Below are 72,089 nucleotides of genomic sequence, written 5' to 3'. Positions count from 1 at the left end.
TGCTTTGTTCTAAGCATTTTTCAAAGAAGAAAAAGGAAAGTTAAAAAATTCAAATGACTATGGACACATTAGTAAATATTATAGGTCTCAAAAATCAAATATGTCAAATAAGACTAAAATAAATATGGCTAGCCTGACTATTTGGAAGAAAGTATTATGTATTCAGATGTCTTGAGAGAGAAAGAAAAGTGAGAACATTTTCTGTGGGCCCAGAAGTTTTCCCTACTTGGAAGAGATATGATTTGTCTGTTGGCTGTTTGTCGGTCTGTCATTCCACCATTACAAATTCTACATGCAAGAAAGTAAGTTTATTTAGCTCATAATGATTTGTTTAGTGGACAAATATTGTTTCCCTGAACTTTTCAGACACATATATACACACATTTAAATTCTATGTTTAGAACACAGTGTCTTTTCTATGGATTACTATGAAATAGATTTTGAGTTTCATTATTTTTTAAACTACATATTGTAGTTTTGGAATGGTGCATTCTGAGCAAATATACTTGATGTCATAACAGCATACTATTTGAGGGTAGAAAGTATGTCTCACATCGTAAAATATCTTCCTAGGAAGCAGGAGGTTCTGAGTTCAAAATGAAATACTGCAGTAAAATCAGTATTTGAATTTTTGCAATGTGTACAGTTATAAACCTCAAATGGTCTGAAAATGGCAATGACAATTTTAAGCCATACATAGTTAATTATAACTTTTCAACATCACAGGACATGCAATAATTCACTGGTCTTGTTTATTTCTGTGGTTTGGGTATTTATATCAAGGCATTATGGTGCTTATTCAGCACAGGATGTTTAAATGTATGACATGCTGGGCAAAGCTGTTTGGATTAGCCTGAGCTTCACTTAGTCAACATGTCTTGGTGTTACAAGTTTGAGTCATTTTTGAGGAAGTTGGTGTAAGACTTTGTGATGTGGTGATGCTTTCCCATATAATTTCACAAATACTAAACTTCAGTGGTGGCAAAAGCAGAGGAGTACATTGGCAAAGATTTTAATAATGACTGTTCATTCTAATTAGCACTAGGTCAGAACATTATTGAAGAAGCCTCTGCTAGTTAATCTTCTTGAAAATATAATCCAACACTACTTGAAGGAAGCTCTTCTGCATTTTGCTGTTTGCTTCCAGCACAGTTTGAGTTAAGTTTGTGCTGCTATTTTGATTTCATAGTATTGTTTTCTGGGATTTCATTGATACCTTAGTTAGAAATTCAGAGGAGCTATGTAGTCAAGGAAATGTTTCCTCCTTCTCTTCCTCCTCCTCCTGCTCCTCCTCCTGTTCTTCCTCCCCCTTCTCCTTCTCCTTCTCCTCCTCCTTCTTCTTTTTCTTCTTTTGCCAGACCTGAGGCCTGAACTCAGGGCCTGGGCACTGTCCTTGGGCTTTCTCAAGGCTAGTGCTCTACCACTTGAGTCACAGAACCACTTCCAGCTTTTTCTTTCAAACCCAGGGCTTTGTACACACTAGGCAAGCACTCTACCACTAGGCCACATTCCTGGCCCTTGGGAAATGTTTCTAATTGCAAGTAAAAGAAATCTTATAATGCATATTATTAATAATTTCATTTATTAACAAAAAGTACTGAGTAAAATATTCGAGGACTACCTTAGTCACTCAGTCACAGTGTCAGTGTCCATTCACAGTACTATGTCATGTTAGTTTTCATTTGTCATTTGTGTTGGGTGATGAAATCATTGATATAGATCTAGGCATTCCGTCCTCACACAACAGTGTGAAAACAAAAAAGAGAAAGAGAACTAGGTTAGGAGGAAAGGAACATTTCATCATGTGGTTCTTTCCTTTAATTAAGGAGAAATTATCTCCGGGAGATGTCAGCCCTTTTTTTTTTTTTTTTTTTTTTGCCAGTCCTGGGCTTGAGCTCAGGGCCTGAGCCCTGTCCTTGGGCTTTCTCAAGGCTAGAGCTCTACCACTTGAGCCTCAGCACCACTTCCGGCTTTTTTCTATGTATGTGGTATGGAGGAATCGAACCCGGGTCTTCATGCATGCTAGGCAAGCACTTTAACCACTAGGCCAAATGCCCGGCCCCCGAGAGATGTCAGCTCTTAAGCTAACCTTCTCTAGTTCCAAATTCTGGATGTTCTCATGAGAATAATCTCTGACAGAGTGATATGCGACTCAAGATTAGTCTTGACAATGTATAGCTTATCCCTGGGGCTTATGAAACTGAGTTCAGTATTATCAAGAAAAGAGGTCCAATGATATTAGCTGGGCCAGAAAGGGAAGGACACCCCTTTCCTTGTCTGCTATGAACCATACTGAACACAAGTCCTCACATGGGTTTTGAACTTTGTTGAAAGTCAATGAAAATCAACATGAAAAATAAGACACACATTTTTTAAAGAAAATGAATCTTGTCTTAACATTTTCATTTTATAGATATAGCTACTCATTTTATTTTAAATTATTTATTTATTGAGATACAATAATTGAGCCTATTGAAGAGGGTTGATAGACTAGTGATTCATTTATACTTACATTCTTAAATAGTTAGTACATCAAACATTTACATTTTAGAGAGGATTCATGTATCTAGTTATGTATTAGAATATAAACTCTCAATAGCTAAATGAAGTAAGGTATTTTCAATTCTACAATAATATTATAAAATGTCAGTAGGATCATCAACAGATTAAGTTCCTTTCCACCAAGCAAAAATAACTGAAAGTATACATTTCTGAAATAAGCCATGCCTATTCATCAGACCCAACTTACTTTTTTATGAAATTAAACTAACATGAAAATGTGTCAAAGGACACAAAAGAGAGCACAGAGGTCCACAGAGGGAAGGAAAAAAAATCAACAAATGAAGATGGAAATTAGACCATGGTTACTATTCTTGAACAAACACATCTGAGTTTATCTTTTCCCCCAAATATTTATTTCATTTGCTAAGATCTTTGCCAATGTTTAAATTTTTTTCATGTGGCTCAACACCCTTGTCACTAAATAATATTGTAAAATAGAGGTAAAGAAACATAACAGAAAAATCAGGCAACATTTGGCAATGTGTGTAAGTGTGTGATCTGTTGTAATGGAGGGTTAACATCTGTCCAGGAAGAAAATCCTGTTTCTTCTAATGGGGTGATCCTGAGATGAACAGGACATTCCTGTGTAGATTTGTACTTTTCTGGGTATTAGCAACTTGTGGGAATGTGGTGGTTGGCAAGAAGAACACATTTGGCTATTGGACTGGATAAATTGCATCAGACTAACATTATTATGAAAGTGACCAGAATCCTCATTCAAAGAGAAATGACACAAATGTGAAAATGGAAATGCAGGGTACAGTATAAATTCTGGAAGGTAAATATTGGAAACAATATGGATATTCTTGCATTGTTTTAGTGATTTTTTTAGCCCTGCATAAAACTTATACCACAACTTCACAAACATAACAAAGTGGTACCACTTGAAAAGGTATCCCATTAAATTTAAATGGTGTGGATTGGCTCTCCTCACTCTTCCCATGACCTATCTCTATTGAAGCATAATTAATATAAAGAAAAATTTTGTATAAAGATATATGATATAAAAGTTGATGATTTTCATACACATACATTGTGAAGAGTTCTCTAAACCGAATCTGTGTGTGTGTGTGTGTGTGTGTGTGTGTGTGTGTGTTGAGAGTATTTAAAACTCTTCCTTTAATATAAAGGATTCTCACAGCTCCATGTATTTAAGCGTTGGTACACAGCTGTACTACTGTTTGGGGAGGCGGGACTGGCTGGAAGGAGTAGGTCACTTGGAGCAAGGTTTTAAATGTTATGCTTTGTCCCAGCCCTCTTTCTTATTTTTCCATATATTTTTACTGTAATTAATAGGAGGGTTACATTATATTCACCAGATGGAGGGTGCATTACTTCACAAACATTGATACCCTTTCTCATGTCTTGGTCCCCATTTCCCTCTCCCCACCCCCACCCCACATCTTGTTTTCGCCCTTCTCTATCTGATTTCAAATAACCAATACGCATATGTACAATACATCAGATAACAAGGTGAAATACTGTAACAATATGAGGTAACCAAGGGACAGTGAAAGACATGAGAGGTAACAGTACAGTAAGGACAACAATCACTCATTATATGGCTTTTGTTTCTATATCCTGGAGGTCCTTTCATGTAGTGTCATACTATATGGCTTTATGTATCTAGGTTTTGTTCTTTGTAAATCTCTGCTAGGAGAACCCAAGATTTCTACTGATTATGACAAATGAGGGAAACTATTGAGCCTATGTTCCTTTGAGTTTGGCTTACTTCACTTTATATGTTTTTTTTTTCTAAGTCTTTCCATTTCCTTACAAATGGGGCATTGTCCTTCTTTCTGACAGCAGTATAGAATTCCATTGTGTATAAGTATATGAATACCACATCTTGTTGATCCACTCATCAACTGAGGGGCATCTGGGTTTGTTCCACATCTTTGCTATGATAAATAATGCTGCAATGAACATTGTTGTGCTAGTAGATTTAGTATGTCCTTGTATCTGGACGATTGGGTAAATGCAAAGGAGTGGAATTGCTGGATCATAAGGGAGTTCTATGTTTAGTCTTTGAGGAACTGCCATACCACTTTCCATAGTAGTTGAATGAGTTTGCACTCCCACCAACAGTGTGGTAGTGATGATCCCTCCTGGCTACATACCCTCCAGCATGTGTTATTAGATTTCTTGATCCTGGTCATTTGAACTGCAGTGAGATGGACTCTTAGAATTGTTTTGATTTGCATTTCTTTTATGGCCAGAGATGAGATGAGCATTTCTTCATGTGTCCATAGCCATTCTTATTTCTTCTTCAGAGAAGACTCTCTTTAATGCTTTAGCCCATCTTTTAATGGTATGGCTGTTTCTTTGGAGATGAGTTTTGGAGTGATTCAATTTTTTGAGCTGTTGATATATTTTAGATATGAGGCCTTTGTCTGTTGTAGGGTTAGTGAAGATCTTTTCCCACTGTGTAGGCTTTCTAGTTAATTTGCTAGCTATGTCCTTTGCCATATAGAAGCTCTGCAGTTTAATGCAGTCCCACTTATCTAGACTTTCTCTAATTTGTTGTGTTTCTTGGTCCTTATTAAGAAATATTCAACCTGTGCCAAGGAGGCCTAGTGTGTCTCCTATTCCTTTTTGTAAAGTTTTCAGTGAATCTTCTTTTACCTCGAGGTCTTTGATCCATTTGTAATTAATCCTGGTGCAGGGTGACAAAGGATCCAACTTTAGTTGTCTGCAGATGCTTAACCAGTTCTGCCAGCATCAGTTGTTGAAGAGGCTGTCTTTCTTCCATTCTGTTTTTTTTTGGCTGCCTTATCAAAGATTAGGTGGCCAAAGGTCTGTGGGTTAATATCTGGGTCCTCAGTTCTATTCCACTGGTCCTCAGGCCTGTTCCTGTGCCAGGTCACTATAGCTCGGTAATAGGGTCTAAAGTTTGGTATTGAAATTCCTCCTGTGCTGTTCTTTCTGCTAAGAATTGTTTTTGCTATACAGGGTCTTTTATTATTCCATATGAAATTTTGGATTGCCTCTTGTATTTCTTCAAATAATGACATTGGGATATTAATGGGTAATGCATTGAATTTGTAGTTAGCTCAAGAAAATTAAGAGAAAGCCCAAGGACAGTGCTCAGATGATGAACAGAAATCCAGGACTGGCAAAAATATATACAGATTCGCCAGGCACTGGTGGTTCAGGAGACGGAGGATTGAGGATTACAGTTTAAAGCCAGCCGAGGCAGATTCTTACATCTAATTAATTACCAGAAATTCAGAATCAGTGATGTGGTCTCAACTGTTAGAGTACTAGCCTTGAGCAAAAATTGCTTAGGGACAATACTCAAGCCCCAAGTTCAAGTTCGTGATTGATTAAAAAAACAAAACAGAAGAGAAGGGGGGAAAACAATATGAGTGTGGGGGGGGAATGGGGACCATGACATGAGAAAGGGTATCAAAGTATGTGAAGTAATGTACCTTCTATCTGGTGAATATAATGTAACTCTTCTATTAATTATAATAAAAATATATGAAAAAAACTAAGAATGAACATAATGCCAGACCCTGTTCTCAGGGAGGGAGTTCAGTGATTTGCTCAAGGTCATGTGACATTAGAAGCTATAGCAAAGGATGTTGTACCTGTGATCGAGGTAGAATTTATTTGTAAATATAAACTGATATTTGTAAAAGAAACTAGAACATGGGTGAAATCAAAGGTGGTGAGTATCTGTAAAAAAAAAAGATTCATGTTGGGCCAAGTTTTGTTTTAATTAATTAATGAGATACATGATTACATGATAGATTTAATTTTTTTTCTACTATAGATAGATTTAATTTTTTTCTCTACTATAAAAATGCATTTTCGCTAGTATAAGAGAAAAATTTCAAATAAACTTTTATATATTATTTTACATAAGAGAAAATCCTACCCTGCCTCTCTTGTACAGATTCACTCATTTTTTTTGCTGGGTTCTATGCTTGGAATTTCCTAGTGAGGGAAATAAACAATTCAGTCACTATTAACCCTTATTTGGATATATATTTGGTCTTGATGAGTAGTTTACTTCATTTCATTTGACTATAACACAGGAAATTGATGCCTAGAAGGATTTCCTTTTGGGGAGGCAATTTGTTTGAAAATACTTATTGGGCCTATTAAGGATAAATCATATTGTCAAGGATTGATATTTACAAATAAAAAATAATTTTGTGAGTATGGTAATGGAAAATATTGGGGAGACAAACTCTTAGTGCACAGAGGTTATTAGACATTAAAAGTAACAACCAAAGATGCTTTGGAATCTCTAAAAACCCTTAGAAGTCATGTACTAGCTTTTGGGCTTGTTCCTCCTCTATTCCTACATACAAAATGGGGAAAGTAAATGAGTTGCTTTATAAGTTGTGAGAATTCAATGAGATACTAAGTGTGATGCACTTAAATGAATATAAATATGACAATTGGGGAACAACAGACATTAATTATTTTAAGCATCTTGGTGAATCTGTGATAGTGGCCTGAGGAAATAGAAGGCATAATATTCCCTTTTATTGCAGCAATTAAATAAAAAATTATACTCATTTTTCCTAATGCTTTGACTTATTCCTGCAAACCACAATAAAGTACATTTGATTTTTGAAGAGTCTAAAAGTTTACTGCTTTTACCTCCGGAAAGATTCATAATTGGTCTGTTTCTAATTCTTCCTTAGATAATTGAAAAATGGTCATCAACATAATCCAAAATATTTTTGAAACACTGCAAAATCCATGCAGTTAAGCTGTATACTACTTTATGATAGAATAATAACTTTCTCATATTTAATCTAATCTGTTTCTAACAAAATCCTACTGAAGCTAATTTTGTTATTTCCAATCTTCAATAGGTATTAGAAGCTCAAGAAATTCCATGACTTACCAAATGTTGTGAAATTGCCTGGATAACTGGCTACCCCTCAAATTTTGGTCCTACTTTTAATTCCATTTTTTTAACAAACTTATTTTCTTGGCCTGAACAAGTCTAATTTTGCAGAGGTCTTCTTTTTTTTTTTAAATTGGGGAAGGAGGGTGTAATTGGACACAGGTTTTTCTGAATTATTACTGAGGAAATAAACCAAATTTTGTAACTTTATATTAGTTTATAATTTATCTTACATTTTAGCATGGAAGGAGTTACTACAGTATTGATGAGTGAACAAAAAACCCCAAAACTTTCAAAAGGAAGAGATAGTTTAGTTTTTTTAATAAGCCACAAAATTATAATTTTATGATAAATGCAGGTGATCCTCCCTTTATATCTTTGATTTCTCATGGACCATGAGTTAAAAATACTATATGATATCTTAGGATTTAGCAGGAATAATAAATGTACAAACCGTTATGCAAAAGGCATATCATCTTTAATTCTTTGTGATACTGTTGTTATTCCAGTTAATATAGTATTAGATTTTAATGATTGAGAGTAATTTTCATAATCAAAAACCACAATTTCCTAATCAACCAATTTCAGTTTTGCTAGTGTTGTGTAAGCTGTTTTCTACTGTACACAAAACTGTTTGCTGCTAAAACATTTACCTTTGATGGCTAACATGTAGTAATGTTCAACATGAGGTTTGAAAAAAATCCTCATTAATCTGCAGACCTTGAAATTATAGTATCATAAATTCTGTAAAGTATTATTCTTATGTATAACATGCTGCGCTATCATTTTGATATTGAAAAATCTAAAAACATTATGCCAACTCCAACACTCTCCATGGTGTTTTAGCTGTAATAATTAGGTGCATTTTCAACATCAAAGTTCCAAATGACTTATACAGAGTGAATATTATTCTCGGAAAGAAATTCACAATAGCTGTGAACTGAAGGCCTAGTACCTTAAAAGTTCCGAACATGATCATGTTTTGTCTTTAACCAGTATCATTATGATAAACATCAAAGTTCCTTCCCAGCTATAATGGAATAACTTAAATACCAGGGTAAGCTCTTCTGTTATTTATAATAAGTATTTTTATTTAATGCAATGTCCTTTTTATTTCCAATGTTAGCACAATGCTTACAAGTAATCAATACTAAATTTGATTTTTTAAACTACCAACAATAACATCCCTAGTGATATTAATGTGTTTAAATTGAAAGGGAGCATGTTGACCTACTTTTTCACTACCGTTCAGATTTGATACCATTTAAAAATTACAAACTCATAGGTGATTGGGAGAAAGAGAAACAACTTTTTTTGTTTTATGTACTTTTGAATTTCTGAGGGTGCATTTCAGGGAGAGACAGAACCTTAAATAGGGCAGGTACCTAAAAATACTTTACATTTTTTAATTGTTGGGATAATGTATAGAGGGATTATAGTTACATTTGTCAGTTAGTAGGTGCACTACTTCTCACACATTGATACTCCCTCTCATGTTTTTGCCCACATTTCCCTCCCCCACCCTCTCCCAATCATCTTATTTTCCTCCTTCCCTTTCCTATGTCAAATAAACAAATAAACATATATACAATATATAAGGTAAAAAAAGTCAGATACAATAAAAATATGATTAATCATAAGGGCAAAAAAAGAAGAGAAATAACATTGTACATTAAGAAAAAAATCACACAAGATAAAGCTCTGGTTTCCATATCCTAGAGTTCCTTTCATTTAGTCTCATCCTATATGACTTATGTACATAGGTTTTGAGCTATTATAATCCTGTGTGAGGAGGGTCCTAGATGTGTACTAATTATTACAAATGAGGGAAACCATAGATCCTATGTTCCTTTGGGTCTGGCTTACTTCACTTAATATGATTTTTTCCAAGTCTTTCCATTTCCTTACAAATGGGGTGATGTCATTCTTTCTGATGGCAGCATAGAATTCCATTGTGTATAAGTATCACATCTTGTTGATCCAATCCTTAGGGGCAACTGGGTTGGTTCCATATCTTCGTTATGAAAATAGTGCTGCAATGAACATTGTTGTGCTAGTGGTTTAGTATGTCCTTGTTTCTGGACGATTGGGTAAATGCCAAGAAGTGGAATTGCTGGGTCATAGGGGAGCTCTACGTTTACTCTTTTGAGGAGTCGCCACACTGCTTTCCAGAGTGGATGAAGGAGTTTACACTCTCACCAACAGGGTGGTAGTGACCGCTTCTAGCCACATCCCTGCCTGCATCTGTTATTATTAGATTTCTTGATCCTGGCCATTCTAACTGGAGTGAGGTGGAATCTCAAAGTTGTTTTTATTTGCATTTCTTGTATCGCCAGAGATGTCGAGCATTTTTTCATGTGTCCATAGGCCATTCTTATTTCTTCTTCTCTCTTTAAGTCTTTGGCCCGTCTTTTTAATGGGATGGTTGTTTCTTTGAGGATTTGTTTTGGAGAGATTCAATTTTTTTTAGCTGTAGATATATTGATGGGTATTGCATTGAATTTGTAAATAGCCCTTAACAATTCTCTTTGCTTCTTTCATTGACTATATGAGTTTGTACACAGTTTACTACTAATGCATAACAGATTTTATTGCCATATTCCTTTACCTTTTTGATACATTTTTATTTAGTAGCAGGATGATAGTTTTTTGAAAAAGATGGATTATGTTCCAATGCCTACAGTTGCCAACTGCTTTTATTGTAGCCCTGCATAATTAAGGAGGCATGCCAGATGAGACAAACTTACCAAACTATGATTAAATCAGGTGGTCGATTTTGAGTAGAAAATAATTAAGTTTTAAAACTGAAGTATTAATACATAGTGTTCATTCACCATTTAAAGCAGCTTAATAAAAAGGCATAATATTGATTCTTGTAATGAGTCACACTTTGTATAATTAAGGGGAACCATAAAAATAGCACAAGTCATTGACCAAAAAGGAATAGCTCTCTGTTTGGTTATTTATGTCTGTATAACAGCAGGAGTGGAATGCCAGTTTCCATAAGCAGGGGTAAGCATGCTTTAAATACAACATGCTTTAAAGGGCAACATTTGTACTTCAGATGTTATCTGCATTAAGGTTTAAAATATATGGCTTAATCATAGTTGCTTATACTAACGTATACAGTAAGGCGAGTTTCAGTTGTAAACAATGTAGACTCTCATTAAATATCTGATGCTCTTTGGTTTGAGTCTGACTTAATTTTTATCATTAGGTAAGATATATATATATATATTTACTATACATCTAATTCTATTTGAGTTGCTTAAGCTATGGTTGTCTAGAATTATGAAGAAGTTTAAAATTGGAAATCTTAAAAAGGATTCTTTTTTGCATTGAATGGGATATATTCATACATCTTCATATATCTTTGAGCCATTATAAGAAGAATGTCTCTTTAAACTGAGGTCAGACTCTGAGCTACAGATATTAAGTCCAATCAAATATTTTCATCAAATTCTTTAAATTCTTGTGTTCTGAAAGTTCTGGGTATAATGAAAGTATTAACCCAGGTAGCAGAGAGCTTGAAGAGGAAGAAACTTCCTCTGGAAGTTGTATGATTCTAAGCTAAAATTACCAGGATATATATTATATGTGTAACAAATAAAGAGGATTTTCATGATCAACAGATGGCTTTAATTGTACTTCCAAGACTTACTTGGAAATACTGGGACTGAGAAATTAACAAATCTCTCATTCACTGGCAAATGCTGTGGAAACACATTTTAAATATTGGCTATTCCTAAAAAAAACAATATTGGCTATTCCTTCAAGTTAATTCATGCCTGACATAAAGTTGAATTCCAACATTTAATGTAATGAAGCAAATGCAAGCTTATATGAAGTTAAAATATTGATCAAATATATTCAGATATTTTATTCTATTTTTTTATTTCTTCTGATGTAATTGACCCTTAGAAAGGTTTTTCCCTTGCCTGGAAGCCAATTTAATTAGCTTTTTTATATGTCATATTTTAAATAATCTTATCAGATTTCCTTTTTATTAACTTCCAATAACTGCTCTAGACCATGGTTGCCAAGGGCTCTGGGATTGGTTCTAGATAATATATGTGTGTAACTTGGTCTTCAGGAAAGTTCAAAGGGCACAATTCATTTCAGGTTTCTTTGTAGGCAACTGAACTGAGGTTTTCTACTTTTCAGACAGGAAAAATTGCAATTCACAGGTGTCATAGTATAGTTTGTGTGTGTGTGTGTGTGTGTGTGTGTGTGTGTGTGTGTGTGCGCCCATGTGTGTGTGTATTTGTATGGTGATTGCTAGGTTTATTCTATCATAGACCCATGACAGGCATAATTCTCCATTTGAGATAGTTGTTAACGAACTGAAGACATGACTTAGTTACCTGATTTCTCACTGACTTAATGCTTGTCTAGTGACAAATATTTCATGTCAGGTTTACAAAATTTCTTTCCTGCTCATACAATTTAGCAAAAGAAAAATACATTTTAATTGCATGGAAAATAAGACAAAGTGAAGAGAATAAAGATAGTTGTGTGAATGTATCTCCCTGTCTTGCTTTCCACCTGAATTCCTATGAAATGGTAAACTCAACAAAATCCAAATCACATTTTTTAAGAGAAAAGTAAGTCCAAAACAGAGTAGGGACAAAAGAATGCTACCAAGAGGTAAAATGTGTTAAGAGATTTCAGGAAAAAGTAGACAGGATACATCTGTGAAGTTATTAAAGTAAAACAAGTTAAACTGAGAGAACAAATACTGTTATGGGAATATAGGTGGGTGGAGACTCTAAAATCACAACGTCAAGCATTCATCTGAGCACTTTTTCACTGAGGAACAACAGGGAAAGCTGGCTAATCAACAGGGCTCACCTCTCTGTTAGCAATGATGTTTGTCTGTGAACTAAGGGTGAAAAAAGGCAATTAAAACCTAAGGTCCAGCAATGTTCCCCAGAGGAAAAAAGCTGCTCCACTGAGAGGAAAAGCATAAATACATTGAACATCCTCCAGCGTTAACCAGATCTTTCCTTCTCCAGAGAGAAATCCTACTGAAGAGAAGAGAACATGAATATAGAGATATAATGACACTAAATGAGTAGATTCAAGAAAACTAGTAATATGATAATGAGAAAATAAGAATATGGGAGAAGCATGTCTGCCCTTAAGAACAAAATAAAAGCTTGAGAACACACACAATCACATACACACACAGTTAAAAGTAATTTTCAAAGTCAAACATAATCATCAGTCTGAACTTGATCACAGCAGAGAACAAGCTGAGCACCCTTCCTTGAGATTTACAATCATACAATTTCAGAACAACAAGAATAAAGATAATTACAAGATGATATGTTGAAAATGAACTTTACAACTGTGCGGAAGAGTTTGGGGGAAAGGGAAGTAGGGAAAAAACAAGGGAGGAGGTAACAATGTTCAGAAGAAATGTACTCATTACCTTACTTATGTAATTCTAACTTCTCAGTATATCACCCTGATAATAAAATTAAATAAAAAACCAAAATGTCTAGATCCAAGAAAACTAAATAATAAATGAAGGCATAGGTTCTAAAAAAGGAATAAAGATGAAAATGCTTGAAAGATTTGAGAGAGAAAACAAAACAATATTAAAGGAATAAAAAGGAAATAAATAGAACGCACTTAATCTACAAAAATGTTTGATGAAAATTAAAGCTAATAACATTCAACAACATTACCAAATAACAGCAGAATACTTTTTTCAAATATATATAAGGCAATCTCCAACTGGATCACAGGCTAATCATAAAAGAAGTCTTGATAAATTTACACTTCTAAATTTATGAAGATTGAAATCCTGTGAAGGAAATTCCTTGACCATAACCAGATGTCTTGTTAATCAATAACCAAAAGAAATTTGGAGAAGTCCTACATTCTTGAAAACTAAACAACACACTTCCAAAAGTAATTTGTAAGTCAATGAAGAAACCACAGGTGTAAACACAGTAAATCAAACTCTGGAGTTAATGCAATATTTAACAAGAATTTTATGGGTGGGTTTTTCTTTTCCTTTATCTTTCTTTATTTTAGTGTCAGGATTAATCCCAGGGCTTCACACATTCTGCCATGTGCTCTGTGATGAAGCTACACCCCAGTTCATATTTGCTGTTTTAAATGACTACATGAGAAACCAGAAAGATCTTAAGCTGAAAATCCAGTGCCTTGCCTCAAGGAAGTAGAAAAAGAATAAATCAAGTACAAGTAATCAGGAAATCAGAGAAAAAAGAATAGAAAATAAGGAACCCCAAATTGGAAATCAATAGAAGAAATCCATAAATTAAATACTTGTTTCTTTGAAGGGATAAATAAAATAGATTATTAGCTAGATCTCTTTGGATGCCATTAGTCAGTAAAGAGCATTACTCAAACACAATTATGACATGACAGTAGACCTTAAAACAGAATGGTCAAAAAATAGCATGGATATATTGTGGGAAAAAAGGGAATGAATATTATACAATTTTAAATTTAAGAAATGATTTCTAGAACTTTATTTTCTTTTGGTGTACTAAGGTTTGAACTCAGGGCCTTATACTTGTTGGATAAACACTCCATAAGTTTTTCATTCCTTCTTTTACTTTAGTTTTAAACTAATGCCTTAGGCCAGGAATTTGGCCTGGTGATAGAGTGGTTGCCTAGCATGCACAAAGACCCATGTTCTGTTCCTAGGTACCATATACATAGAAAAAAAGCAGGAAGTGGTGCTGAGGCTCAGGGCTAGAGCTCTAGCCTTGAGAAAGCCCAAGGATATTGTTCAGGCCCTGAGCTCAAGCCCAGCACTGGCAAAATAAAATAAAATAATGCCTTAATGCCTTACTTTTTTCCCAAGGACTGCTTTAAATTACAGTCCTTGACTCAGAAATTCCTGATATTACAGAAACAAAGGTAGCCTTATTATTTGAGACAAGGTTTATCTAACTTATTTTTATTTTTGTCTGAACTGGCCTCACAGCTTGTTTCTCCTAACTCTGCCTCCTACATAGCTTGAGATTACAGGTGGAATTGCTCACTGTGCTCCACTCTTTCCCATCGTATAATAAACATCAATGTGACCCCCCAGGATTAATTTTGTGTTTAATGATGAATACCTTCCTGTTAAGATTGGGGAAAAGCTGATGACATTTACTTTCTCCACTTGTATGTCCTGAAACTTCTAGTGTATTAAGATATTAAGATAAGTGCATTAAGTGTATTAAGTTAAAAGCATACAATTGACAAAAGGAGAAATAAGCTATGTCTTTTAGCACCAAACATAATCTCATGTCTATACTTGCCTACAGAATGTAGCCAAGAGTAAGAAGGACTGATGAAAAAAATTATATTAAGTGAAGTAAGTCAGACCCAAAGGAACTTTGGCTCAATGGTTTTCCTCATTTGTAATAATTAGTACAAACCTTGGACTCTCGTAGCAGAGGATTTCAATAGCCCCAAACCTAGATACATAAGACCATATAGGATGAGGCTAAATAAAAGGACCTCTAGGATATGGAAACAAGAACCACATAATGTGTGACTGTAGTTCTTAATGAGCTATGTTATTTCTCATGTCTTTTGTTGTCCCTTGGTTATTCTCATATTGTTACAGTATCTCATCTTGTTATCTGGTATATTGTATATATGTTTATTTGCTTAGTTGAAATAGGAAAGGGAAAGGGGGAAAACAGATGAGGGGAGAGGATAGGGGGAGGAAATGGGGACAATAACATGAGAAGGGGTATCAATGTGTGTGAAGTAATGCACCTTCTATCTGGTGAATATAACTGTAACCTCTATTAATTACAATTAAAAATATATGAGGAAAAATACAAGGATTGATGAGAAAAATTCATAGTATCATAGGAGTACAACAAAACAAAGCTGGAAATTATATTTCTATGTGTTTGGGGGGCTTGCTTAAATTCTCAGTCTCATGTCCTCACCTCCCTTTTCCTTCATGGTTGGTGCTCTGCTACTTCAGGCTTATCTCCGTTTCCAGCTTCTCAGATTTGTCCTTCTCGACTGGCCACAAATTATGATCCTCAAATCTCAAATTCTTGAGTGGCTATGATTTATGGGCTTGATGCAACCAAATTTCAATTGTATTTCTAAAAACAAACCATCCAAAAGTGAAAGTGAGAAAACAATTCCATTCAGATTCTTAAAGGCAATATAACAACAGTAAATACATTAAACAAAAAGATGCACATGGCCTCTACATGAAAAGCTAATAATGTATTGATGACAGAAACAATATATATCTATACATAAATGGGAAGAAATTTCATGTTAATGAATCAGAAGACTCAATACTTTTAATAGACTTGGTCATCAATAGATTAAAAAAGTTACTTATAAAATTCCTATATATCATTTTCCAATTAGAAGACCAATTGATCCTAAGATTTACATAGAAATGTAAAGCACAGTTGATGAGTGGATCAACACAATGGAATTCTATGCTGCTGTCAGAATGACATTGCCTCATTTGTAAGGAAATGGAAAGACTTAGAAAAAATCATACTAAGTGAAGTAAGCCAGACTCAAAGGAACATAGGCTCAATGGTTTCCCTCATTTGCCATAATCAGTAGAAACCTTGGGCTCTCCTAGCAGAGATTTACAATAGAACAAAACTTAGGTACATAAGACCATATAGTATGATGCTAAATGAAAGGACCTCCAGGATATAGAAATAAAAGCTATATAATGAATGACTGTTGTCCTTAATGTACTATGTTATCTCTCATTGCTTTTGCTGTCCCTTGGCTATTTCATATTGTTACAGTATTTCACCTTGTTATCTGATATATTGTATATATGTATATTTGGTTATTTGAAATCGGATAGGGAAGGGAGCAAAACAAGATGAGGGGTAGGGGTGGTGGGAGGGAAATGGGGACCAAGACATGGGAAAGGATATCAATGTTTATGAAGTAATGCACCCTCTATCTGGTGAATATAATGTAATCCCTCTATTAATTGCAATAAAAATATATGAAAAAAAGAACTGTAAAGCATGTGGCCAAACAATAGGGAGAACGTTTGGAGAAATCATATCATCTGACTTCAATATTTGAATGAAGCTACAAAATCAAGACCATGTAGTATAGACTTAAATATTGATGAAAGGGATAGAATGGTACACTTTTAAAATAAACCCTTAGAATAATGATCAAGTGATTCTTATCATAATTTCAATTCTAATTATATTTTTAAAGAAATGCTAATCATTGTATATCCATACGTAATAAAATGAACTTCAGTATTCCATTTTACAACATATATAAAATTGCCTCAAAATGAAATGTAAAACCTAATCTATAAACTTCTAAAACCAAATATTGAAGAGAAATCCCTTTAATCTTGACATCAGCAAAACTTTTCTTTATATAACAGTCAGAGTGCAATCAACAGAGATCTTCACAAATTAAACTTCCAACAAATTTTAAAGTTTTTAATTTCCAGAAAACAGAGAAAATAGAGAAGCCGAAGATTTGGGAAAAATTATCAAGTTACCCAATAAAAGATATAATTTTTAAAAAGAGAAATATTTTATGTTAATTGTAAGAAGACAATGCAGTCTTAAAAGAAGAAATAATTTAATAAATATTCCATTAAGAAAACATGAGTGGTTAGTAAGTATGTAACAACACTGAAAATATCATTAGCCATTAGGGAAATGCTAATTAAAATCACATTATCCCAGTAGATAATACTGAGTTTAATGAGGATATGGAGTAACGAGAGCCCTCATGTAGCATTATGATGGTTGTATGATACAGGCACTTCATAAAATTAGCTTCATTAAAAAAAACTGAACATGTACTTATGCAAACAGACAGTTATGCTTTTAAATATCTAAGAAAAATGAAAATCTATGTCCACAAAAAAGTTGTACAGAAATGTTCATACCAAAGTTATTTATAATAGATCAAACTAAAAATCCAAATGTCCACTAACTTATAAAGAGAACCACAGGAATATGCAAGGAATGGGATACTATTGAGCAATAAGAATGAAGAGACCAGGGGGCTGGAAGTTTGGTCTAGTGGTAGAGTGCTTGCCTAGTATGCAGGAAGACCTGGGTTCAATTCCTCACTACCACATACATAGCAAAAGCCAGAAAAGAAAGAAAACAGCACATTTTTGTGATTAATTGGTAACTGAAATAATTTTCCTGTAATTTAAAGAACCAAAAATAAATTTCCGTAATTTAATTTTTTATAAAAAATAATTATTCAACTGATATATGTATAACATTATATTTTCCCTGAGAATTCTAAGTACAATCTTTATTATTGTTCTTTGTTTGAATAAGCCCCTATCAAATAGCAAAACATAATTTGATAATAAAAATTAATTTCTGAAAATTTCTATGAAGGATATATTCTCTAATAAATATCATTTTGAAATTATAACCTGGTACAAAATGTTATGCTTCTTCACCAATAAGTAAACTATTAAATTATCATCAATAATTAAACTTCAAAGGAAATAAGATCCTAATTGTGTCAAGATACCATCATCTTCCTGTTTATATTATGCATTTGAAATCCTGTAATTTTCAGTAAACATAGCCCTATTAAAGATGCTTTTGCTAAATAGGAAATAATGTAGCAATAAGAAACAGTTATACGGTCAGGGCAATCTTAGGAAAACATCGCTGGGAAATGCCTAAAATGAACAAATCCAAGCAAAGAGAATAGTGGTCATAAAAACATGCTTCTCCCTCTGCTTTTTTCAGCAGAAGGCAGGGGGAAAATGCAGTTATCTCACATCAGCCATCTATATTTTTTAGTGTTGAAGCAGGAAGAGGGAAAGTTAGAAATGATATATGCTTTTGATATATATATATATATATTATGTATGTATTTATGTATATATGTGTTGTATGCATGTATGGGGGTAGACACATAGAAATGGGTGCAAAAGCAAAATTACAGAAGTCAACGTTCTGTAGAGATTGTGTAGAGATATAACAAAGAAGGGATACTGGCCTCCAGTGACACTTTTCCCAGCATGCTCCATGGCTGGAGTTCCCTAACTCTATCTAACTCTAACTCTCCCCAAACTCATATCCCTACCTCAGTTCTAATATAGCCCTCTAATGCTTGCTGCTGCCCTATACCTTCTGCTCCAGTTTCCAAAATGATCACTTTCAGAGTCCTCTTTATCCTCACTTGCCTTAGCAAGCCTTCTCAGCTGACTGTTGGGAGAAAAGCAATTGATCATACTAGTTCATGATAAGAAACAAGAAACCTTAATCCTCTTGGGAGATATTTCCATTACAAAATAGCAGGCCATAGGTACATAAAATGCCAAGCAAATGATAGGCTCAACGAAAGCTTCAGTCCTTACCCATCATTCCTTTATTGGTTTTTCCAGATGCATTGCCTACATGAGATAAATCATAAAGGTGTATGGTCAACCCCTGCTTTCCACATCCTGAATAGAGGTGCTTTTGAGAAAACAGATGGTGAGATTGAATATCTATATCCTTCATTAATATTGTGATAATCCACACTATGGACTGATGGTTGGTGATCAATGTTTTATCATTCTCATTCCACTCCAGTAGTGAAAATGATTGCCACTTGCCATTTTATTCAGAAGACGACATGGGGGAGATTTTTCTGTAATTCTTCAACATCATCATGACAACCCCACATACTCCTGAATTCAACCCAGTGTTTGTTGATTGTCAGCCCTTTGTTGGTTGTCAGCTGTATTTGGGTCCTGAGTTCCTGTGGTTCTTGTGTTAGGTCCTAGAGGTATGAATTAGATACAAATCCAACACTCTATAGAAGAGTTTGTCAAAGCAAAAAAACCAACCAACCAAACAAACAAACAAACAAACAAAAAAACAGTCCAAGCTAGGTTCTATCCTGAGTTTTTGGAAAGTACATTTCTTGCTTCCTATCCACATAGCACATGTATAGCAGCAGTTTTAGAGGTTTTCTTGTCTCTATCTAAATGGAACCTATCTCAATTGAGCAGGAACTTCATCGCTGTCACAGTTTGCACCCATGCTGTTGATGAGTCAATGAGACACAAGCCTGGGAAGATAAGTCTCTCAAACAGAGGTGGTGCCAAACAAATCAATAGTGGCTTATCGTTAACCTGCCATTCTCTGATTATTAACCATTCTTTAATATCAAAGTATGGAGGCAGGCTAATTTGTTGCCATCCAAAAGACAAGAGACCTGGGATTCAGAGAGATTTCATTTAATCCCAAACATAGGATGTGGTTTCTTCCAAACATCTGGAAAGAGAAGTTTTGCTAAACAACCAAACAAAATAGAAATCACACACACACACACACACACACACACACCCCACACACCCCACACACATTTCAAATACAACAGACCCTCCAAAGGAGGAGGATATAGGCAAGTCAGGTTCAGGAGTTTTGTTGGAAAAACAAAATCGTCAAACTTCCCTCCACGTAGAATAATGGAAAGGATGATAACCGATCAAGATGTACTGTAACCCCTTTGTACAGCTACTTAAAGATTTATAAACTAATGCAATCTCTCTCCCTCCCCCCACCATGTAACCAGATGTATCCTCTCCCCTCCCCTCTCCCACTTACTTGCCCCACACACTCCCAGATTCAGGAATCCGCTTCAACTCCTGCAGTCCCTCCATTCTCAAAAGGGGCGAGCCCTGGGCCCAAGCCCAAGCCCTGGCTGCGTCTCTGCCTCCTCCTGCGCCCCGCCTGCTCCTAGCACTACAAGTAGCGCAGACCCGAGGGCTCCTTTCAGAAGATCTCCCGGGTTTAGCGCGGTTTTCTGCGGGCAGCTGGGGATTCCATCCACGGTGGCACTCGGGTCCCAGTCACAGACACCTGGCTGACGGCGCGTGCGCGCTCCCTCCCCGGGGAGGGAGCACCCACACCTGGTGGCGGCGTCCAGGTGGAGTCAATGAAGTGCAGTCTGAGAAAGATGCTGCGACCCACAGAGAAGAAGGAGCCCCAGGGCGTTGTCTACCAAGGTGTGGGGGGCGAGCTGGACAACTCTTTTAAGGTACCTGGGGCTATTTATCGGGCTTCTGAGTGTGGGCAGGGAGGAGGGCAGCGCGGGGTTTCCCTGGGCGCAGCAGCTTTGGGATGAGAAAACCTGCACCAGCAAGCAAGGCCAAGGGCAAAGGGATGCTCACTTAGGGGTGCAGGCCCCATGGAAGTGCGTGTCCCAACCAGTGTGCCTGTTGGGTCCTTTCTGTGTGTTTGCTTGTGGGCTTAGCTTGTTCTTGCTAGTGGGTGAGTAACAGCTATCTAGGCAGCTGCCTTAGAATCAGAAGTTTGGGAGTTTGTGCTGTTTGGCATAGACAGTTTTTGTAGATTTTTCGTTGAGAACCAGACAGCCCCATGGTGCATTGGGGTGACCCATTCCTGTCTAATGGAGAGACACTGCCCCGGGTGTGTGGTACCCTCCAGACTCTGGAAACAGAGGCAAGGCAGAAGTGAAGGGTATCAGAAAGGCCATGGCAGAGGAGACCCAAGGCAGAACCAGCTGCTACTCCAGTGTGAGGGTGGGAGAGGCAAAGGCTGCTGGATTCTCAGAAAGCCCATGAGGTTTCCTCCAGAAGCCATCCCTTTTGAAAGAGCAAGTTGTCACAAACTGTGACTTTGCAAACCCCAGCACAAACTCACAGTGGAATCATGTTGACAGTTTTATGTATTTTTCAAGGGAAAAAAAGCCTACCCAAATAGACCCATATTCATACGTGTTTAACAAAAATATGAAGTCATAGATATGCATTTGGATGTACTCATTAAATGTGTTTAGACACTTCCAAAACAGCACTTTGATGTTTACCTTGTTCTTCTTTAGTAGTTCCAGAATAATCATCATCAGAGTGGACCATGCTATATTTAACTACTTTTACATGGATAGACACTTAGGTTGCTTGCTTGTTTTGCTGTAAATAAAGATGAAGCTTCTCAGTCCTTCTACTGGTATTTTTGTGCTTTTGTTATCATTATTTCCCTTTCTCCTCCCTATCTCTGTCTCTCTTTCTACTTTCCTCTTCTTCCTTCCTTCCTTTCTTTCTTTCTTTCTTTCTTTCTTTCTTTCTTTCTTTCTTTCTTTCTATTCCTTCCTTCCTTCCCTCCTCCTTTCTCTCTCCCTTTCCCTCTCCCTTCCCCTCTCTCCCTGCCCCCCCTTTCTCTTTCACTCTGCTTTCTTGCTCATCACCATTGCCCTACCATTTGAGCCAAGTGTCCAGCCCAGGTCTTTGATGACTAACTGGAGATGGGGTCTTTTAGGCATTTTTTTTTCTAGGCTAGCTTTGAATTTGGATCCTATAAGCCTCCACTTCCTGTCTAGGATTACATGTATTTGTAAGTAGTTCTGTCTGCTGACATAATAGCAGTCACGGGGTATGTACAACTTGATTTTGTGTAGAAATTGCCATTGCAAAATAATTGCAATGACTTGACACAACTGTGACTCATGTGTGAGTTAGAGATGTGTAGTAAATCATACAAACCCACAAACCAGGTCTGCAAAAAGGAATTTCTTTGCTTATCAAGATTTACCACCAGATTTTCTCCCTCCTTAATATTAACCTAATAACATTGCCTCAAAGAACTAAATCATGCATGTATTTTAGGATGTTTTTGGAATTAACTTAGTGTACAAAAAAAAAGTTTAAACAAAACCAATCATGATTTGCTGAAGCATTTCTGTGACTCAGTTTCAATACTTTCTTTAGACTTCAATTATTTAATTTTACTGTTGCTGATGTTGTTTTTTGAGGTACTAGGGCTTGAATTCAAGACCTAGTACACAAGTGTGTTACCACGTGTGCCATACCTCCAGCTCCAATGTCTTATTTAGTGGTATTGATTAAATCAATTGGAGTCATTTGCATTATTTTATGTAGGATCCTTTAGGCCCTACATTAGTCCAGTGCATGTGGGGTGTACTTGTAATCTCAGCACTACCACTGAGGCAGGAGGGCTACATGGAAGTTGGAAGTCAGCCTAGGATACTAAGAGCTGTATCTGAAAAACAAAATATAAGCCAGAAAACCAATGGAAAATGTCTTATGATGGCTTATAGATTAATGACTTTTGATATGTTATTTTATTAGCTAAAGTAATTCTAGATCATTGTATAAAAATCTCAGTTAGCAGACTCAGTTCTGTGGAGAGTTTTGAATTCCACAGACTTCTCTAGGCTTAAAACATATATTCATCAACACATACATACCCATTCAGGGATATTAACAAAGTTGAGATATCACTGAACACGGGCAGAACAACTATGAAACAGATGGCTTTTGCCCTATTCTATAACTCTTTCAAGGGAGTGAATACTTTAGCATTTAAGCCTTTTCTCTAGTCTGTCTCCTTAGTTTTCCTTTCTTTCTGCTCTACTATGTCTTTAGGAAAATGAATTTGATCTTTCAAAGGTAAAGAGATTAAAACCCACTTCTGTAAAAGTGATGCTGTCTTATATATGGACGTAATCCTGTAGCTAAGAATCCCATAGAACCTGGTGACCCAGCAATATTACCACTGAGCATATATCATTTGTCTATGTGTGATGTCATAGGCTTGCTTACCTATAAATTTTCTCTAATGAATCTCTTCGAAGCCTCACCAGGTATCAGGTTCTGACCTGAGGCTGAGAGGCTGAAGTGTTTAGATGCTATTTTCTTCTCAAGACTTCCATAGCTCTTGGGAGCATCTGAACCTAAAAAACGTGGACCAGGCTGACCCGACTGATAAGACCTGGACATTGCCTTTTCCAGAAAACTCTTATCTCCAATTAATTACCAGAAATCCAGAAGTGGTGCTGTGTCTCAAAGTTGTAGAGTGCTGACCTTGAGTGAAAAAGCTCAGAGACAGTGCCCAGGCCCTGAGTTCAAGCCCCAGTATCAGTGTGCATGCACGCACATGTGCACACAGATTTTTTTAAATTGTGCACTAAAAATAGAAAATATTTTTTTTAATTTTAGGGAAACTTTGTTTGGTCTCATATTTACAAATCTGAAAGGCACACTGAGAAATCATTTTTACTTGTGCAGTACTGTATAAGTACAGTGCCTATTTTTTTATGGCTGGGCCTAAGCTTCTAGAATTTCTACCATACTATGTGGCTTCTCCTGCTTTCTGTAAATCTCAAAGATCTCTTTTCTTTGTCCTTCCCTTCCTTTTCTCTCTCTAAAAAATGTTTACACCTATGGAAATAACATAAAAATTAAATGTACAAATATGTAGTAAATATTGAATATAGTTTTATAGATAAGAGAACATGAAAGGACAACAAGGTTTCTCAAATTTATTTTCCTAACTCACAGAATCTCATAAAACTTAAACAATATGTAGCATCCCAATAAATGCCTTTTTGTGTTGAGTTCTAGCTCCTAGTATTTATCATATTAGAAATTAAAATGTTTAACAGTCTTAAAAGAAGAGAGAACACAGCAATTCCTATAACTGTTAGTGTTCTATAAGCCCACATCTTGTTGAGTATGGAAGAGTCCATAGTAGACTAGGGAGAATGTGAGAGAGTTGTGAGCAAAGGATGGTCTCTTGTGCTATCAGCAGGAGGAGGTGGGATGTGGAAAGCTGAGAAAGCTGAGGATGGGGAACAAGTCAAAGTATCAGAGGTCCTTCGTGAAAATGAAGAACCTCATGCAAACAATCAGAGCAACACAGCACAACACAGGGTTGGAATTGCTGGACTTCCAGAGGAAGCAGTCAGGAATATGTCAACGTTTGGCTTCTTCTTGGGTTTGGGAAACCAGTCTGCAGTTCAAATTTGTATTTTTACCTTTTCTGTCGTAGGTAAGCATGTCTGCAAACTTATGATCAGGAAAAGAACATTATTTAACATGGTATCAATGTTTACACATTTGGTTTACTTTCTATCTGTAAGTATTTTGCATTCTTCAAGAAAAATATTTATTGTGAACGCAATAGTTTTGAATACTGAGATTGGAGTGTTATTGAGCAGCATTCTTGCTCAAAGTTAGCACTCTACTGGTAGAGGCACAACTCCACTTCTGTCTTTTTGCTGATTAATTTGACTCTCACACACTTTCCTGCCTGAGCTGGCTTCAAACTGGTATTCTCAGATTTCAGCTTCCTGAGTAACTACAATTACAGGCATGAACCACTGATACCTAGCTTCTAGTAAAGTTTTTAAAGCTATAGAGTTTGTTACTTTATAGAATTTGCCAATGTTTGCTTATAGTAACATGTTTTTCTATACCTATAGGTGGATTTTGAAAAAAGTACATGTATATTGCGAAACTGCACGAGGAACCTAAGGAAATACAACAAAGATGATGAGGAGAATATCTCCCCTTTGCATCATGCTGCGGCAGAAGGTCAAGTTGAGTTGATGAAGATGATCATTGGTGGCTCTTCTTGTGAAGGTAACTAAATGGTACTTTGAGGGTTCCGCATATTTATCATTCCCTTAGATCTATTAAGAACAAGAGGATGATGAGATCCTGAAGTATACATTAGTGCCAGAACACAAAGAGCCAGACTATCTCACTTGAGTGTGAATTTCCCTACATTTGAGTGTTCCTCAAATAATGCCTTCTAAGATATGACATCCTCTCTCTCCTAGCCAGGGAAACCCAACATTAGACAATGAAGCAGTGTATGCCACAGCAATTGAAACAGTGATGTGTATAAAAACTTTATAATAGAACCTCGTCAATACTGTGAAAAAGTGTTAGAAGGCCAGTTCAAAATTGAATGTGGCAGATGATTGTAACGCCAGTATTTGGGAGTGGGGAGTAGGAGGACGGCAAGTTTGAGGCCAGAACAGGATACACAGTAAGACACTGTTTTCTTCATTTTAGCGTAAAGGGAAAATGAAACTCCACCCATCAGAGTCACATGACTGAAATAAGGGCAAGAGAGAGATTCAGGATATGTGTACATGCACTGTCATGATGATGCATGTGATGCATGTTAGGTGTGAATCTGAAGAGTGACTGCTTTGGAGTTGTAGCTGACTTTGAAATGTTTGCAGTTAGTAGTATAAACCAACCATTGCAGGAAGGAGGCCTAAAACCAACTAGTAACAAAGTGTGGGTCAGTGGTTAAGGAGATTTGGTCAGAGTGTGTTTAGATAGCTTAAGGGATCACCCCTTGGAAATACACAATAGACAGCCAGACCTAAGGAAAGGAATCCCCTCATTCCCAGGGCTATTATTGCATAGGAAGTAGATGAGAGTGAGAAATGTGCTTTAGGAGGCCATTCATCGCTAACAAAAGCAGTGAAGGCCTGAGGTCCAAAATTTAGAGACAAATAGTAGAGGAATATTGGGATGGAAAAGAAACAGGTGGACAAGAGGAATGATGCCCAAGCCAGGAAGAAGACATTGTGACTGACAAATGACAAAGATTACTGGTACAAAGAGATCACTTGTAAGAGTACAATAGCCTTAATGAACTTTGTAGACATGAAGTGTGAAAAGTAGTAAGTATGAAGTCATATTCAAGTTATTAAATGAAAGTATGGAACTATAGTGCTTGATGTGGGCTCCAGCTTGCTCAGACGGAAGGATTATAGATGGCTGAGTGAAATCACAGTTACTCGGTACTGCATAGATGTCCTAGGAATACAATATCTGCTCTTCTATGATCTTAATATTTTATCACAGCCCCCAAATTCACAAATAGATGAAAACATGTAGCCATAGATGTATCTATTTCTTGTGGATTTCTCTCAGTTTACAAGATCAGTGACACGGTTCCAAAATGTTTCTCTAATACCTAAACATTCCAATCAGATGTTTCTTGAGAACTGAAACTATGGTATTGTTTTAACATGTGTGCTGGTATTGGGGCTTGAACTCAGGGCCTGGGCACTATACCTGTGCTCTTTTGTGCACAGGTGAGCACTGATACTTGAGCACAGCTCCACTTTAATGGTTACTTAGTATTTAAGTGGCTCATAGACTTTTTGTGCCTGGCTGGCTTCAAACTGTGATTCTTAGGTCTGTCTTCGAGATAGTTAGGATTATAGCTGTGAGCCACTGGTGCCCAACTAAACTGTATTTCAATTTCTCATAAAGAAGATGCAATTGATTATACTTGGCACTGAGATCTAAAGTGTGCAGGCATGTTGGGGATACTTGATGGAATTAAAACAAAACACTTGATCATTTCTCGCAGTGCTGAATTCAATGGACGATTATGGAAACACCCCTTTGCACTGGGCTGCAGAGAACAACCAAGTTGAGAGTGTGAAGTTTCTTCTCAGCCAAGGAGCAAATCCAAACCTCCGAAACAGCAACATGATGGCTCCTCTTCACATAGCCGTGCAGGGAATGCATAATGAGATCACCAAGGTGAGTTTTCTAGCCCACTTCTGTGGGCCTGACTGTTAGAAAGGGGTTAGTGCCCATAGCTGGTTCTCCCTCTCCAGATCCATATTGGCCAACCTAAACTTCCAGGGCAAATGAAAGGTGATAATTAGTAATGTTTACTCTTAACAACTGGTGATGGTGATAATGGTAGTGATGATGATGGTGTTTTAAAAATAGTTTTAGCTTATTACACACACACACACACACACACACACACACACACACACATATATATATGTATATGTATATGTGTGTGTATATATATATATATATATGCTGGTACTGAGGCTTGAACTCAGGAACTCAGGGCTGAGGCCCTGTCACTTATCTTTTTTTTTTTTTTCTCAAATGTGATGCTCTGCCATTTGAGCTACATCTGGCTCTTTGGTGGTTATTTCAAGATAAAAAATCTCATGAAATTTCCTGCCTGGTCTGGCTTTAAACAGGAATTTTTAGATGTCAGCCTCCTGAGTAGCTAGGTCTATAGATGTGAGCCAGGTGCTCATTTTACTCCCACATCTTTTAAAGATAATCTTTCTGTACTTGTTAAATTCTCCTTACAAACATCTATAAATCGAGTCTATTAATATCTCTTTTTCACAGCTGAACAAAACAAGGCAGAGAGAATTAAATAACTTGCCTAATATTAGAAACGTGTCTTTTTTTAAGTTCCTAAGATCAGGCTTTTTGCTCTTAATTTCATTGAGTTAATGATTCTGTGTAGGAAAGTGGTGAGTACCTCTGCAAAGATAGAAAATATCATTTTGTTGTGCTGTTTTTGTGGGAGTGATCTGTCAGAATACAGGCTAGCAGAAGATATATAGATAACATTGGGAAATTTTCTTATTTCAAAAGTTGTGTGTGAATTTTTCTGAGAAAGGAAATACTGGCGAATGCCCAACAGGCAAGAATTAGATTTAGTCCCTGACTTTTCAACTATAACTCATGGTTGCACTAGATAACACACAAACTTCCTTAACAAAGGACACTATTTACAAGTGAATTATGTTTTCAAGTTTGTTTCTAATGTAATCTATTTGTAACTTTCAATATGCTTTCCTATGGAAATAATCTTGGTAGTGATGATTTTGCTATTGTGCTAAGCCTTGCCCAAAACTGATTGAGTATAAATAAGCAAAGTGAGCCATTTCCCTTTAGCACAAAAAATTTTCTCTCAGCCCTTCAAGAGGAAGTAGATGGAGTTTTACTTAGGATGGGAAGTTGCTATAGCTTGTTTCTCTACATAGGCCCATGGGGCTGGCCTGTATCCACTAACCCTTGACAATTTAGACAATATCTACCAGTCTTTTCTGAGCCTTTTTCACAATTGCCTATATGATTGTAAAGTAAAAAAGAAAAATCCATGTATTACCTCACATTCTTACATGGACAATACATAGGTAGTACCCTATTCTAAAAGGCCCATTGCACTGGAAATTAGTCAGTGATCTTTTATCTTGATGGCATTTGTTCTTGGGACGGAGGCTCTAAGTATCCATTTATTTGCCCTTTCTGGGTTCCTATTGCAGGGATCTCCAGAAGAGTGCCTTTCAGCTTTCCAGACATGTCCAGTTATGAATGAATTTATATACTTTCATTGCTCTCCTAGAAGATAGAGCATAATAAGCTCTAGTATCACATGTAAAAGCACCTTTCAATGTTTATAAGATTATTCTTCTTTTAACCCTTTTAAAACTATAGATCATAGATATGTAGCATTTGTTAGGGTATAGTTACTGTACTATGATAAGCATAGCTTTCTAAAAGTTTTTTAAAATATATGTGATTCTATAGCTGCTGTACTACCTTGTTGGTTGGGATGTAAACATTTTAACCACTATGGAAAGCAGTATGGAGGTTTCTCAAAGACTATAAACAGCGTTTCCCCTATGATCTAGAAACCCCAATCTTGGGTATCTGTCCATTGACCACAAATGAAGCTACATTAAAGCTACAGCACAATCATATTCATTTCATCATTATTTACCATAGCCAAGATATGGAATCAACCCAGCTGTTCCTTAGTGGATGAATTGATGAAGAAAATGTTAAATATATATATATATATATAATATATATATATGCATGCAATGGAATTCTACTCATCCATCAGAAAGACTGATATTGTACCATTATTAAGAAAATGAAAAGACTTAGAAAAAATTATATTAAGCAAAGTAAACCAGACCCAAAGAAACATAGGCTGCATGGTTTCTCTCACCTGTGATAACTAGAATGTGACTGTAAAGCAAATACACTATATGTTAAACAATGAAATGCAGTGAGATGTGGTAAATTATACGTGTCTTTAGACAGTCACACACGGACACCACAGGATGATATTCAGATCAGAAAGTCTGAGCAGCTATGTGTATATGACCACATAAAATTGTCTTAATTGATGTGATGTTACAATTACTTTATCCATTTTTGTTAATTTCTTTGCATACCCATTGTATATAAGTTTGTTTTAGACAAAGTTAAAGCAGAAAAAGACAGTCTTCAGCATCTGAGAGCTTAGATTCTAGGGAAAACAAATTCTGATTTGGAGATCTGGAAATTAGCTTCTTGACAATTGTTCTTCTCTCTTGTAGGTCTTAGCTGAGCACAGCACTACTAATATTAATTTGGAAGGAGAAAATGGAAACACAGCTGTATTGATCACATGTGCCAAAGATAATTGTGAAGCACTGCAAATTTTGGTTTGTGTGATAGTTTGCTATTTCTTTACATAGAAAATTGGCTTAAAATCTTAGTTCTGTACTTTTAAAAATTTTGATTATGCAAATAGAACTCTGGGCCTGGGCACTGTCCCTGAGCTCTTTAGCTCAAGGCTAATGCTCTACTACATGCACCATAGCACCACTTCTATTTTTCTGGTGGTTAATTGGAGATAAGAGTCTCACAGACTTTTGTGCCTGGGCTGGCTTTGAACTGCAATCCTCAGATCTCAGCCTCCTGAATAGCTAGAATTACAGGTATGAGCTACCGGTGGCTGGCCACTTCTATACATTTTTTATCTATGTCTATATTTTTACATCCTAAATGAACTTGACATTGAATACAGTGCATGTGAATCATGTTGAAACAATGGATCACAAAGATGTGAGAAAACTGAAGTAAAGGAAGTATAGGCAGGAAAAATTAAGATGAAATTAAGGCTTAGGCTAAAATACAAAATGCAAAGTGTAATAGCCTGTATATTGATAAAGGACATTTAATTCTGAGTCTCCAAATAGTCAAATGAAAAGAATTATTTGACTCATAATATTAAGGCCAAAAGGAATAAAAGCCATTCTAACTCCTAATCCAGCATTATTGTTATAGTTTTCAAATGGCTAAAGATTTTGACCACAGTCCTTAGTATTTAGAGCTAACTACTCTCTGGAAAAGCTTCCTGAAGGTTCAGAAAGATTTGAGATGGAAATTCTGATTTGGTGACTTCCTTTGCTCCTGGTATTTATTCTTTTAATGAACTCCTAGAATTCCAGTCAATAGCTTCCTTTCAAATATTCTTTAATCATTTGCATACTATTCAGAGCAGTGTCTGTATTTATTATCTACTTTTATTGTATTTTAAGTAGTTTACAAAGGAATTGCTATTCAGCAAAGCAATCTATGAATATAATTCATCATGTCCAAAGTCACCCCTTTTAACATTCTCAAGACTTCATCCCTCCCAACCCATTGATTTTCTTGATATTACAGGAATTTTATGACTTTATTTTCTCTTGTTCCTCTCTTTATTCATCTACCTCTGTCCTCTCCACTCCTGTTTCCAATTTCCCCCTTTCTGGCATTTATTTTGTTGAACTCTGAGTTAGCCTTTCTAAGGAATTACACTGAGTTTTCCCTACTCTTACCATTCATTTTGCTTCTTCAACGTGCCAAAAAGTGAGGAAATGAAATGAAAGCATTTAAAAACTGTTTATCTGTAGTTGTATGTACAAATATATGTCAATATATTCATTAGATAGACCTGAATATGTAGCCTACAAGCTGATATAATTGAACTAAAAATAAAATGCTATAAAAAATAAGCAGAATGAAAATAGCTAACACTCCAACCAAGAATGTAAAATAATTGGACAATCATATATACATATATAAGCACATATGTATATATATTTACACAATTGTATATATGCATATATATGAGCATGCATTTATTTAAGATCTTATTTTAAATATGTATGTGTATACTGTATGATGACATTATTTTATAAAGAATTTGCTCAACAATGTATTCTTTTTTTCCATATGTTTTTATTGTAATTAATAGAAGGGTTACATTATATTCACCAGATAGAGGGTGCATTACTTCACATACATTGATACCCTTTCTCATGTCTTGGTCCTCATTTCCCTTACCCTATCCCCGCTCCTCATTTTGTTTTCCACCCTTCCCTATCCAATTTCAAATAACCAAATATGCATATGTCAAATATATCAAATAACAAGTGAAATACTGTAACAATATGAAATAACCAAGGGACAGCAAAAGAGATGGTAGATAACATAGTACATTAAGGACAACAATCACTTGTTATATGGCTTTTGTTTCTATATCCTGGAGTCCCTTTCATTTAGTGTCATACTATATGGCCTTATGTATCTAGGTTTTCAACAATGTATTCTTTAACAATACTTTTGAGGCAGATATTCCATCTTTGAGTACACAAAATTATACAGAAGTGTACACATATGTTAAACACACACATATGTTGATCCTGGCTCTCAGGGTCAAGATTGTTAAGAATTTATTTTCAAAATCTTATAATGATGAAAGGTACTTAAAACTGAAGTCTGTTATAGAAAATAGTACGTCAGCCCTATCCAATTTCAAATAACCAAATACAAATATATCTGATATATCAGGTAACAAAGTGGGATACTGTAACAATATGAGATAACCAAGGGACAGCAAAAGAGATGAGAGATAACACTTCACTTAAGTGAAGTAAGCCAGACTCAAAGGAACTTAGGCTCAATGGTTTCCCTCATTTGTCCTAATCAGTAGAAACCTTGGGCTCTCCTAGCAGAGATTTACAATAGAACAAAACCTAGATACATAAGGCCATATAGTACGAGGCTAAATGAAAGGACCTCCAAGATATAGAAACAAAAGCCATATAATGAGTGATTGTTCTCCTTAATGTACTATGTTATCTCTCATCTCTTTTGCTGTCCCTTGGTTATCCCATATTGTTACAGTATTTCACCTGATTATCTGATATATTGTATATATGTGTATTTGGTTATTTGAAGTAGGATAAGGAAGGGGGGAAAACAAGATGAGAGGCAGGGGTTGGGGGAGAGAAATGGGGACCAAGACATGAGAAAGGGTATCAATGTATGTCAAGTAATGCACCTTCTATCTGGTGAATATAATGTAACCCTTTTATTAATTACAATAAAAAATAAATGAAAAATAAAATATAATAAAAAAACAACAAAATAGTACTTCAAAATGATTGGCTCAAATAAATTGATGTATTCTGATTCTAACTTTTGTATAGTAAAGAACCTTTACTAGTGAAAAGAACTGGTTTTCTTATTTTTATACATGTTAATGTATTATTAATCTTCATTTTTTGTTTATGCAGTTTTTATTAACTTCAAGTAAATGAAGGAAAAATCTGAAAAATATCCCTTTATTTTCATAAGAAATTGTGACAGAGTATGGAGGTCATGATATTCTTTAAAAAAACACTACTCATGTATGTTCTATTAAACTATGTTGAGGTTAGTGAGGTATCAAGGTTGATATTTTTAAGTCATGGTGTTACTTCAGCTTTAAAAGTTATAATGAAAGTGTAATGAGAAATCTAGCCTATTGCTGAAATTACTGTCTTCCCTAGATTTCTGTAGTAGTAGGAAGTTCCTATGTTTTTATTGTGGCACTGGGAAATAAAACATTCTAAGAATGGCACAGAAATACGCATTCACTCTTGTAATTTGGTGTTTAATCCATGCCCGTGACTTGTCTTTATCTTTTCTGCAGTTAAGGAAAGGGGCGAAGCTCTGTAAGTCAAATAAGTGGGGAGATTTTCCTGTGCATCAAGCAGCATTTTCAGGTGCCAAAAACTGCATGGAACTAATATTAAAGTTTGGTGAGTGGACACTTTCTTAGATGTTCTTCATTCGAGAAGTAGTTAATAGACTCATCACATAGTCTTTCACACAAGTTTAAATTCCCTTATAAAGTCTTACTATTTATTGAAACATTCATTTCAAATTATACTTCCTTCTAAAGGTGAGCATTGTGGATACAGCCGGGAGTCTCAGATAAATTTTGTGAATAACAAGAAAGCCAGCCCACTCCACCTGGCAGTTCAAAGTGGTGACCTGGAAATGATTAAAATGTGTCTGGACAACGGTGCACACATCGACCTGCAGGAGGTAACTGTCCATGCTTCGCAGGACATTCTTACTTCAGAACCATCGCAAATTATTTCTCGAGATGCATTGCAGCTTCTTTATACTGTGAATTGGAAATGCATTATAGAGGAAAGTAGATACAAGTTCCTTCTGTTCATGTAAAAGCACAGTCTCCTGATTTTTATATTCATAAATTTCAATGTATCTAAAACAATTACAGATGCAGATGCAGTAAAGGCCCTAAATAGCTTACCTGCCACTAGATCAGTCAAAGTGTACCCTCAAATGCAATAATAAATCATTGGCAAGCAGGAACTCTGAAGGCCAATCATCAACATCTTTGGTTATAATTCTATTCTGAAGACAATATATTTTAGTTTTGGAGCATCTAACTAATATCTTAGGATATGTATATGGGAGAACTGAGTGACACCCAGACTCAGTTATGAGTGACTGCAGGATCTTTTCCTGTCAGTGTCTGGGATTTTGTTGGACAACATGTTTCCCATAAAAACTGTAAGTTATATCCTCATCTGAGATGTAAACACTGACTGCTATCAAACTTGTTTGTAGAATGGAAAGTGCATGGCCCTTCATTTTGCCGCAACTCAAGGAGCCACAGAGATTGTGAAAATGATGATCTCTTCCTATTCTGGTAGCAGTGACATTGTTAACGCTGTTGATGGAAATCATGAGACCCTGTTGCACAGGCAAGTCCCCTACTTCTCAGTCTGCATGTTTAGTCTTCATGTGCTAAATTATTCACAAATTTAGCAAGGAGGTCTGAAAAAAATGCTAAAAGTATTAGCCCATGAGAAAATAGCAGATAGCCAAAGCCCCATGGTTCAACTGGAATCTTCAGATTTTTTCTTTTCTTTTTTAAAATATTTGGAATCTTCAGATTTTTCTATACTTCCGATTTTTCTTATTTCAGAACTGATTTTCACTGCATAGAATTTCCAGTGGTGTATTCTGGATTCTTGAGCTACTTCCTACTTGCTAAGGAAAGCCAACACACATGGCCTTCGAAGCCATTTTTAACCTGTTTCATCCTGAGGGTCTTCCCCATGTTTAGTAAGACAATGAAGCGGGGTCATGTGAACAAACCCACCCATCTCTTCTACCGCCCCTGACAAATATGGACAGATATTTTCCAAATATGTAGCTTTAGAAAAATCTCCCTAGGTGATATATTTATTCTCAGTTCAAAAGAAATATAAGAAGGAAAGTGCCTGAAAGTATAGTAGTGTTCATGCTGGGACAGGAGCAGGAGGCATAGCTTGGAAATTTGGGGAGAAGGCAAGTGTTAATCTGCTTCTTGTAAGTGAAAGAAGTGCATGGTGTCTGTCTCATTCTTCCTCAGTTTCTTTCTTGCTCTCCCCTCACTCTCTCCTCTCTTCTTCTTCCTTGTGTCTCCGTGTCTCTTTGTCTCTCTCTGTCTCTTTATCTTTTTCTAACACATCATAAAACACACATATGCCACAGACTTGTAAGTAGACTTGAAGCACGGAATATCAGAAAAGAGCTCACCAATCAATAGTAGGTAACTGGACAAGAAATTCCACAGTGCTCCCAAGGGAAAAAGAAACTCCAGCTAAAATGTAAGATGGCTTCTACAGTGGGGTATGAGAATGATTATGCATTTACCACTATGAAATATTCATGGATTAAAAAGGAGTTTCTACTTCTGAGAAATTTGCAAGCAACTTTCATGACATTAAAGAAAACTTATTAAATAAAGTTGCCGAATTACACATCACCATCACCAAACCACCAAAAGACTTACTTACTTCAAATGAAACAGAAAGATAATAATCTGAAAAGAATTTTAAAATAAAGACTTTCAAAAGCTAAAAGGAAGGAACTATCAGTTATCAAGATAAGTATATGCATATATTATAACAGAGGATCAGGCAAACAAGCTTGCATATATAAATACAGGCAGAGTTAGTGAGTTTTGAGAACATTTAGACTAGGGATTCTCAAATTGCTATGTAATCAAATCATATAATTGTTTATGAAGTTCCTCTGCCAATGAAGATCCTCAGATTGTGTATGAGTATCAGAATATTTTAGAACTCTTTGATTCTAATGTTAGTCATTGTGGAAATCCAGTGACTTGAGTATAGTTAAAATGAACCTTTTGAACACAATCTTAAATATGTGAATATGCTTAAGAAGGAGTTGCTTTAGAAAAATGGAGAACTAATATTTCAAATCCTAAAATTTCTAAATATAATTAATATTTTTATCCAGAAAAATAACCTCTTGTGAGTTTTTTGGTAAAAATCAGAAATCTGATTCTCAAATCCTTAAAAATAAAGAGCCAGGAAGAGCTGATAAAGTTTGCAAAAGGAACATAGAAATGATATTTTCCCAATAAAGGATGGTTTTAGCATGTATTACAATGCTGCTTTGTTTGCTTTACTAATTACCCATATAACTGACTGTGACTTTAACTCTCTCCATTAGTTTTGAGCCTCATAAACATTCAGAGAAGCTAAAGCCATCTTGTTAGCTTTTGTAACTAAACACCCCTCAAGGTGGGGTTTATTGAGTTCCAGTGGTAAATTTTAGGTGTATCTTGCTTGAATTTTATTTTCTCCTATTACCATTACTTTGAAAAGATGTTAATCAGAACCAATGGTATAGTCTGAATGACTACTAATCATTAACATTGTATCATATTATTGCAAGTGCAGTTAAGAACGTGTTCTGATACAATATTTTTGTTTCCTATATTGACACCATATTATCTCAATTTTCTTTTTGCAGAGCCTCATTATTTGATCACCATGAGCTAGCAGACTACTTAATTTCAGTGGTAACTATTCAACCAATAATTGTACTTTTATTTATTATTATTTGTAGTGGAAAAGTCATTTTCTAAGTATATAATCTTGATTTTCAAAATTAAACCGCCTATTAGTTTCTCACATGGCAACAAAGATAGGGCTCCAGAAGGATGACTGACACATTGGCAACTAAGGTGTGTTTTGTAGGGCTGCATCATGGCCGTGCTTTTTACGAAGTGTACATTCTGTTGTTCCCATCAATACTTTCCTGCTTAGAGTTTAATTGGCCATTGCAATGAGAGGCCTTTTGACACCCAAGTTTTCATGGGAGGACAGGCCTTAAGGAATTCCACGCTTCCTTCTTCCGCATCCATGGCTTGAGGCAAACACAGACTTTCAGCTTAAGTAGCCTTCAAATTTTAGCCCCATCCCTCACTACCACTTGTCAAGCCAGGAAAAACAAAGGCATTGAGAAAACTGATGGAGGATTTCTTGCAAATGGAAGCGTGAGGTCTTTTGTACTCGAAGAAAAGTGAGCAGTCAGGTTTTGATTTAAAATTTTATAAGCTCTGTAAATAGATACATGTATGAGAACCTTTATAAGTCCTCCATCACAGCCAGAAACAGTTTCACGTGTATATAGCACAACTGTGTCGTCAGTAGAAGCTACAGAAATTGTGATGCTTATTAGAAGAATCCTAGAAGGCCTCAGCAAACATCATGGTTTTGTGTCACACATGGTTTCCTGCAAATGCAGCCATCTGTCCCCTCCCCTAGCAAGAGAACTGTGGCAGACCCGCCCCTGACAGCAGAAGCTCTCAGAGGGAAGCCAACAGCCAGTCACCTATGTCAACTGGCTCCTGAATGAGCAGTGTAAATAGCATTTAAATTTCCGGGTTACCTACCCTATCCAAAATATAGTCTTGCTTACAGGAAATTCTGAAAGGCTTTGTTTGTTTGTTTGTTTCTTGTTCTAGGAAACATTATCATTGTAGCAATATAATATTTATAAAATCTTTAATTTACAAAATGGTGGTGGTCAGATTTGAACTCAGGGACTCACAATTGTCAGGCAAGTACTCTAGCCCTTTTTACCTTTTTAGTTGTTTTTCAGACAGTGCCTTTTTTTCCTTTTTTTCCTTGGATAGTCTTAGACGATGAAACATATACCTCTCACAGAGCTGATAATGATGAGGTGAGGCATCATACCCACTTTGTTTGTTAAAATGGAGTCTCACTAACGGGGATTTCACAAACCATGGTTTTCTCAGTCTCTGATCTTTGAGTAAGTGTGAAGACAAGCATGTGCCACCGAGTCTGGCCTTTAAATAAAAATTTTCTCAGGTAACAACTGAGCCAAAAGAGAAAACAACCAAAAAACCTCACCTTAGTAATTTCAGTTTATCTGTGTCAGCTGATGTAAAATTCACACATGCAGCTGATAATTTCATTTAAAATACTTTCTTAGTTTCTAAGTTAGAGTGTTACCTTTTGGGTTTAGGAAGCAATAGATCTATTGCAAGATGGCAGTTAAATGCCGAACATATGAGAAGAATTCCAGCATCAAAATTATTTTTAAAAGTCTTGATTTCTGGTATTCTGGTGTAAGGAATAGAGGGACATTTTACATCATGCAGTGCGTAGTCATGTGCTTGAGTCACAGCCATAATGCAGACACTGCATGTCAGTGGATTTGCACTAGTTGAAGGTCTCAGTGCAGGCTGATCGATGTGTGTGTATCTCTTTGGTGACTTACTTTGTCTCAGGGAGCAGATATCAACATCACTGATTCAGAAGGACGCTCTCCTCTGATCTTAGCAACAGCCTCTGCATCTTGGAATATTGTGAATCTGCTACTCTCTAAAGGTACAAAGATGGAGCAAGCCACAACTTTGAAATAAACAATATGTATTCATTTATTTGTATTTCTATGTGTGATGAGATAGAAAATGTGTGCTATATGCAACATTAATATATGAAGAATTGAGTTTCATCTGTTGTGCATGAGAACAGAACATTTCCCATGGCCAGTAAAGGAGCAATACTTAAAAGACAATTTCAGAAGAGCGGTAGATAACATTTCATAGGCAATAGTTACACTCCAGGGGTTTGCTGAACATTATATCTTCTTTCTGTAACTGAGTTGGTCCTCTGTGGTAACAGTGCTATAACCATCACCATTATGTCCTCTAACTTGCTGCTGTCAGAACAAAGACCAGAGCTGGTTCCAACTCTTCTGAGCCCTGCCTCCTCACTCTACTTTGTCTCCCCACCCTTCATCTTTCCATCCATCCATCTCCTCCTCTCTCCTCTCCAGTCCCTCCCCTTCCCCACTCCTGGGCTTTAGTGCCCAGGGTGACTTTGAACCATGAACCTTAGAACTCAACCTTCTGAGTAGCTAGGATTACAGGGATGATCCACCATGCTTGGTTTTCTTTTCTTTCTTTCTTTCTTTCTTCCATTCTTTCTTTCTTTCGTTTTTTCATCTTCTAATTACTCCATGTTCATATTACATGTTTCAAAAGTCAGGGTTAGGAGTGATATTTTCCAAAAAGAAATGTCCTCTTTACCTATATTATATAATTGTTACCCCTTCATACATCACCTTTATAATAGCACTAAAACATGTTTTTAAGTTAGGGCTTTATATAATACTTTAATATATCACATAATTTCTCCTCTTTTTTTCTCTCTCTTTCTCTTTCTCTCTCTCTCTCTCTCACACACACACACACACATACACACACACACACACACACACACACACACACACACACACACACACACACCGTATTTTTAAATACTTAGTTTTCCCATCCAAAGTTGTCTGTAACTTAAAGGTTGGAAAATTTTTAGTCAAAGTATCAAGTTGAAAATTTACCATAAGCCATGCTTTCAATAAATATTAAGAATTCCAATTTACATTTCTTTCTTTTTTGTAGGTGCCAAGGTAGATATAAAAGATCATCTTGGGCGAAACTTTTTACATTTGACAGTACAACAACCTTATGGATTAAAAAATGTACAACCTGAGTTTATGCAGGTAGAGTGTCTGTGGATTTTCATATACTAAGCTGTGTTCTTTAGGGAGTAAGCTGGTTTTATTATGAGCTTTTACTGATATGAGAATTGATTCAGGGATCTCAAACTGTTTTAAAACAAAAAATGCTGCATTTGAGCATACGTTATATCTACATTATGGTGGTGGTAATGATGTTGATGGTGGTGATGAAAAATTCATTGAGCTTGATATTTGGTTTTTGATGTGACAAAGGATTGGTGAAACTATACATCTATAATGATGATATATTTTAATTAGTCATGTTTCCTTCAGTCCTTCCTTGTTATGAATTCCGTATCAGTGAAAAAGTCAGGTATGCCGGTTAATTAACAATATTCCACCAGCAATTAAGAATCTATTTGATATAGTTGACTCACTGATTTCGGACTGAAAGCAGTATCTCTGAATTTGTATTTGTTATACTCATTAGATCCACAGAGGGGCTGCTGGGTGTATGGGAAATTTGCTATTTTAAAAGAAAAATAGAATTTTTCATTAAAAATTTATTAACATTGATTTTTACATCATATTTCAAATGACACATATAATAAACAAGTATTCAAGAAGGGAATCTCTATAGATAATCACATAATTAAAATTAGGCTGAGGGTGTGTATGTCATAGAATTTTTATACAGTGACTTTCTTTGATAATCAGTCAAAAATACCTGTCCTTGAACATTTTAGCAAAGTTAACAAATGACTAGTAACTTGACTTAGCTACTCATTTGTCCTTCTTTGTTTTGTTTAATGTACTATAAGAGACCAAAGAAGCCTAGTTTTAATATTCACATTCATTTTTTCCCAACAGAACATGTTAGGAAATAAAGGAAAAGTATGGCTGTGCACATTTAGAAAATGCTGTTTAGGTACTTTCCCCGCCTTCAGAATTTCTCAGAGCCTTTTGTAGAGTAATGTGCATTTTAGAGAGAGCATGATATTTTACCTTTACTTACTTTATCATTCTATCCTTTAGGTAGTTTGTAGGTTTGTCCTTCAGGAATACAAATTGACCCTTATTAGAAAATTCTGTGTTGCAGCATAGTTCAAAAAATGCTAGATTGTGGAGAGGAGGGTAATGGGGACCAAGACATGTGAAAGGGTATCAATATATGTGAATTAATGTACCTTCTATCTGGCAAATATCATGTAACCCTTTTATTAATTACAATAAAAATATAAAAAAAATTTTAAAAATGCTAGATTGGCATAATAGAGCTCCATAAAGAATATTCATTTCCCCATAGATGCAGCATATTAAGGAGCTGGTGATGGATGAAGACAATGAAGGGTGTACCCCTCTCCATTATGCATGCAGACAGGGGGTCCCCGTCTCCGTAAATAACCTACTGGGTTTCAACGTGTCTATTCATTCAAAAAACAAAGATAAGAAATCCCCCCTGCACTTCGCAGCCAGGTAAAAGCCAGTCTCCGTATGAGGATATATGAATATGTCCTTCTCCCCTGTAATATTGACTTTGAAAATACATAAACTTACTATCTTTCAAGTTATGGGCGGATCAACACGTGTCAGAGGCTCCTGCAAGACATAAGTGACACGAGGCTGTTGAACGAGGGGGATCTCCACGGGATGACCCCTCTCCACCTGGCTGCAAAGAATGGGCATGATAAAGTGGTACAACTTCTCCTGAAAAAAGGAGCATTATTTCTCAGGTGAGGACACATGGAGTATTATGGGCTGCCCTTTTCTGTATTTTAATTATGCTATCAAAGTTTATATCTCCCTAAACATTTCTGCCCATCTTATTCTGAAAATATATGGGAGTTTTCAATTATTAAAAGTGAATTTCACTACTGGCAGTGCCTAGCTACTCAGGAGACTGAAATATGAAGACTGTGGTTCAAAAACCAGCCTCAAGAGGAAAGTCTATGAGACTTATCTCCATTTAACCACCTAAAAGCTGGAAGTGGAACTGTGACTCAATTGTTGGAGCTGTAGCCTGGAGCTAAAAAAAGCTCAGGGATAGCTCCCAGGCCCTGAGATAAAGCTCTAGAACCACACCTTCCACCCTCCAAAAAAGATATTATTACCATGTTATTATTAACAGTAGATATTAACCATAAAAGTGAATGCTACTGTTGGGGGACAATGTTGTCCCAATGTCTAATGTAACAATGCAACAAAGTTGAAAATAATATTCATTAGTACATCACAGCCTTCTGCAACACAAATGTATAGTCATTTTCTTCATCCTCAAACATTTGATAATGTTGTCTATGTTCTCTATGTTTGAATCTTCTAACTAAAATACATGTTTAGATCATCCTATTGATAGATAGATGCACTAAACATCGAGTTACTAGATCTCAATGGTGCCCATTTTGTCATCTAACCCAAGGACCATGAGCAGAGTGATTGCCTGTGCCACATTTCATCTGTATAGTGTGAGCACAGGTCCTTTCTCAACTCTCTCAACAGTGACCACAATGGCTGGACGGCTTTGCATCATGCTTCCGTGGGTGGGTACACTCAGACCATGAAGGTCATTTTGGATACCAATTTGAAGTGCACAGATCGGCTCGATGAGGAGGGGGTAGGTACTCTATTTCTCTTACCAAATTCATAATCTTGATTCCAAGATCGTAAGGAAGCCTTCATGGTAGCTGTTAGCTCTCTTGCTTTCCAGTCCTACCTCTAGCTTTTTGTTGGGCTTTCTACAGCAGACTTCATGACAAGGCATAGAGCAACAGGGAAACAGAAATGGGAACACACAAGGAGGCTACCTGTCGTGGTCACACAGACCCTGCCAGGCCCATTAGACTTGACAAAGTTTTCACCACACCCTGGTGAACCCGGAATAGAGAGAGCAGGATTGGGAATTTACAAAGTTGTGTTGTTTTGAAGTCTATTGATTTGAAAGACTGGCCTTTATGGTCTTGTGAACGCCCTCCCTCTTTGAAGGGTATTGAAATGTACATAGTTCATGAAATGACAGACCTAGAAAGTCACTCTTGTCTGTGTTTAGGATCTCTTCTCATTGCAAGACAGCCAAGTTGCAACCTTACACACACACACACATATACCATATTGGAATAATAAACATTATTTCAAAGTGCGATGATTGCGTATTCATCTTAAATTGATGCATTTGGATATTGAATAGTTAAGTCTGTTGATCATTTCCTTAGAGCAATTCCAAAATGCCAGAAGACAATGATTTGCCATTGTCCCAATTTTTCTTTTACTGAAGTTGTTATTGTAAAGATGATATACAGAGGAGTTATATGTACTTAAGTTAGATCATGACTTATTCCTTTTTATGCAGTGTCACCTCTTCCCTTGTTTCCTCCCAGTTTCTCTCACTTGACATTCCTCTTCCCTGTTCCTACAGTTCATTTTCAATGTAGTGTGTCTAGTATCACTGCTGCATCTCTTCACCCTTTGTCCAACCCTTTCTCTGCAACCCAAAAGATATACAAATAAAAACCACTAACAAAGAAGAAAAGAAAAGAAAGAAGCAAAACAACATAAAACTTTTTGTTTCCATTTTGTAGAATTAATTTCTATTATTTATTTTGATTGTAGCCATAGCTATTGAACCTTTGTGATCCTCTTCTAAGAATATCCTCCTTTGATCTCACTATGGGAAGGTCTGAGTCCTGTATAATTTATCATGCCCAAGTGTGTGTGTGTGTGTGTGTGTGTGTGTGTGTGTGTGTGTGTGTGTAGTAAGGGAAACCATGCAGCCTATGTTTCTTTGGGTTGGGCTTACTTTGCTTAATATACGATTTTTTTCCCAAGTCTTTCCATTTCCTGACTAAAGGTACAATCTCAGTCTTGCTGATAAGTTTAGAATTCCATTGTGTATATATACCACATTTTCATTCCAACGTTGTATGCCTTGTTCTCTCTAAAAGAACACTGCGCTCCACTTTGCGGCGCAGGAGGGGCATGCCAAAGCTGTGGCGCTCTTGCTGAACCATAATGCAGATATCCTGTTGAATAAACAGCAGGCCTCCTTCTTGCACATTGCACTTCATAACAAGAGGAAGGAGGTGGTTCTCACCACCATCAGGAGCAAAAGGTACGTGTGTGTCTCCCGTCCACAGCTACTTAATGTTCTCCCAGTGATTCACAGCCAGAGAAGAAATAAATAGGAAAGGAAAAAATTGGGGAAGGGCTTCAGTGTTTAATCGGCATATTAGAATGTCAGCCATATATATTATTGAAAAAAAACTTATTAACATCAATTAGCTGTACCAGGGGGCCTCATTTTAGCATTCCTATTAATATATACAGTGCATCTCAATCCGGGTCACCTTTCCCATCATCCTATTTTCCCTAGAGAAGGACAATAAACACATTCATCTTTACTCTGGTATCTACAATAGCAAGGCAGTCCTTTTGTGAGATGTGAAGAATCCAGGCATATACAGACCACAAGGTCATTGTCAAGTGAACTTAACTCTGCCCTTCTTAAACTGGCTTGCCACATACTAACCCACAAAATGTCCTCCCTAAGTGATTGAACGACTTTCTTTCTTAAGGGTTATTGGTACCAGTCAGTGAAATTTCCCTTAACAGGTGATGCTTTGTGGTTGTCATTTTTATGCCGTGCTGCATGGAGTCTTATGATAAAGTTAGAGGGTGTTTTTTTTTTTTTTTTTTACTCCTGAGGCATCATCATAGTCTGACATGCATAAGAGCTCTACATCACCTAATGGCAGACACAGGGAGGAGAAATTTCATATTCAAGGCTGAAAATAGACAGTCTCAAGGTTTCTTTTAAATACCAGTTAATTTTCTGCTGATAGTGTAGATATTTCCAATGAATTTTACTGGTAAGAGAAAGTTCGTCTGGGTTGTTATTAGACCCAGAATCCTATCACATAGATAAGAATTTGGACACAAATGCACTATTCTCTATTTCTCCTTATAGATTTAGTTTCTCCATGGTACCAAAAGCACCTTCTTATCCCATCAACTTGGGTGGCATTGGATAAGGGAAAATTCTGTGATGTTCTGTGTACTTTTTTATGCATTTGACTTACATTATTTTGCAATTTAGCTAAATATATAGTATGTATGAATGTGGTTGGGTATGTGTGTGTAAATTAACTATTAAATACTAAGTGGCCTAGGTATGTATGTGAATGTGACTATCCCCACTGAACAGGATCATCTTTAATGTACCTAGCATTTCATGACTTCAAGAGAAGCAGAAAATAACAAACTGACTTCCTAGGGAGGCATTTAGATAAATAGAGCAGTAATTATTATAGTTATGTTGGAATTTCCCTTATGTCTTATTTCTCTTAGTTAATGGAAATTCATGAATGGAATTACATTAGTAGAGTGATCTTGGGTCCATATTAAAATCAATGGGTCTATTCTGCTTCAGAAGTAAACTGAAGTTTTTCTAAAACCTATCATTTTAAAATTTCAACTATTTTTCAGAAAAGAAGGATAAAGAATGACATATTTACTTACCTATTTACGTACTTATTTGCTTACATATTTACTTTTTATAGGTGGGATGAATGTCTGAAGGTTTTTACTCATAATTCTCTAATCAATAGATGTCCAATCATGGAAATGGTAGAATACCTCCCAGAATGCATGAAAGTAAGCACCTATGTATTTATTATTTCAGTGTTGCTGGAATATAATACAGTGTAGTGAGTTATTGTGATAATCACTGTTAATAGTATCTTTTATCTAGAACATTAAGTTTTCATCAGCTACATGGGAAGCTAGTGAACAATTATTTAGTTGTTTCAGTTAGGAATCCTTCCAATTATTGAGTTATGTATGGGAATATATAGTAAACAGGTTTGTTCCCTAAACAATCTAAGTTTGGGGCAGGGACTGTGAAATGGTACTTGCTAGTTGAAGGAAAGCTCTAGCTCTTTAGGTACACCTCTTGAGGGTGTGCAGGTCTTTTTCAGTGCTTCTCCTTGGCCTGACTTTTGTCTTCACACTGTGTATAACTATGAATGATGAAGTACAGGAAAAGCAGTTGCACACAATGACAAGTCCCACTGGGCGCCAGAACTGAACATAGGAGAGGTGCCATATGGGACTTTGTGTCTATCTTGGTTCTAAAGGGAAAGCCTGGAGGAATTTGGGTCACTGGACCTGGGGTAAAGAAAATCACTTAGATAGGTGCTCCACAGCAGTATCTGCCTCTACATAGCCAAGGAGTCCAATGGCTCCGTAAATACTCTTTCCTGTGTGTAGCCACTATAGAATATTCCTTCCCCATTTCAACACCAGTCCCCCCACATCCTATCTACTCCTAGTTAGTCAAGTATTCCCAGTATTAAGCCCCAGGTAAGAAACAAAAGCCCAACTTCTATTCCAGACTGAGAAATATGGAAGACCAAACCAAACCTGTAGCTGATCTCAGTGCAGGGGGAAAAGGTCTGAATTGAGACAATAAATTATCATGTTAAGCCACTGAACAAAGGAATCCTTAATAATCTACAAATTTTCTAGAAATCCCAACAGACATGACATTGTAGGCAGAATCCCTAGAATCATTTCTTACCAGTCACTGAGTAGGTGCAGCTCATTCTTAAACAAACCATGATTTTCTTTATACCATCTGAAATTTCTGAAATGTACAGAGATATTTATGTCACTTCATGCATGAATAATATGTATTTTAATGTACCTTCCTGAGGTACAAGAAGCAAAGGAATAGAAAGGCAATATCTTTTGTGGTCTTTAGAAATAGGACGTTTCAGATAATCTGCTGCCTTGATATCCAGCTCTGTTTTCTCTCCCAAAGATTCTTTTAGATTTCTGCATGATCCCTTCCACAGAGGACAAGTCCTGCCAAGACTATCATGTAAGTTTTTATTATCATTATAATTAGAAATTTATTTTATTACAGTTCTTGGAGCAATATCAAAAATATTGCTACTACAGGTTTAACAACCTACTATGATAATTTGGTTTCATTTATCATATTTTATTGTGTACTTGTGAAGAAATGTTTTCTTTGCATTCTAGGTTTCCACAAATATTTTGTTTTTCAGAGCATCACTTCGTGTTATTTATCATCTTTAGGATTCATTTTTTCTGGAGATGAAAGCCTAAAATTCTCCAAAGCCCTGTTAATGGGGTTGATCAGATGCTCCATAAACTCTAGGATGCACTTTTGGGACTGAACAAATAATGTTCTCTCCATTTTAGTGCTGAGAGTAGTAGACAGCAATGGATTTTTGTTATGGATTGTTTTTTTTATCCCCCTACCAGAGTTGTGTTTACTAAAATTACTTATGTAAATGGTATCCAGGCCACAGGAGAATTCTTTTTCTATGATTATGGGTTATAAAGCAATAGCATAGAATCTTTCTAGACTATTTCTTTCACCCCATATATGATCTTTTAATTACTCTGTCTACTTAAAATGTCTCATCTTTGTCTAGACCAGTTAATTTCTCAGCAGAATTTGTAGCCTGGCATATTTGATCTTTTTAAGAAGTTTTTCACTAGATACTGGTAATTCTCTAATTACCCTTATGAAAATGAATAATCTACACATTTTTTACACTCTTACTTATGTCTGTTCCTGGTTTAGCTGACCTGTATAAGAAGTGCTTGTGGGAGGTGGGGCTGTGGTTGAGTGATAGCGCACTTGCTTTTCATGCACAGGGCCCTTTTTCCTAGCGCAAAAAGAAAAGCAAAAACAAAAGAAGACAAGGTAATAATTTGGGTTTTTCACTAGACTAACAATTTAAATTTGTATCCTCCACAGATTGAGTATAATTTCAAGTATCTTCAGTGTCCACTTGAATTTACAAAAAAAATAATACCTACACAGGAAGTCGTATATGAGCCTCTCTCAACACTCAATGTAAGTATAGAGGTTCTATTATTGGGCTACTTTCCACCTGGGTTCTAAAAAAAAATCTTCTTGAAACAGTCCATTCTTAATGAAAATGAAAGGGACCTGGAAAGAATTCTAATTTTACAGTTCAGTGTTACCTTGTTTGACATGCCAGCCTCTTTATTTTTTAGTAAATAAATCAGGACTTCCTATAGGTTCCATATTTTCCTCAGTACATAGGTGATACTGCAGCTGCCATGTTTCTATAGCACTGCCTAGTGTCTGTCAGTGATAATGAAGCTTCTTTGGTGCCCTACCAAGCTTTTCTGATCCACTTTGCCCTCAGAGTCTTTCCTGGTGCGTGCTTGTTCCTGTCAGTGCTTAGACACAATTCAGACCAGTACAAAAACATCTCATGCTTCTGTTTCTTTAGAAGAAACAGGGCGTTCAGCATTTTCTCCCAAGGTCATTTTACTATGCCAGGAGAGGTGTAACAAGTAAATGCCAGGAAATCTACTGTAGTTGATTTGGTTCTTTTTCTTGACATCTTTCACCCCTGGGGCAGGAATCACAACTAGATTCTGCATCACTCAGATAGGTGGCCATCAGTACATTGCTGGTGTCAGTTCCTGGAATAATTAAAATGTAATTTTAAAATACATTCTTGGGTCTTCTAATACTGCTCATGAAAATACAATCTAAACATTATTTTAACTGCTATTTATCTATACTCCATTATTTAAAATACTCAGTTAGGTAAAATTGTATTTCTTCAAGGAAAGACTGGACACATGGCCCTAGTTTACTTCTTGTAATTGTTTATTCCTGTTGTGACTCAGTGTAAAATTTAAATATTGATCTTATCTCAAGACTCAGAAGAAAAGAGAGAGTGAATCATACAAATGTACGTATATAAAATGATTTTCTGTACCTTATGGTTTATTTTTTGAAGTTTTGGAGTGGTTATTACTTTTAGGAAATTCATAAAACAAATAAGTAAATACTATAGCTATAATACCAAACCCAGAAAAAAATGCTGTTTCTCAATTGTTGAGTCTGATTGTATTTCTGTTGCTTTTCTTTCATTTCCAGGTCATGGTTCAACATAACCGCATTGAGCTTCTCAATCACCCTGTGTGCAAAGAATACCTACTGATGAAATGGTGGGTTCTAGAGAGTATTTCTTCTCTAACTAAGGTCCCCAATACATCCAAGAAAATTTTGACATTAAAAATTCAACCACTGTTTCTTTTTTTTCTTTTTTTTTGTTGGGGGGGGAGTCTTACTTAATATTTTACTGGGATCTATTGACTGTAGGAGGGGGCTTTATAATGATACATCTAGACATAAAATTCCTCTTCTGATCAAGTTCACCTCCTCGTTCAAGTTCTCTCATCCTCTCTACTCTTCTTAAAACAATTACAACATACTCTGTTATCCTACATGCATATAAAATGCTTTGACTGTGTACACACTCCTCCTCTCTCCCCATTCACTCTCCTCACTCTCACTGAGGCCCATTCCCCAAGGGAGCCTGCTCTACAAGTCTATCATTTGGTTTCTTTTGTTCATGTTATTTGTATAAAGGTGCCACACCCTGGTATTTCACAATATGTACTTTAAGTGCTTTAACTCCATCTAATTAACCTCCTGTAGAGCTCTCCCTTTCCACATTATATACAAACCACTATTATCGAACAGTTTTCAGTGAGTTTCATTATACCATGAGCATAGATATACTTCATTGTGTATATCAAAATAAACAGTGTATTTTGAGAGTATCCACCTTCCAGCAATCTCTTATCTACTCACTGTTTAATGCATGTGTATATACATATTAGTTTATATACATACACATATGTGTACATATATACAGACACATATACACATGTACACATGTCAGATGGTATGAAATACAGTAGACTGAAGGGAGAACCAAATAGTTGAATACCTTAGAAAGGCAAAGTCCAACAAAATAAACACTTTAAAATGGTGGGGTGGAGCCAAGTGGAGAGGGGAGATGAAAGAAGAGAAAGAGACAATGCAGTCAAGATATCCAACTGTGTCCTATAAAATCAAGAAAAGGAGGAAAGGAGCAGGTTGTGAAGGATGAGTGAAAAGGTTGAAAGAGGTGACGTTGATCAAGATGCGTTGTATTTATGCATTGCTTTGTTCAATGGTAGCTCTTTTCCAACGACTGGAAGATAATAAAAGGATAAATCAGAAGACATCTTTGGCTCGGTGAATATAGATTTCTAAAAGGTTTTATAGTCACTTTTTCTGCAGGTGTCTTTAAATGTGCTTGTGGTTTGCTTGTTTTCTGTAGGTGTGCCTACGGATTTAGAGCACACATGATGAACCTAGGATCTTACTGTCTTGGTCTCATACCTATGACCCTTCTTGTCATACACATAAAGCCAGGAATGGCTTTCAACTCCACTGGAATCATCAGTGAATCTAGTGATCATTTGGAAATCTTGGACACTACGGTATTTCTCCAACTTCACCTTTTTAAAATAATAAAGTATACAAATTGATTCCCCGCCAGGGGCACTCTGGCCCAAATCAATCTAAAATATCAAGAATTTAAATTTAAATTTAAAATTTGTATATGCTACTAATTATTTTCTCAAATATTTTATGGAAGCAATGGAAATATAAGTAAATGGGTCAATATAAGTTTTCACTAATTCAAAAGAAATAAGTTGTCTGGTGCTGGTAGCTCATTTCCATTATCTTAGTTATTTAGGAGGCCGAGATCTGAGGATCTCAGTGTGAAGCAGGAAAGTAGGAAAGTCTTATCTCATACTATTTAGCAAAAAGGTAGAAGTGGAGGTATGGTTCAAGTGGTAGAAAAACAGTTTGGGATAAAAAAAAAATACTAAGCCAGAGCACAAAGCCTTGAGTCCATGAGTCACTACCAGCACTAAAGGAAAAGAAAATAGGAAGAAAGGGACAAAGAAAGAAATGAAGAAGGAAAGAAAGAAGAAATGTGTAAGATACTAGCTTCAATGTTGACAGGTAAGACTCCACAGATTTATTGTTTGGGGACAGAAGAAGGCAGGAAATGCAAGGACATATTCAGTGGGAATACATTTTCTGCTTGGGGAGAGGAAAAGTATGGAGCTAGATATTGGTGATAGTAGTAGAACACTGCCAATATGCTAATGCCACAAAATTGCATGTGTTGTAATGCAAACATATATGTAAAATGTAAATTTTTATTTATGTGCACCTTATCACAAGTAAAAATTGTATCACTCAGATTAATATTCCTTTCAAGTTCAATTGGAAAAATTTGAACTGCTCTTTAAATAGACATTGTAAAATGAGTATATTATCCCTATTCAAAGATGAGTATGGGCATGGCAATAATTTTCTAATTGCCTAATTCACATATTGACAATCCATAAGAATGAAGCAAAACACAAATTAATATTTAATACTAGGAAATTATGAAGTATTCAATGTTGGGGTTTTTGGTACTTATAACCACCCATTTTCTACTCTTTGTTTCAGAAATCATATCCAATAAAAATCTGCATGATTTTAGTTTTTTTGTCAAGTATATTTGGATATTGCAAAGAGGTGACTCAAATTTTCCAGCAGGTATGTAATGCGTATTGTTTCTCTCAAGTTGCAAATATTTTAATATGCAGAATGTAAATTAATTGACCAATAATGATTTGAAAATAATGTCTTGTTATAATAAATCAAATAACAAGACAAAACTTTTCTAACTGTAGAAGTTACATGATTTTAAGTAAAAGTTGTAACCCTTAAGTAATTCTGAAAGACTGCTGAAGTCCTACATTTTAGTTCTCAATTTTCAGCAAGACTGTTTAAGTAGGTTATAATCTCTTAAGTAAGACTGATGATTTTCATATTTCTGAAAGCAATATTATACCTTTGTTGGTCTAGGTGGCTCTGTTGGGCCACAAACTATTATTGTGACTGACTGTAGGATATGTTCTTTCTATATTGAGATATTTTTCTAACATAATAGAACGTTTTATCATCTTAAATATAAATATTTAAATAGATATATCTATCTCAAGACTCTTGTTGATTCAAAGACTGTCTTAGAATCATTTCCTGTTAAATTTTTTAAATAAAATTGTGAGCTATAATACTATTTGAGAAAATTTAACAAATATATAACACAGAGATTATTATGTAGCCCAGGCTAGAACTAACTGGAGCTTGTGATTTGTTTCTCCACATTCCAGTCTTTCAAGTCCTGGTATTATAGGTGTGAGCCTCCAGGCCTGGCTTGGAAACTTCATAGCAGTAATTTTTTTTTATCTTCTTCTGTTTCCTTTGATTTTTTTTTTTTAGCATTTGGCCTCAGGGCTTCACACTGCTAAGCAGAATGCTTCAGCCAAGCACTAACCCTTTTTGATTCAATTATTCCTGAGAGAGAGTTAGTGCTTTTTGGTGTGTTGCTTGATTCCCCCCCACTCCAAGGATGCTCTATGCAGCAGTTTTATTTGTGGGCATAATAAATGTATACCATGTCAGCCAGCTTTTCTGTTGAGCTTAGGTCTTGAAAAGTTTTTGCCGAGGCAGATTTAGAACCATGATCTACATGACCTCTCCCTCCTATGTGGCTGGGATGCCAGTTGTACACAACCATTCCTTGTTCAGTTAAGATGGAATCACCCAAATGGTTTGCCTTGAACTACAATCCTCCTGATCTTTGCCTGCTGAAGAACTAGGATTGCAGACACGAGCTACTGAAACCCAGTATGTATGTTAAGGGCAAACTAAATTCAGACCAGACCTAAGAATTAAATAAATTTTCCAAATGCCTTTGTAGGTTTTGTTGTTGTTGTTTTTGTTGTTATTTGGGTTCTTTTTTTTTTTTTTTTTTTTTTTGGTGACAGTCCTGGGACTTGAACTCAGGGGCTGAGTACTGTCCTTGGGCTTTCCTCAAGGCTAGTACTCTACGACTTGAATCATAGCACCATTTCCGGCTTTTCTATGTATGTGGTACCAAGGAATGAAACTGGATCTTTGTGCATTCTAGGAATGTACTCTATCACTAGGCCAAAGTCCCAGCCCATGTCTTTGTGTTTTTTTCTTTTTTTCTTTTTAGTGGTTCATGGGGCTTCAACTCGGCCTTGGTTCTGTCTCTGTGCTCTTCAGCTCAAGGCTACCGCTTGAGCCAAGCCCCACTTCCCGTTTTCTGGAGGTTAATTGGAAATAAGAGTCTCAGGTCCTTGTGTGCCCTGGCTGACTTCGACCTTTGATCCTCAGATCTCAACTTCCTGAGTAGCTAGGATTACAGGCATGAGCCACTGCACCAGGCTTTGTGTTTTAAAATTGTCTTAATATGGAGTTTTTAAACCCCATGTTCATATATATATATATATATATATATATATATATAACTGTGATTATTTTTATAAGTTATTCCGACAATACTGCACCTAATTCTCCATGACAATGTATTGAAAAATACGAAACGGCATGTATATTAGTAAGAAAATGCTAAGTATTACTATCATCAAAATGCTGCCTTGAAGATGTCTATATGCTCACATAATGTCATAAAGAAAAGTGAACGGTATAAAGCACATTATTTAGTCATGCCAGTTTTTCAGTTTTCTAAGTGAAAATTGCAGGTCATAGCTTTAATTGACTAGAAAGTTCTATACAATTGTTCAGATTGCACTCCACATTTGCTTAATGATAGTTAAGTACTGTACATGATGGAGATATCCTAGATATGCTTCATTTTCCTTTCTGATTTAGTCTCAGCACAGGGTGCAAACTTTATTCAAGGAAGATTTTGCTCATTTGTATGCCGAAAGGTCTATATGTGTGTGTCTAGATGAGTGGAGAGATCTCACAAATATTAAACCAACTTGCAGTAGCTTGACATGTTATAGTCTCCACTGGGAAAGCTCACAAATATGTAAGATTTTCTTGGGCCTGGAAGTTCCCTTGCCCGGGGTCCACTGGTGTTTTGCTCAGTACACATCCATGCTCATCACGCAGCCAAGGATGGTAGGTGGGGACTCTCTGGTCCTCCACAGCAGGGAGCAATCCCTAAGAAACCAAGTCTCTCCAGGGGTAATGCTTCACTCCTTTCCATCCCAGAAAAGAAACTACTTTTTGGACTACAACAATGGCCTGGAATGGATCATCTACACGACAAGCATCATATTTGTGCTGCCCTTGTTTGTGAACATACCAGGGCATGTTCAATGGCAATGTGGAGCAATCGCCATATTCTTCTACTGGATGAACTTCTTAATGTATCTTCAGAGGTAAAATCCAGCTTCAATGAGTTTTGGCATTCTCTAAGGGATTTTAATAAGGAAAAACTATTAGAACTGATGAAAATCTTTTTTCATTTTGCTAGACCTGGGCTTGAGCTCAGGGCCTGAGCACTGTCCTTGGGTTTTCTCAAGTCTAGAACCTTACCACTTGAGCTATAGCACTGCTTCTGGCATTTTCTGTGTATGTGGTATCAAGGAATTAAACCTGCGCCTTTCTGCATGGTACACAGCACTCTACCACTAAGCCAAACTCCCAGCCCTGACAAGAATCTTTAACTAGATCAGTCTTTTTTCCAGTAATTTTTAAATGGTGAAGCTCATTTCCTATTCTTCTAGGTCAAAATGAGGATGTATGGACTTCAAAGAGTAGAAAAGGGTCTCCTATCCTGGGCATTATTGAAATTTGGGCCCATTTTGATTTGTGTGTGTGTGTGTGTGTGTGTGTGTGTGTGTGTGTGTGTGTGTGTGTGTCTTGTCTGTCTGTCTGTCTTGTGTATCGTAAAATGTCCAACATTTCTGGCTTCTGCCCAAAAGAAGAAGGGGCATAAAGCCCATCCCAAATGTCATAAAGCAAAACATATGTAGGCATTACCCCATGTTCTCTCAGTTCTAGGTGAAAGCCTCTCATCCAGTCAACTCTGTACTGAAAATGGGCATTAAAGACAGTAACAGGGCCGAGAGTTTGGCCTAGTGGTACAGTGCTTGCCTAGCATGCACGAAGACCCAGGTTCCTTTCCTAGGTAACACATATGTAGAAAAAAGAAGTGCTGCTGTGGCTCAAGTGGTAAAGATCTAGCCTTGATAAAGCCCAAGGACAGTGCTCAGGCCCTGAGTTCAAGCCCCATGTCTGGCAAAAAAAAAAAAAAGAGAGAAAAGACAGTGACATCAGGCTGGTAATGTGGCTTAGAGGCAGAGTGCTTGCTTACTATATATGAAGCCCTGGGTTCAATTCCTCAGTACCACATAAACAAAAAATGAAATAATTTTAAAAGACAGTGACATTATAAAAGTCCTTCTTCACCTTATGTTATTTGATAAGCATTTATTCTTCATTGAAACACTCAAATGACAGGCTTCATGATGGCTAAAAGTGATACAAAAATTAGAGGGAAAAAATGATCCCAAAGAATCTAATTCAAGAGAAGGAAAAAGGGTCATTCCTCTTCCATTCCACTATATGTTAGTGCAGTCAACTCAGTGTGTGAAAGAAAAAGTGGAAACTCTGAGTTGGGTAGAAGAGCTTGGGTAGGAAGTCAAGTTACAGCAGCTTAGGCAGAGTCTTGTTTCTCCAGGAATCTCACATTTTCTACTATGTGAGGCCATTGCTGTCATGATCTCAGTGATACTGAGGGGACCTCAGGTCCATGGAGAGAACTTGGCCAGGTGAGAAGGGCAGTGTCCTACAAGCAAAGAGGACTCAAGCTAGACTCAGGCACCACTACTCTCTTTGTTTGGTTACTATTGCTATCTGTAGTTATTCACCATCTCTGAGGCTCAGCTAACTTCCTTTTACATTATATTTCTCAAAATATATTTGCATTCACATTTAGGTTCATACATGATATGTGTATCTACTTCCACAGTGGAGTATGATGTTTGATTCATGTATACATTGGGTAGTGGCGATTTAAAAAATCCCTAATGCTTTCTTTTAAGAAGTTATCTTTGGTAACAGAAGAATACAACAGGACAAGCAAGTGACCAAGTTCACCTAAACATTTGACCATGTAAGAAGTAGGGGGGATGGATATGAGAATGGAGAAAAGTAGCAGGGCCAGTGTGTGCTGACATAGGATCCTTAAAACACCAGAGCTTGTCTCATCAGTCTGTACTTAGTGTGTCACATGGTTTATCTATCTTATTGCTTTATTAGGAATTTTGTACAAGAGCGAGGACTCAATATTTGCATACCCAATGCTATGGACATGGATTGGAAATATAAACACAACTACATAGACATAAAAATCTATGACTCTATAGATATAACGTTTTATTACATAGATTAATATATATCTGTGACATACAAACCCTCACCCTGATTTTAATTATATTCTAAAATCTAAGTGCCAGTGATTGTATATAAAGATTCCCTTCTTGACTACTTGTTTGTTATATGTGTCATTTGAAATGATGTAAAAATCAATGTTAATAAATTCTTCCATAAAAAAAACCTATGGGTTTTTTTCTTCTCTTATTTTGGTAAAAGAAATATCCAGTAGTCAAGAAGTATAATGGTGACAGGCAAACATCCACCAGAAGGAGATAAAAAGCAGTTTGATGAATTGCTTGAAAACTTGAAGACTTGATTATTCCTGAATTTGCATGTCTCTCTTTAAACAATTTAATAAATAATTCACATTGACAATCTCATCTTTGAGGTCTATGTCCTGATTTATTGCATTATAAATAAATATTTTCCCTGAAAGAAACTGGGATCACCAAAATGAATTTTTTTTACTTTTTCTAGGTTTGAAAATTGTGGAATATTTATTGTTATGTTGGAGGTAATTTTTAAAACCTTGTTGCGATCTACAGGAGTCTTTATCTTCCTTCTTTTGGCTTTTGGACTCAGCTTTTATGTTCTCCTGAATTTACAGGTGAGGGAGTTTACAAATGCATGCAGTTGATGTTATTATTTTAACATAAAAATTATATGTTTAAACCTCAATGGCCTATGAAAACACCAATCACAATATTTCATTACTATTTTTTGAGATTAATTTTATTGCAGAAAAAATAGTTTTGCTAGACTTTTTTCATTGTCAGAAAACATGATCTCTGTGCATGGATTTTTCTGATGAATTTGTTAAGAGTTTAGGAATATTTCTCAGGACTGTAGTTTTGTGGCTACATACTTATGACTTTAGAAAGTGTTCATAATGTATTTTTTTGTTATTTTAGTTTCCACAAAAAAAAACAACCTTTTTGATTGTCTGGATTTTGTGTCTCATTTACCTTACTATCTTTTTTCAGGATGCCTTCAGCTCGCCATTGCTTTCCTTAATTCAAACTTTCAGCATGATGCTAGGTGACATTAACTACCGAGATGCCTTCCTGGAACCATTTTTGAATAAAAAACTGGCATATCCGGTTCTGTCCTTTGCACAACTTATTGCCTTCACAATGTTTGTTCCAATTGTCCTCATGAATTTACTTGTAAGTAATTTGTCCTTATATAGCCTGTTGATCATTTGAAACATTTCATTATGATGATTACTCTTTACCCTTTTAATAGCCTATGGCAGGAGGGTTAGTTGTATTAGCTTTGTGTTACTAAACTAGAATATCTGAGGTGACTAAGTTACAAAGACAAAAGTTTTATTTAGTTATTAGTTCTGGAAGTTCAGAAGCTTGGTATCTGCTTTGGTAAGGGCAGCAGGTGGTGGGTGTATCATAGGGGAAGCACGAGTAGAAAGCAAACAATCATATCACAAACCAGAGCAGAAAGGAAGAGGATGGATGTAATCCCACAACATATTCAATTACTGAGGACCTCCCAAAACTATACTATCCCATATTGTCCCCCTTGGGGACCATTTTGTTACATATGGATCTTGGGAGACACCCAAGCCATAGTAATGGAAAAGCACTTACAACAAATCCATTCATATGTCTAGTGTCTAGGGTATACCAAACACATCCAGAGGCTGGGGTGTTTGGAGAGTACAAAGATGTATTCACTGGACAAATATTTCCAAGAATCTACTAAATGCACAATTCTAGGAAAAAGCAGTGAACAAAGAAAAATTACTAAGGCTTCATCTGTACATAGTTACAAGCTCCTCAGGACATTAGGTAATAAGCACACACATGTATGGAGCCTACCATACATGCCAAGAAGAGCAAGGCAAGGAAGGGGGAGGTGTGAGCTGCTCTGGGGGTGGGGAGAGGGTGGGCAATTTGTCAGAGCTTAATAGAAAACATTGTGTTCCTCTTGTGTTTCTCCTGGAACAGAGATTCAAATAGGAAGAGACCCTCTTTCAGAGCGCATCTTCACATTCAAATATCACCTCTAGCCAAAGACAACCTTTCTCTGCCCTTCACTCTATGAGAGTCGGTGCTGGACAGTGTTTCCAAAAAGGAAACACATGTACAGACTCCTGAGTATTTCAATTCTCTCCTGTGAAACAACTCCATGGTTCTATTTTGGTGGTACTAGGGAAACTACAGACAGATGACACAAAGATTCTTTGCTTCCAGTGTTTCAGTTTGGAGGAGATAATTATTCACAGGACAAGTTGGCTCTGTAGTAGTTCCAGGTTTGCATTTGCATACCAAACATCCATGGAACATCTCTATATTTCAAGCTGAGGGGCTACCCCTTTGGTCATCTCATTCAGATCAGTGGAAGATATCTCTTGCTCCTCTCTCTATCACACTTCTCTTTTATATCTACTTCTCATTGTCTTCATCTAAGTCACTGCAGTTCTCTGTGGAATCCTTCTCTACCTTTTTTTTAATTGCAGAGATAACTCAAGAGATTCTGGGCTTTTATTAGAAATGATTTGTTGGGAAGTTTTCTATAACTCTTCCAACATTCTCAATCCAACCTATGAGCATTTCACTGAGACATCCTAGGATCTTGATATTACTCACGTCATATCAACTATCCCTGGGGTGGTGCCACTTTCCCTTTGTGCCGCTTGAACTTTGCAGTCTCTTTCTTGGTCTATAAAACCCTCCCACCATAGGTTAAGTCTTTCTGAGCTTTCAATAATCAGCTCAAGCACTAACTCTGTGGGGCAGACTTTATTAAACACTGCGCCAACCCTTCTTACTCTAGCCTAATTATGAGCTGCCTTTTGTGTTATTACATTTTTGAAAACACAAATCAGAAAATAATTACGATAAAATGTATGTCCCAGAATTTTGTGAAGATTCAATGTGCTAAGACAAAGCATACCAAATAATGCCTGGCACATGATTAGCACCCAATGAAACTTAAATACTATGGAATTGGTAATAATTAATCTTTGGTAAACTATAAACTCAGAGTCTAGCAAGCTTCATAAACGTGAAGCAGCAGATAGGACATGACTGGTTTTAATAGGAGTTTTGGAACTTGGAGATATAACCTCATCTAAAAGCCTTCAAATTGAAGAACAAAAGCTCTAGCCCTGCCAAATAAAATCAATTTGCTAAGCACATATGTTTCTTACTGGTAGCTTGAAATCCCTGGAATATATTTTTCTAGTGCTCACTTATTCACCATGTGCTCATTTATTCACCATTCCTATCCAATTTTAAGCCCTAGGCCTACAGTGGTAACCTGCAGAAACATAGTCTTTCTTTCCTGGAGATTCTTGAACTCAGGGCTCCAGGGAACTAAAGAACCTGAGCTCCCCCTTTCAGGTATAGCATATAAAAGACGATCTTAGTAAAGACAGGGATAGGTGTCTAAAAATAGCTGAAAGAGCGAATGTTGGAGTAAACCTGAGATAATAGTTTCATGTCACCTGATTCTATCTAGCTCCGTGTGTGTGTGTGTGTGTGTGTGTGTGTGTGTGTGTGTGTGTGTGTGTGTGTGCGCGCGCGCGCACGCATGCATGTTTCCTGGTCCTGGGGGTTGGATTTATGTCCTGGGCACTATTTCTGAGCTCCATTTTGCTTAGGGATAGCGTTTTACCACTTGAACCCAGTTTTATTTTGAGATTTTTTGATGGTGTATTGGAGAGAACAGCTTATGGACTTCCTGCTTCAGTGGCTTTGAATCTAAATGGATTGATCAATCCTCAGATCTCAGCCTCCTGAGTAGCTAGGATTACTGGTATGAGCCTGGATAGTTGTATATTTTTAGAGGTTTCTAGTCAAAGTCCTACCCACACAGTACATTTTCCTGCCAAACATATGTGAAATAAATACTCATTTATTCCCTCCGCTTAATGTTTTAAAATTTTTATGTTGTGGAGTCAGTTTTATGAATCTTAATTGCTAAACTCCTAGAGTTTCCAACCATGTTGCATGGATATATCCCAATCCTATTTGATTTCACTTTGTGTCCCTGCCTTTTTGAAATGATAAGCTGCAGATTCAACTGACTGTCTTAAGATTTCAAGGGTCACAGTTAACATTATTGGACCATTTATGCAGCCATCATGCAGCAAAGATTTAAAAGACAATTTGCTTCTCTGCACGATGCATTCTCAAAGTTTTATGGAGCCCCTATGAAGAGCTCACAGGCTGCTGCTTGTGTTTTGGCCAGAAAGACCATGCTGTGGTCTGAATGGTGTGGTTTGAACTGGGAATGGTGCTCCACAATTTACGTGAATGAGGTGGTAGTATTATAACATGATACCTGTGGTTGATGAGAACAACCATGAATGAAGAGCTACCATGAATAAGATTAGTGCCTGTATTAAAGAAAAAAGTGTTCTGATGCTTGTCATTCCCTTTCTTGCCCTAAAATATGTGAGAATACATAGAAAGCCATGTTGAAAGGGTTTACACCCAAATGAATCTGTTGATAGATTCATGCAAGACTTCTCCAGCTCTCAGAATTGTGAAGAATAACTGTGTGCTGTTTATTAATTACTTCACTTAAGGTATTTTAATATTGAAGCCTGAATAGAGTAAGATACCACATAAGTACACATGGAGCAGAGTCATGCTAAATTTCTCCTGTCATCCTCCAGATTGGCTTGGCAGTTGGTGACATTGCTGAGGTCCAGAAGCATGCGTCTTTAAAGAGGATTGCTATGCAGGTGAGCATTCTACGGATTTAAAACTCACTTTGCCCTAGTAATAGAGTGCTTGCTTAGCATGCACAAAGACCCAGGTCTGATTCCCTGGTACCATATATATAGAAAAAGCAGAAAGTGGTCTATGGCTCAAGTGGTAAAGCTCTAGCCTTGAGAAAGCCCAAAATAGTGCTCAGGCCCTGAGTTCAAACCCCAGAATCAGCAAAAAGAAAAAAGTGAAAAAGCAGCAAAAACTCCCTATTTACTACTCTCGTAATTACTTGCATATAAGAATCACTTGTTTCCTGAGAACACAATGATTTAATAGAAGTATTTTCTCAGTAGTAAAGACTACCAGCCTGTGTCTGGTTGTGTGTTTTCCAGTATACTTGCTATGATCAACTACTCAAAAATGATGAAAAGTATCTAGCAACACTCTCTAAAGGGCAAGGATGAAATTTCTTGAGTCTCTTTTTTATGGCCAGCTATGTAACTAGCTGCTGTACAAAGAATATCACCACTGGTGTGAATTATTTTGTGTCTGTTTGGCTTTGAGGTTGAATCTCACTAAATATCCCCAGCCAACTCTGAACCTCCAATCCTCATGCTTCAGCCCTGTGAATTATAAATTATAATGTTTATTTTATCCCAGATGTTCAAAAGGGGCTCCTGATTTGTTTTCTTGAAATTACAGGAGACCTCACAGCATATTTTACAATGATGTTTTAAGTGTATTGATGGCATTTATCTCATTTTTCTAATAATGTGATCATTTTTTGATTACTGAATCTAGTCATACTGTAGCAAGAGTAACTCACATAGTGTCTTGTTGGCTAACACTGGGCTTAAATAAATGGTTTTTCAAGACTTTAAGTAAATAATAGCATGTGGCGGTAGGCATGGTAATCAATATCTGTCGTCTCAGCTACTTTTTAGGTAGAAAAGGCAAGATGGTTGTGGTTCCAGGACAGCCTGGACAAAAACGTAAAAGCCTATATGAAAAATAAAGCCGAAAGAATTGTGGATGTGAGTCAAGTGGTGGAATGTTTGCCTAAGCAAGAGTGCAAGGAGGAGCTCAGTTCAAAGCCAAATCAAAACCAAAACCAAAACCAAAAAAGCCAAAAACCAAAACACATATGTCCCCTATATAAATGAGTAACAAGGGAAAACTAATACTCTGAAGATTAACTGGTTAAAAAATAAACTCAGAAAAATACTATGGAAAATGAAATAAAATCCTTAATTGGTATAAAAAAGAATTAGAAAAGAATTCTTAAAACTGAAACAAATATATAGTACAGTAAAGCTAATAAATAATATAGTAAAATAAGTAAAAATAATAGAGAATCTGTTAACTCAAGACTATAGTATCAGTTATTCAGAGACAGAAGATTATGGTAACCAGCCCAGCAGTATTCCATCTCCAATTATCCAGCAAAAAATAAAAAAAATCAGAGGTTTCATTTATGTGGTAGAGCACCAGCTACAAGTAAGCAAGCCAAGTGAGTGAGAGGCCCTGATTTCAAGCTCTAGTAATGGCAAAAATAAATAAGTAAGAGAAGCCAGCTGCCGGTGGCTCATGCCTGTAATCCTAGCTATTGAGGGGGCTGAGATCTGTGGATTGAAGAAGTTCAAATCCAAAACAGGCAGGAAAGTCTGTGAGACTCTTATCTCTAATTAAACACCTAAAAACAAGAAGTAGAGATATGTCCTCAAAGTGGTACAGTAATAAGCATTGAGCAAAAGCTCAGGGATAGTACCTAGGCCCTGAGTTCAAACCCATCATGGATAAAAAGATAGAATATTTCTTGTTGGGGGTGGAAAGGGGGTAGGGTAGTGGGTGTCATAATGTAAGTCCTGTAGTATGGGGAGTTATTACATCTGATATTTTATTATTATATGTCAATTAAATGCTCAGATATTTAAAGGCATATGGTTTAAAGCTAGAAAGCAAATATGGTTACATAATAGCTACAGCTTCACAAAATACTTTTAGCCCTGTTCTAATTTTTTTTCTACCTTTATAATCCCCTCATTTCTCCCTCCTTCCCTTCCTATATTGGGTGTGATTCATACCATTATACTTTCATACCACTGTGCTTCCCAGAGTAGACGCTTCATCTTTATATTTCCAATGTTGGTCACAGTGCCTAAGCAATAAATACCTGCTGACTTAGACTGAGCTCTGTAACCATCTACTCCTACCCACTGCCTGCAGGTTGTCCTGATGACAGGTGGGCAAAGGTGAGGAAGCCAGGGGCAGGAGAAGCTTTGCCTTCCCAGCTGCTTTGTACACAGCAGGATACAAATCTCTTTCATTATTCCATATAGATGATGCCTCTGTACAGTGTAAGCTTTCTGTGTATGAACTAATGACTCTACTCACTAATCCAAAATACCCTGTAGGTGGAACTTCATACCAGCTTAGAGAAAAAGCTGCCAGTGTGGTTTTTACGCAAAGTGGATCAGAAGTCTACCATTGTGTATCCCAATAGACCTAGACATGGGAAGATACTAGTAAGTACATTTACAAATCCTTCCTGGACTCATGCATGTTTGTGTAGTAGCTCCATTTCAGCACACACCCAGAAAATATGTCCCTGAGCTGAATTCAATTTGAGTAACTACTATGTTTTATTCTACAGCGTCTATTTAATTATTTTTTTGGTAACCAAGAAACAAAACAAGAAATACCAAACACAGATACATGTTTAGAAATGGAAATATTAAAACAGAAATACCGGTATGTATTTTTTCCTCTATCATTATTTGAAAAATTTTAAACTTTTAAATAACAATGCATGGTCTATCCTTACATTATATGTTGATATCTAATTCCCATATTAAATCCAGCTTTATTGTCTAGTATAGCTAGTTTACTCAGAATCACAAGACAAATTTTCCAGCCCCAAATATGTCTATTAATCAATTAGCTTGCCTTCCAGAGTGAGTGAAAAATCTAAATGCTAATTTTCTTAAGGCTGGAGCATTATTTTAAACCACGTTCTTCATGAGTGTTATGATTTTATACAGCAAATCAGGAGGGTAAAATAATATAAAAGTAAAAAATAAAAAATAAATAAAAATCAGGAGGACTTCCAGTGTTATTTACCCACTTTTAAGTCCACTTCTCACTCTTTATAACTCTGCCTAAAGCATTTAACCTTTTTATGCAACAGTTTCTCATCTGTAACTAGAAACAACAACAATGAATGTGGCCACAAATTGTGTCATTTAAAGTTATCTCCCTTGAAAGCTTTATGACTAGCAAGAGGGAATGACCTGAACAGTTATCCTATACGAACCAATTCTAGTATCTATACCTTTCTACCTCAGTAGGGCAAAACAGAAGAACTGGAAATGGATTCACAAATTATGTACTTTCTTTTAGGCTGAAGGACCTTACCTCTCTCTTGGAAAAGCAGCACGAGCTCATCAAACTCATCATTCAAAAGATGGAAATCATTTCTGAAACAGAGGATGAAGATAACCACTGTTCTTTTCAAGACAGGTTCAAAAAGGAGCGCCTGGAACAAATGAATAGCAAATGGAATTTCGTGTTGAGAGCAGTGAAGACAAAAACACACACTCCTAAGCACTAGTCACCCTGACGCCCTTCAGTGGGGCTCTTTGAGGGGCAACAGTTGTATCTCATTTCTATATAGAAAGAGGGAAGAAGAGGCAGAAATCTGGTTGATGTCATTGTGTAGGAAGTGAGGACTCCTGTTCTGTACCAAAACAAGCTGTGTCTCCATTCACATGTTAGGCCAATCACAATGCATTAGGAATATCCTTGCTGATAGTTTAAGCTGCATCTTAATGGAATGCTTTTTCATTATTTGAATAGAAAGCAAACTTCCTTGAATACACAAATATCAACATTGAATTCCTGTTCGCTAATAATTATATAATATCAGCTGCCCTAGATAATAGACCCAAATACTAGATTCAAGTCTACTACATGAAATACTTTTAGAAGATCTTGAAGGTACCTTGTGTATTCTGTTTGTTCTTTCTAGGATAAATAGATCCACCCTTCCTGCTGGTTTTAGCATATGCATATCACCAGGAACCATACAGCTGAAGTCCCAATTAATAAGCCTTATGATATTAATGAATGTCAATATAAATAACATACCTCTCCTCTGTACTTTTTGTTTGCTAGTGATCATAATAAATGTTAATTTTAGTCATTTTCTGTGCTTATGGTATCTTTTATTGCATTTGGTTTTTATTTTGATATTTGTAAGATCCCCTCTATCACATTTATATATTTTTAATATCTGAAGTATGAATGAATTACAGAGCCCATCGTTTATCTATTCAAAGTCCTTCTCTTGTTTTAGTGTTTCCCTGTATCCCAAGTCTCATGTCCACTTCGTCATATCCCAGGAGACACCCCCTCCACAATTATGTTTTTGACTATAGTTTAGGTCCTTGTGTTACATGTGAAAAGTATCATTGTGAATGCTTTTAATATATTACTTATTCTTTACCCCTGGCCATTATGTTTATAAAATAAACAAATACCAGCTGTTCAGATGCCCAATAGCTGCTAATTATTTCATTACATACACCCATCACACACTGGACTGACTTGGTTTAAAGATGGGCATCGTTGTGAACACTACCTTCCTGCTATCACACACATTCTTATTTTTCATATATTTTTATTGTAATTAATAGAAGGGTTACATTATATTCGCCAGATAGAAGGTGCATTAATTCACATACATTGATACTCTTTCTCATGTCTTGGTCCTCATTTCCCTCCCCCAAAATCCCCACCCCTCATCTTGTTTTTCCCCATTCCCTATCCAATTTCAAATGACCAAATACAAATATATCCAATATATCAGGTAACAAAGTGAGATACTGTAACAATATGAGATAACCAAGGGACAGCAAAACAGATGAGAGATAACATAGTACATTAAGAACAACAATCATTCATTATATGGATTTTGTTTCTATATCCTAGAGGTCCTTTCATTTAGTGTCATACTATATGGCCTTATGTATGTAGGTTTTGCTCTATTGCAAATCTCTGCTATGAGAGCCCAAGGATTCCACTGATTATGACAAATGAGGGAAACCATTGAGCCTAAGTACCTTTGAGTCTGGCTTACTTCACTTAATATGATTTTTTTCTAAGTCTTTCCATTTCCTAACAAATGGGACAATGTCATTCTTTCTGACAGCAGCATAGAATTCCATTGTATACAAATACCACATCTTGTTGATCCACTCATCAACTGAGGGACATCTAGGTTGGTTCCATATCTTTCCTATGGTAAATAGTTCTGCAATGAACATTGTTGTGCTAGTGGATTTAGTATGTCCTCATTTCTGGATGATTGGGTAAATGCCTAGTAGTGGAATTGCTGGGTCATAGGGGAGCTCTATGTTTAGTCTTTTGAGGAAATGGCATACTGCTTTCCATACTGGTTGAACAACTTTGCACTCTCACCAACAATATCACACACATTATTTTTTTTAAGTAGGATACTTTATTTGTGTTGCAGATTCCAGGATTGATAAAATACAGGGTGAAATTCAGTGCAATTTGTGTAAAGAAAATGGACTTTTGAGGACAGAGAACATGTCTTGTAGCAATAGTTTTATGGCATACTATATATTCCAATGGCTTTCATAAGTTTAGGAATACAAACATAATGTCATAAATTCAGATGAGATCCACAAGTGAATAACTAACTTTCTAAACAAATACATCTTATATTACTATTACAGTAAACATACATATTACCAGTGGAGGTATTTTAATAGCCTTTTTATTAAACTCTCTTCCAATCTTCTTACCTTTAAAATCTTTGTAGAATAATTGAAAGACATTTTGATAATGGATTGCATATATACATCTTCAAGTGCACAGTATTTCGTTCATTCTGAAAAATAGGGTCAGAATCAGAGATGCTTTGGCAGCTAATCAGATTCATTCTTGATAAAGCTGGTTAGTAGAATTACTAAGTAGTTTCTTTTTAAGATGCTAAATTGCAAATTATTTTTCAAGACTAAATGCATATATTAAGTCAAAACTTACTTTGGAAGCTTTTTTAACATTTTATTTTTTTCATATATTTTTATTGTAATTAATGGAAGGGGTTACATGATATTTGCCAGATAGATAGTGCATTAATTCCCATACATTGATACCCTTTCACATGCCTTGGTCCCCATTTCCCTCCCCCCACCCCACTCCTCACCTTGTTTTCCCCCATTCCCTATCCAATTTCAAATAACCAAATACAAATATATCCGATATATCAGGTAACAAAGTGAGATACTGTAACAATATGAGATAACCAAGTGACAGCAAAAGAGATGAGAGATAACATAGTACCTTAAGAACAACAATCATTCATTATATGGTTTATGTTTCTATATCCTGGAGATCCTTTCATTTAGCGTCCTACTATATGGCCTTTTGTATCAAGGTTTTGCTCTATTGCAAATCTCGGCTAGGAGAGCCCAAAATTTCTACTGATTATGACAAATGAGGGAAACCATTGAGCCTAAGTTCCTTTGAGCCTGGCTTACTTCACTTAATATGATCTTTTCTAAGTCTTTGCATTTCTTAACAAATGGGTTGATGTCGTTTTTTCTGACAGCAGCATAGAATTCCATTGTGTATAAATACCACATCTTGTTGATCCACTCATCAACTAAGGGACATCTAGGTTGGTTCCATATTTTTGCTATGGTAAATAGTGCTGCAATGAACATTGTTGTGCTGGTGGATTTAGTATGTCCTTGTTTCTGGATGATTGGGTAAATGCCAAGTAGTGGAATTGCTGGGTCATAGGGGAGCTCTATGTTTAGCCTTTTGAGGCACTGCCACACTGCTCTCCATAGTGGTTGAATGAGTTTGCACTCCCATCAACAGTGTAGTAGTGATCCCTCCTGACCACATCCCCTCCAGCATCTGTTGTTATTAGTTTTCTTGATCCTGGCCATTCTAAGGGGAGTGAGGTGGAATCTTAGAGTTGTTTTGATTGGCATTTCTTTTATGACCAGAGATGTTGAGCATTTGTTCATATGTCTATAGGCCATTTTTGTTTCTTCTTCAGAGAAGACTCTCTTTAAGTCTTTGGCCCATCTTTTAATGGGATGGTTGTTACTTTGGAGGTTAGTTTTGGATTGATTCAATTTTTTGAGCTGTTGATATATTTTAGATATGAGGCCTTTGTCTGTTGTACGGTTGGTGAAGATCTTTTCCCACTCTATAGGCTTCCAAATTAGTTTACTAGCTATGTCCTTTGCCATACCAAAGCTCTGCAGTTTAATGCAGTCCCATTTATCCAGCCTTTCCCTGATTTGTTGTGATTCTTGGTCCTTATTAAGAAAGTTTCGACCTGGGCCAAGGAGGCCTAGTGTATCTCCTATTCCTTCCTGTAAAGTTTTCAGAGTGTCAGCTTTTACCTCCAGGTCTTTGATCCATTTGGAGTTAATTCTAGTACAGGGTGACAAAGAAGGATCCAACTTTAGTTTTCTGCATGTGCTTAACCAGTTCTGCCAGCACCACTTGTTGAAGAGGCTATCTTTTTCGATTCTATTTTTTTTGGCTCCCTTGTCAAAGATTAGGTGGCCATAGGTCTGTGGTTTAATATCTGGGTCTTCAGTTCTATTCCATTGGTCTTCAGGCCTGTTCTTGTGCCAGTACCAAGCTGTTTTGATAATTATAGCTCTGTAATAGAGTCTACTGAAATTCCTCCTACGCTGTTCTTTCTGCGAAGAAGTGTTTTTGCTATACGGGGTCTTTTATTATTCCATATGAAATTTTGGATTGCCTCTTCTATTTCTTCAAAGAATGACATTGGGATATTGATGGGTATTGCGTTGAATTTGTAGATAGCCCTTGGCAAGATTGTCATTTTCACGATATTGATTCTTCCAATCCAGGAGCATGGGAGGTTTTTCCATTTCCTCAGTTCTGCTTTAATTTCCTTTTTCAGGGTTTTAAAGTTTTCATCAAAAAGGTCCTTTACATTCTTAGTTAAGGTAATTCCTAGGTACTTTATTTTCTTTGAGGGTATTGCGAAAGGAGTTGCTTTCCTGATTGTTGCCGCATTCCTCTCACTGTTGGCATAGAGGAAGGCAGTTGATTTTTGAGGGTTAATTTTATAGCCTGCTACCCTTCCAAAGTTTTGAATCAGCTCAAGGAGCTTGGGAGTAGAGTCTATAGGATTCTTGAAATACATGATCATATCATCTGCAAAGAGGGAAAGTTTTACTTCTTCTTTTCCTAATTGGATCCCCTTTATGCTTGCTTCTTGCCTTCTTGCACTGGCTAGGAATTCTAATACTATGTTAAAGAGGAGTAGAAAGAGTGGGCATCCTAGTCTCATTCCTGATATTAGAAGGAATGGCTTTAGCTTTTTGCTGTTAAGTGTAATGCTACCTATAGGTTTGTCATACATAGCCTTTATTTTATTGAGGAATGTTCCATGGATTCCTAGTTTCTCCAGAGGTTTTAACATAAAGGGGTGTTGGATCTTGTCAAATGCCTTTTCTGCATCTACTGAGACAATCCTGTGATTTTTGTCCCTGCTCCTGTTGATGTGTTGAATTATATTAATTGATTTGCGAATGTTGAACCAGCTTTGCCTCCCTGTGATGAAACCTGTTTGATCGTAGTATATAATTTTTTTGATGAGTTGTTGTAGTCGGTTGGCCAGTATTTTCTTGACAAGGTTTACATTGATGTTCATCAAAGAAATAGGTCTATAGTTCTCTTTCTTTGCTGAATCTCTGTCTGGTTTGGGGATGAGGGTTATACTGGCTTCATAGAATGAGTTTGGTAAAGAACCTTCATTTTCAATTTCGTTGAAGAGCTTGAGGAGTATTGTTGTGAGCTCTGCTTTGAAGACCTTATAGAATTCAGCTGTGAATCCATCTGGCCCTGGGCTTTTCTTAGGTGGAAGTTCTCTTATTGCCATTTCTATTTCAGTGCTTGAAATAGGCTTGTTTAGTTGGGTTAGTTCTTCTTGGTTCAGTGTGGGTATGTTAATATTGGCTAGGAATTCGTCCATTTCTTCTAGATTCTCAAATTTGTTGGCGTAAGGGTTTGATACGAATTCCCTCATGATACTCTGGATCTTGGTAATTTCTGTCGTGATATTACCATTTTCTGCTGTGATTTTGTTTATTTCGGTATGCTCCATTCTTTTTTTGGTAAGATTTGCTAAGGGTTTGTCAATTTTCTTAATTCTTTCAAAGAACCAACTCCTTTTTTTGTTGATTGTTTCTATAGGTTTTTTGGACTTCAGTTCATTTAATTCTGCTTTGATTTTAATAATTTGCTTCCTTCTACTGGGATTAGGGTTCGTTTGTTGCTCTTTTTCCAGGAGCTTAAAGTGACACATTAAATTGTTGGTTTGTGATTTTTCCAATTTGTTATTGTAGGCACTCAGAGCTATAAATTTTCCTCTGAGTACTGCCTTTGCAGTGTCCCAAAGGAGCTGGTATTTTGTGTACTCCTTTTTGTTAAATTTCATAAAGTATTGAATTTCTGTTCTGATCTCTTCGATGACCCATTGGTGATTCAACAATGTGTTGTTCAATCTCCATGAGTTACAGGTTTTTCGTTGGTGGAGTTGTGTGTTCAGTTACAATTTGATGCCCTTGTGGTCTGAGAGAGTGCAGGGAATAATTTCAGTGTTTCTGAATCTGTCCAGGTTTCTTTTATGGCCTAAAATGTGGTCTATTTTAGAAAATGTTCCATGTGCTGCTGAGAAAAACATATATTGTGTTGTTGCTGGGTGGAATATTCTGCAGATTTCTGTTAGATCTAGTTGGTCTATATAGTTGTTCAATTCTAAGGTTTCTCTGTTCAGTTTTTGCCTGGTTGATCTGTCTAAAGGTGAGAGTGGAGGGTTAAAGTCACCAACAATCACTGTGTTTTGATCTATGTATCGTTTCAGTGAAAGTAAAGTTTGCTTGATGAAGTTCGGAGCTCCGGGATTCGGTGCATAGATATTTAGGATGGTTATGTCCTCCTGGAGGAAAGATCCCTTTAGTAGTATGTAGTAACCTTCTTTGTCTTTTCTCACTAACTTTAGTTTGAAATATATTTTATCTGATATGAGGATGGCAACTCCAGCCTGTTTATGGGGGCCATTATCTTGATAGAGTTTATTCCAACCTCTCATTTTCAAAAGGTGTTTGTTTTTATGGGTAAGATGTGTCTCTTGAAGACAGCAGAACGATGAATCTTGTTTTTTGATCCAACTAGATAATCTATGCCGTTTAATTGGAGAGTTAAGTCCATTGATATTGAGAGTCAGGATTGAGAAATATTTATTAGTTCCTGCCATTTTTACAAGCTTTCATTAGGACCTGTGTCTTGATAGTTTTTGTGGTACTTAGATGTTATGAGTTTTTGGTGCCGTGTCTTTCTCTGTATTACTTTTTTTTTTTTTTTTTTGCCAGTCCTGGGCTTGAGCTCAGGGCCTGCACTGTCTTTGGACTTTCTTAAGGCTAGAGCTCTACCACTTGAGCCTCAGCACCACTTCCAGCTTTTTTCTATGTATGTGGTACCGAGGAATGAAACCTGGGTCTTCACGCATGCTAGGCAAACACTTTAACCACTAGGCCAAACTCCCAGCCCAATCTCTGTATTACATTTTTGTTGGTTTTCCATGTGTAGAACATCTTTGAGAATTTTCTGTAGTGTTGGTTTTGTTGCTACATAATGTTGAAGCTTTTCCTTGGAATGGAATGTTTTTATTGTTCCCTCAGTTATGAATGAGAGCTTAGCTGGGTACAGTATTCTTGGTTGGTAGTTATTTGACTTCAGGGCATGGTGTATATCGTTCCAATGTCTTCTTGCTTGCATGCTCTCTGCTGAGAAATCTGGGGTTATTCTGATTGGTTTGCCTTTATAGGTGATTGTTCTCTTCTCCCTGACTGCTTTTAGGATCCTATCTTTGGCCTCTATTGATCCAATTCAGATTATAATGTGGCAGTGGGATGTCCTTTTCTGGTCAGGTCTGTTTGGGGTTCTAAAAGCTTCTTGTATCTGTATGGGCCTGCCCTTCTGGATATTTGGGAAGTTCTCTGAGATGATTCCCTGAAGTATATTTCCAATACCATTGACCTCTTTCTCTAGACCCTGCTCAATACCTGTTAGCCTTAAATTAGGCTTCCTAATTATATCTTGGACCTCCTGTACCATTTTCTCATATTTCCTAGATTTGGTTTGACTCATTTTCTGTTCTTTTTCTATAATAACTAAATTATCTTCAACCCCGGAAATTCTTTCTTCTGCATTGTCTAACCTGCTATCAAAGCTATCTACTTTATTCTTCATTTCCCTTGCTTCTAATTGCTCATTTTTGATGCCTTGCATCTCTTGTTTTAGATCATGTATGGATGACTTTAGCTCCTTGATGTCCATTTGAGTGGCTAGCTCAGCAACTTTATTCTCTTTGGACATTTGTTGGAGTTCGGTCACCTTTTTGTTTGTGGATTCTATGAATTTACCCATTTCTCTTTGAAAAACCTTTATGGCTTCCCCTTTTTCACATATCACCTTGTTTATGGTTTTTCTCTTGTTTAGCTGTGGCTTCCTCCCTTATCTCTTTCTTTATGTTTTCACATTTTTCATTAATGATGTTTATCAATTGCATTTGTATAGCACTTGGAAGGCTCTCCTCTAGATTTGTCACTGACTGCTCCATTACCTGTTTATGGTTGGTGGGAGATGCTATTCCTTGATTTGACATTTTTCTGGAGTTTCTTGTTCTGCCCATTTGAGGATGGGAGCAAGATTAATACTAAACAAGATTATAATTTTTCAGATATAACCAACCTAGACCTTTTTAGTTGGCTGACAATAGATATTAGCTCTTTTATATTGGTAATAACACTCTCTCTTTCTTTTTGTACACTTACATACAAATCTAATACAATCACAGATGACCAATTTATGACCAAAACAAGCCCCTCAATCCAATCTCTATTGTATTTAAGTCCCTCTGGACCTAGAGTATAACATGTAGATACACAGCATTGCTCAAGAACCTTCAAATTTAGATCCATGCATTATAAGAGTTGAAGGATGAACAGAGGACCAGAGATAGAAAAGTAATATGAAAGATGACAAGGGAGGTAGGAAAAGAATAATACAGGAGTGTAAGAATATTATAGTAATGAAGAAAGGGTATTGTGTAAGGATAACTGACCTAAGGTGATAGACATGTAGAGTATTTGTGTGGAGAGTTTAGATGAACTTAGATAAAACTTATCAAAATAAGAAGAGTAATACGAAGAATATATAGAGAAAAGAGAGAGGTTGATA

At 36.4% G+C, this 72,089-nt stretch overlaps 1 protein-coding gene across 1 annotated transcript; it reads left to right on the top strand.

Moving 5' to 3' along the window:
- The first annotated feature begins 20,350 nt into the window (after positions 1-20,350).
- Trpa1 (transient receptor potential cation channel subfamily A member 1) lies at positions 20,351-63,928 on the top strand. The gene is made up of 27 exons (XM_090338670.1): positions 20,351-20,452; positions 24,659-24,818; positions 26,578-26,753; positions 29,366-29,473; positions 32,776-32,884; positions 33,028-33,173; positions 33,726-33,862; positions 35,928-35,976; positions 37,714-37,813; positions 38,890-38,990; positions 40,255-40,424; positions 40,517-40,681; positions 41,448-41,562; positions 42,887-43,053; positions 44,501-44,594; positions 45,763-45,822; positions 46,735-46,833; positions 47,899-47,969; positions 49,133-49,295; positions 50,326-50,415; positions 52,912-53,081; positions 55,561-55,690; positions 56,067-56,249; positions 59,726-59,794; positions 62,177-62,287; positions 62,416-62,513; positions 63,162-63,928. Exons 1-27 carry the CDS (start codon positions 20,351-20,353, stop codon positions 63,370-63,372), a joined length of 3,354 nt encoding a protein of 1,117 aa, XP_090194796.1. The 3' UTR covers positions 63,373-63,928.
- Positions 63,929-72,089: the final 8,161 nt, after the last annotated feature.

The sequence above is a fragment of the Megascapheus bottae genome, chromosome 9 (genome assembly GCF_031878675.1).
Source record: "Megascapheus bottae isolate mThoBot1 chromosome 9, mThoBot2.hap1, whole genome shotgun sequence".
Classification (NCBI taxonomy): Eukaryota; Metazoa; Chordata; class Mammalia; order Rodentia; family Geomyidae; genus Megascapheus; species Megascapheus bottae.
The sequence above is the reverse complement of the archived record's forward strand: the minus strand, read 5'-3'. Positions and strand labels throughout refer to the sequence as shown.

Excerpts from the sequence above, each read along its gene's own strand:
- Trpa1 (XM_090338670.1), top strand. The coding sequence starts at position 20,351 with ATGAAGTGCAGTCTGAGAAAGATGCTGCGACCCACAGAGAAGAAGGAG. Across the intron at positions 32,885-33,027 it reads GGAACTAATATTAAAGTTTG|GTGAGCATTGTGGATACAGC; the intron begins GTGAGTGGACAC and ends TTCCTTCTAAAG. Across the intron at positions 62,288-62,415 it reads CTAGACATGGGAAGATACTA|CGTCTATTTAATTATTTTTT; the intron begins GTAAGTACATTT and ends TTTATTCTACAG.